Source organism: Cetorhinus maximus, chromosome 21, assembly GCF_964194155.1.
Source record: "Cetorhinus maximus chromosome 21, sCetMax3.hap1.1, whole genome shotgun sequence".
Lineage (NCBI taxonomy): Eukaryota > Metazoa > Chordata > Chondrichthyes > Lamniformes > Cetorhinidae > Cetorhinus > Cetorhinus maximus.
Window position 1 is genome coordinate 19943400 of NC_135899.1, and position 72089 is coordinate 20015488.

At 44.0% G+C, this 72089-nt stretch overlaps 1 protein-coding gene and 1 non-coding gene across 2 annotated transcripts; one reads left to right on the forward strand and one right to left on the reverse strand.

The window, feature by feature from the left end:
• The first annotated feature begins 23609 nt into the window (after positions 1-23609).
• On the forward strand, positions 23610-23771 carry LOC144696212 (U1 spliceosomal RNA). Its single transcript, XR_013580124.1, has one exon. It is a non-coding gene; the product is annotated as a U1 spliceosomal RNA (small nuclear RNA).
• A 9632-nt stretch (positions 23772-33403) lies between these two features.
• On the reverse strand, positions 33404-55336 carry LOC144695352 (zinc-binding protein A33-like). The gene is made up of 6 exons (XM_078566250.1): positions 54906-55336; positions 54720-54815; positions 54393-54626; positions 53292-53314; positions 49279-49397; positions 33404-34313 (listed from the first exon to the last, which is right to left on the reverse strand). The coding sequence occupies exons 1-6, from the start codon at positions 55314-55316 to the stop codon at positions 33763-33765; spliced, it is 1434 nt and encodes a 477-aa protein (XP_078422376.1). The 5' UTR covers positions 55317-55336; the 3' UTR covers positions 33404-33762.
• Positions 55337-72089: the final 16753 nt, after the last annotated feature.

The following is a 72089-nucleotide window of genomic DNA, read 5'->3' on the forward strand; positions in this document are numbered from 1 at the left end:
CGGCACCATAACTTTTCTATGGTTCCAAGTCCTCTCCATTCTGCCCAACAATCTATCAGGGCTCCTTTAGTCAGAAGGGTGTGCAACACTGCAGCAATATTCCATTTCCTGCATTGGGAGCCTGTTTACTCTGAAGAAAACTGCGAGATTTTTTATTCTGGTGCTGGGTGTGCGCAACAGGACATTTTACACTACCAATCTGTGATTTCCCATCCTACTCATTTCCCTTGTCATGGAAAGATACAAATTCTTATATTAACCACTTTAGCAAGGTGGAGTTCAATGCACATCAGTGGAATATTGATTTCAACTATTAAATGGAATTGACTGACTGGCTTGACTCACCATTCACAGAGAGAGAGTGTGAACTCTTGCTAACAGGGTTCTCCACTCTGCAAGTGTAGTTTCCACAGGCTGATTTGTTGGCTTCAGAAATAATCAATGTGCTGTTGTTTTGCACCAACTGATAATGTTGGCCATTCACTATCATTTCACCATCCTTCCACCACTGAATGGAACTCACTTTCCCTGAAGGAACTTGACAAGTCAGTTCAATGGTGGTATTCACATGGAAATCATTGATCGGAGGTTCAGATAGTGGTTCTGCCGGAGACAATGAATGAACAGCTAAATAGGACTGAGCATAAGGACATAACTACATTAACTTAATGTGAAGCGGTGAACTAAAAAGAGCTCTGCCCTTCACACGTGCCTCCCTACATCAATCCGGAACTGAACTTCCAATGCCATAACCCTATCACAAAAACTGTCAGCATCGTCTAGGTGCTGCGCAATGGCACTGCTGCCGATTCCCACTATCACTCCACTTCTTTAAAACACAAAATCCTGCACATGCTGGATACAAAATGCTCAAAACCCTCAATTAATCAGGCAGCATTTAAGGAGAGAGAAACAGTTAACATTTTCCACATTCCAAAAAGTCATCAGCCCGAAATGTTTTCTCTGCTTCTTTCTTCACAGATGCAGTTCAACTTGCTGAGCTTGTCCAGCATTTTCTGCTTTGGTCGACAGGTGGACTGTACATGGCCACATTAGGATTATCTTTTTTTTCTGTGTAAATGACAGTCATCACTACACTGGAGCAGCTTGGCTCTGGGAGCAACAAGCTCCAAGTGGGTCTTCTGCACTTCCCCCGGTATGTTTGCTGTGCCTCATATACCGAGCCACTTCCCCATTGCATGTAGAGTGAACCATTCAATTATTTCTTTAAAAAGGAGAGAAGGATAAACCCAGCAACTACAGGTCAGGCAGCCTAATGGCAGTGGTGGGAAAGCTTTTAGAAACAATAATCCAGGACAAAAATTGGTTGGCGCTTGAAAAATAATTGAAAGTAAGCACAGATTGGTTAAAGGTAAACTGAGTTGAATAACTCAGTTCATTGATGTAGTAACAGAGGTGGATACGTGCAGTATGGCTGCGTTCCTTTATTCATTCGTTCTTGAGATCTGATCGAGTTAGGTACTGCAATGGAAGCAATTAGATGCAGACCTGAGAATTGGTTGGGTGTATAATTAAAATGGTCATTTAAGCTTTCATATCTTTGCTCCATCTCTCGTTCTGTTCTACAGGAATCCATGTGAGCTTTTAGGCTGGGGTCATAGGGCTTTGATGCCTCAGTTTTTTAAATGTATCTCTGCTCATATTATTGCAGAAATCACCCTGAGCCTCACCAGTGATTATGTTAGAAGTTTCAAAATGTAAGGAGTTTCAAAATGTTTGGTAGCACCTGAAGTGTTGACCATAAAAGAGGTCAGTGGGATCTGATGAGAACGGGGAAGTTACAACAGGCAGAATACCGATGAGAGCTGTGTGGACAAAAGTTCTCAAAAGTCCACGATTTGATGTTAAAGCTCTGGGGAAAGATTCAAGAATTGAGTTTACTCAGTTGTCAGAGGCTGCGGACTTCCAAAAAAAAAAGGTTTAAGTACCAGTTGCACCTCATCCTCCTCAGTTGCCTCCACGGTTTCCAGCTGCCTGTCAGCACTGAGCAACCAAGAGAAAAAAAGTTAATGCTCAAGACAAGGCATTGCAAGCAGCACAAAAAAATGATCATGTCAAATACGAATGCTTTGGGGGCAATTTGGCAGTTGTGGATTGAACTGAAGATTTTACTCTATACCAAGCTCCTGTTCCTGCCAGGCTCTCTCTGCACCATCCTCACACCAACCTTATCACCTCCATGATACTCTCCCCTTCATCTTCCATCCTCTCTACCCTTCCCACCTTACCCTCAATCCTTTCTTCATCTATTCCCCCTACTCCACAGGATAAGAGACATATCGCAGCAATGGACAGGGTCTGAAGGGCTACAATCAATTTTTTCACATTTCATTTTTGTCTTCCTTTAAAGATAAGGAATCTAGTTTTGTCTTCAACAACAACAAGCACAAATCCTATGTTATGTTTCTTAAGCTTGGTAGTCAATAATTCACAAGCTGCATCACTTTCAAAGTAATGGACTTACTTGCCAATGAGTTTCAAAACTCCACTTCCTCTCAGTTTTCCATCTACAGTGATTTTATAAACTCCTTGGTCTCTAGATGTTGCATTAATTATTCTCAGAGAGCCAGTGGACACATTAAAACGTAAATGTAATTTGAACTGTTCATTTGGCTCCAGTTTAGAGTAATTAGCAACATAATCCAAGATAGTAAGAGGCCTTTTTTTACTACCAGTGAACTCCCATACAACATCACTTCTGCTCAGATCAGCTCCAATTTTAGGATCCAGTAAAGGTGATGAACCATCGACACCAAATACTTCTTCCTGTCCAACTGATAGACAAAAAATTATAAGTTAAACTGTGGCAATGAAACAGTGAAATGCCAAGATAAACTACAGTAAATGACAGCACATGTTATATCAGTAAATATTCAGTTATTGATTGGGAGTTCAGGACCTGGATTTCTGGGGGTAGAGTTTCCACTCATTTCCGTTAGCAATACCGGTGTAATCTGGGAAAAATCAACCAAATCAGATCAAAGTATCAGGAAAATTTGAACAGGGGCGTTAAACGTAAAGTGAACCTTCAGAAGAGGAACTTCATGAGGACATACAGGATAGTAAAATGGGCAGACATGTGACTGATGAAATTTAATGCATAAGTGTGAACTAATACATTCTGCTGCTGACAGAAATGGCCTGTGAATGGATGATCAGCTCCTTTTGAATCTTTCACTTCACTTATGGTATTTTGAAAACTGGCTCCATGAGCCAGATAGAGATGCATGGCAGGCCTGATAGTGAGCTAGGAGTTGGAGTAGCCTGCTATATAGCAACCAATGAAGCGATAAAGGAAAAGACACGATCAACCCAGCAAAACAGAAAACAGAACAAAGTGGGGGCTGAAGTTATGATCAAAAGTTGTTGATGTCAGTGTTGAGTTCACAAGGCTGGAGAGCACCAAGTTGAATGATGGGGTGCTATTTCTCAATAAAAACAAAAATACCTGGAAAAACTCAGGTCTGACAGCACCTGCGGAGAGGAATACGGTTAACGTTTAGAGTCCGTTTTGACCCAGTGACAGTGAAGGAACGGCAATATATTTCCAAGTCAGGATAGTGGGTGGCTTGGAGGGGAACTTGCAGGTGGTGATGTTCCCATGTGTTTGCTGCCCTTGTCTAACTGTATTCCTCTCCACAGATGCTGTCAGACATGCTGAGTTTTTCCAGGTATTTTTGTTTTTGGTTTTGTTTTGGATTTCCAGCATCTGCAGTTTTTGGCTTTATCTTACTGTTATTCCTGAAGTTGCCTCATAAAACCATACAGGAAAATCCTAGCATTTCTGAGGAGAAATCTAACTAAGTACAGCACAAATGTCAAGAATTCTGCTTATAAGGCTTTGGTCCCATCTCAAATTGGAGATGCAGCAACAGTCTGGGGCACCTACCAAATCTACCTTGGAAACAAACTGGAAATAGGTTGACAGAACTGCTCATCTTCAATGACTGTGCTGGGATATGCAGTGTTATGTCTATGATTAAATCTCTGGAGAGGCCTACATGACAATGAAGACAGCCAAGTAGGCTTATACTGTTCTACAAAGCAGTTCATCATGAAGTTACTGTTGATAGCCCATCATGTGTTAAAACAAGTAACCCACTGCAAGAGTAAAAACACCAACACCAGCCTCTCCAATGTTACACACAATCACATCCAAACCACTATATACCAAATAGCACAAAAGACTGGAATTATTCCTCAGAAAAAACTATATCCCTGTGAAGTGACTTGGTGAAAGAAACATGGAAAAGGCAAACAAAAAGATAGCCTGCATAATGGTTGCCGTACCATGTACGGACAATGATGCTGTACAGCAACATGCAGATATTATTCTGAGATTGAGAGCCAGTTGTGAACACAATGTGGAAAGAAGCAGATTTTAAAAATTGAATAAGATGGAAATGAATTCAGATAGTGAGATGCAAGTCATATGTTAGGATGTATCCAGCATAAAACGTTTCCCCTCTTACATTGACAACACGAATGGCTATTTAGTCCAAGATGTCATTGCTGCTCCTTTTGCATTCTTGGATGGTCTTTGAATAGTGATTCTCTGGCTGATTCAATAGTTATTTTAACAATGGAGAGCAGGACTCAATACAGCCTTGTGTGGTCTGGCCAGACCTGGCAATGGCTCACTGAATCAGCCCTTCCTCACTATAGGAAATGTTATCTCTGTATCCATTAAAACTTCTCAATTTTAAAAAGCTCTAATGGGTCACCCTTCAGGTGAAGATCATGGCTGATCTGATTGAAACCTCAAGCGCGTCCATTAAAACCTGTAAGATAAAAGCAAAATACTGCGGATGCTGGAAATCTAGAAGAAAAACAACAATAGCTGTAAAAACTCAGCAGGCCCGACAGCATCTGCGGAGAGAGAGACACAGTTAACACTTGGACTCCGAACGACTCCTCATCATTTCTGACTCGAAGCGTTAACTGTGTCTCTCTCCATTAAAACCTCTGATTGGGCAAGGGGCGGGGCCCGGAATTCGGGGGCGGGGCCCGAAAATCGGGGGCGGGGCCCGGAATTCGGGGGCGGGGCCCGGAATTGTCGCCAAGGCTCAACTTGCGGTCTCAAAACAACATTTCCACGTTTCCAACTCCCGTTTGGCGGGGCCTCCCACCCGGATCCTCGGCTTCCCATCGACATTTTACATCCTAACCTCCTGCGTCCATTAACCGAATGGAGAGGCTGAGGTCTCCCATCCGGGAGTATCTCCCGGTCTCTGCACCGCCACCAAGCCCCTGCTCCTCTCCCGGTCTCTGCACCGCCACCAAGCCCCGGCTCCTCTCCCGGTCTCTGCACGGCCACCAAGCCCCGGCTCCTCTCCCGGTCTCTGCACGGCCACCAAGCCGCTGCTCCTCTCACAGCTTCAGTGGCGCCGCCAGTCTTTATAGGGAGCACTGCACAGTAGAGCGCATGCGCGCTCATTAATGCTCACAGGTTAAACAACGCCCCCATGAAAACAACTCACCCAACCTTGAATCATAATTTCTTTGACAAATCTAAAATGCTCCTTACAATTGCACCTTTGCTTTAATAGCGAACACTAATCTCCACAAACTTTGCTAAAAATCAGAGCCTGACAGACCACAAAAGGTTGAAGTCAAAACCAAGTAGGTTTAGACGTAAAGCCCTGGACCTCACAAACCCAAGAAATGTGTTGCCATATTGGGGATACACGGAAATTAAGCTATCACTATTTATGAGGGTGGATTTCTGCACGTAGACGAGTATAGATGCAGTGAAGCGCGATTGGAATCCACCTTGCGTTGGCAGGAGTTATACAGTGTATATACAAACCCAGGCAAATTATTTTATTCATTCTTGGGATGTGGGTGTCACTGGCTGGGCCAGCATTTATTGCCAATCCTGAATTGCCCTCGAGAATGTAGTTGTGAGCTTCCATCTTGAACCACTGCAGTCCCTGTGGTGCAAGTACATCCACAGTGCTGTTAGGGAGGGGATTCCAGGATTTTGACCCAGTGACAGTGAAGGAAGGGCCATATATTTCCAAGTCAGGATGGTGGGTGGCTTGGAGGGGAACTTGTAGGTGGCGATGTTCCCATGTGTTTGCTGCCCTTGTCATTCTAGATGGTAGTGGTTGTTGGTTAGGAAGGTGCTGTCTGAGCAGTCTTAGTGAGTTGGGGGAGTCAGGAGTTGAGTTACTCGCTGCATAACTCCTAGCCTCTGACCTGCTCTTATAGTCACGGTATTTATATGGCTAGCCCAGTTCAGTTTCTGGTCAATGGTAACCGCCAGGATGTTGATAGTATGGGCATTCACTGATGGTAATGCCATTGAATGTCAAGGGGCGATGGTTAGATTCTCTCTTGTTGGAGGTGGTCATGGCCTAGCACTTGTGCGGTGCAATTTATTATGTGCCACTTGTCAACCCAAGCCTGCATATTGTCCAGGTCTTGCTGCATCTGGACATGGACTGCTTCAGTATCTAACTCACTCATCAATGACTGAAACATTCTCCTATCCTTTGTACTGTCCTTTTTTAAAAAATAGAAAGTCAAACATTGTTTTTTCTTACACAATCTGTAGTTTTGGTAACAATAACTCAGAACATAATGACTAACGTTAGATTTGATTCTGCGATTGGACAGCATTTGTTGAACAATGAGATGAAGGAGCATAAGTAGACATACAAAGTGTCCATTGAACGTAACCTCAAACTGTGAACCTGCAAACACATGGAACATCAAGGATCTGTAACGCATGTCACACTGCTCTTAAGACACGATAGATACCTACACAACTACACATAGGTAAATGAATCATCACTGGACGTGGTGCCTCCCGAGTTAGAAAATCTCAGACCCCCTCAAATCAGATTGATTAGCCAATGCATCCCCTTTTATGATACTCTTTACAAAAAGGTCAGAAGGCAAGTTACTGTAGTACTGTCAATGTACCATCAACAGTGAATGAAATCCGTTTACTGAAACTGCCACAAAATGCTAATGTTGTACCACTCAAATTGAAATGAAAGCTTGTTTTTAAAAAAGACAGTGTATGCACCAGTACAGGAGACCAAAGTCATGGAGGCTCTCAGATGGCTCAAACAAAACAACACATTGTACAAGGATACAATAACCTGTATGGATTGGGAGAGCCATTGGGAAAATGCTGACCTATAGAAAGCAATAACTCATTGTCCATCCGAAATTATAGCTACAATTCAACCAGATGATGTACAACGCACAGATGGACCACCAAATACCATTGCAGTTATTTACAATCGTCATGAACTGTGTCAAACGATTATCACGGTTTGTGGCCTTTAGCAAGGAGCCACAACTATAACAAAATTGATATTCCCGATGATAGGGATTGTTTTTTTTTCATGCAGTTTCTGTCTTGCTAGCTGCAGCACTTAAAATAAATGGATTTGGACAAACATTTGTACACAGATAAGCCATGCCGAAGAAACATTGATCAGTTTTTGATTGAGATCAATATAGGCAGTTTACAATCCATGAATTTTTGAAGAATCCTTTGATTCTGTCTTATCTCACAATAGTCTTTGCTTTGAAGTCCATAAAGATCCAGATCGTTGCCATCAAAAATACACAAAATTTGAAATGTCTCTGGAATATTGAAGAACACCTGATTTCAAAATTCTATTGAATAAAATGTTATAATGAATAATTGAATAAATGTAATAATCTAGTTTAACACTGAGTGCATACCTCCACCATACTTAATGTCCTTTTCATTTGTCCTTGTAAATATTTTTCACACCTTCCTTAGGCTCTTGATAATCATTTGAATATTGTGGAGATCAGAAATGCTCAAGCATGGACTAACCAAGATTCTACAAGTTTACCAGAATTTCTGTTGTTCAATTCTATCCTTCTAGAAATAAATCCTAGTGTGGGGTTTGTTTTTTCTTATGCTCTCATTACCCCTATGATCATTACTTGCAGGACTTGTAGTCAGTGACTCTAAAGGGGATGCAGGAGCACAGGTACCTGGGTGTACATGTACACACGTCATTAAAAGTGGCAGGACAAGCTGAGAGAGCAGTTAATAAAGCAAACAGTATCCTGTGCTTTCTTGATAGGGGCACAGACTACAAGAGCAAGGAGGTTATCTTGTATAAGACACTAGTTAGACCTCAACTGGAGTACAGCATACAGCTCTGGGCACCGCATTTTACAAAGGATGTGAAGGCATTGGAGGGAGTGCAGAAGAGGTTTACGAGAATTATTTCAAGGATGAGAGACTTTAGTTATGAAGGTAGATTGGAGTTGTTGGGACTCTTTTCTCTTTTGGAGAATAGGTGGCTGAGGGGAGATCTCATTTAAGTATTCTAAATCAAGAGGGGCCTGGACAGAGCAGATAGGGAGAAACTATTCCCAGTGGTGGAAAGATTGAGAATGAGGGGACACAGATTTAAAGTAACTGGGAAAAGAAGAAATGCTATATGAGAAAAAAAAATCACACAATGAGTGGTTAGGGTCTGGAATGCACTGCCTGAGAGTGTGGTGGAGGCAGGTTCAATCAAGGCATTCAAGAGGGATTATTGATTATTTGAAAAAAAAACAAATGTGCATGATTACAGGGAGAAGGTCGGAGAATGGCACTAGGTGAAATGCTCATTCACAGAGCTGGTGCAGACACAATAAGCCAAATGGCCTCCTTTTGTGCTGTAACAATTCTGTGATTTATCTCTTCTCCCAGATCTCCTGTTATGGAACCTCACTTAGACACTGACCTTCCAACGAGCATGTGGCCTTCTTATTCTTCACACTAAAATGTACGCTTCACACTCATCTATTATCTGGCACTTACATGCGCATCTTGAAAGTTCATTAATGTCTTCCTGTGTTTTGTTGAGGTGCTGCACTGTATTAACTGCATCCCTTGCATCCCTTACAATTTCAAAATTTGCGGAATGCATTACTTTTAATTACCAACCCAAAATGTAATGGTAACAACACCAATCCCATCTTTTGCCAGAGTAACTATCTTTAACTCCTGCAATGTTTCCTGTTAGCCAGCTTGCTAATAATTATATCACTCTCAAACACGTCAAGGAATACTTATTAATGGAAAGATATGAGATTAAGGCAGCATTTAACCTTCATATCTCGTGTCTTTCACCCCCATGAACTTCCTTTGGTTCCCTCTTACTACACCCAATCATGGGGTGAAGCTAAAGGAGGCTGAGGGACAACATGTCAACAGGTTCAGAAAAACTGAAATTAATCTATTCAGAAATGAAATGTGCACATGGTTTCAGCTTCTTCAAATCCGAGGATTTGTAAGTGGAAATCTAATGATAAGTATCCAACTGTTTTCAATTGAACCATGCTAAGCCCAGTGTTCTGACAAGTTGTATAATTAAGGCAGTAGAGAGGCCTCTACACTGTATAGTGGGCGGGGGGAGGGGACATGTGAGAGGACATGTGGTAAATTAAAGGGAAACGACAGGGTAATAGAGCAGGGTCGCAATTTGAGTAATGGTAACCAGTGTGGCAGGAAGGGACAAGGGTGTACCAGCAGATAAGGCCAGAGATTACAAAAATGGTAGAAAAGACAAATTAAAAGCTCTGCATCTGAATGTGCGCAAGATTCAGAACAAAATTGAGGAATTGTGAGCACAAACAGAAGTAAATCTGTATGACCTGATGGCCAGTAGTTGATTGCAGGGTGCCCAAGGCCTGGACCTGATTATGAAAGGGGATTTGACCCTTCAGAAAGACAGGAAGCTGGGGACAGGTGGTGAGGTAGCTCTGTTAAATATGGATGATATTCCTACAATAGAGAGAGACACGACCTTAGCTCAATAGATATGATGCAAAATCAATTTGTGTAGAGATAAGAAATAGGAGAACTAAGAGGTCACTTGTGGGAGTAGTTTAAAAGCCCACTAACAGTTGTTACACTATAGGACAGAGTACATGGTAAAAAAAATAAATGGCGTGTGTAAGAAAAGGACTGCAATAATCATGTAATCTACATGTAGGAAGGATAACTTGCTGCAACTGTAGAGAGCCTTGGCAAGACTGCATCTGGAATACTGTGCACAGTTTTAGTCTCCTTATCGAAGGAAGGATATACTTGCCATAGCTGGAGGCAACAGAGGTTCACCAGACTAATATAAAAACAAAAAACTTCACATGCTAGAAATCTGAAATCAAAACAGAAAATGCTGAAAATACACAGCAGGTCTGACAACAACGAGAGGGAAACAGAGTTAACGTTTGAATCCATGAGACTTCTACAGAGCTGGAGAGGTAAAAATGTGATGGGTTTTATGCTGTTGGAAAGATTTGGTGGAAGATGGTGTGCAGCAGGTGGAGCAAAGTAGGAGATGAGGAGAGATTAAATGACAAAGAGAGTAGTAATGATAGTATTAGAGACCAAAGCCGATGTTGGTAGCAGCAGAATGATCAGCCCTGTCTGAAGCAAGATGATGCATTAATAGCAGAACAACGGTCAGCACTTCCTGAAAGCAAAACTTAACAAAAAGATACAGACTGGCATTTGGGGTTGGGTGGGTGGCGTCGGCAAAAAAAATCCAAATGGAGGACAGAGTTCGTGGTCTGAAGTTGTTGAACTCAATGATCAGTCCAGAAGGCTGTGAAGTGCCAAAATCGGAAGATGAGGTGCTTTTCCTCCAGTTTGCTTGACCTTCACTGGAACATTGTGCAGGCCGAGGACAGAGGATGACAGCAAGATGGTGAATTGATACGGCAAGCGACAGAAAGGTTGGGGTTTCTGCTTGTGGACTGAGAAAAGGTGTTCCGCACACCAGTCATCCATTCTGTTTTTGGTCTCCCCAATGTAAGCAGCGAATGCAATAGACTAAAGTGAATCAAGTGCAAGAGAAATGCTGCTTCACCTGGAAGAGGTGATTGCGGAGAGTGGTGGTGAAGGGGCAGATGTTACACCTCCTGCAATTTCATGTGAAGGTGCTGTGGGAAGGGGATGAGGTGTTGGGAGTGACAGAGTGGCCCAGGCTGTCAAATTGCACATTGATCTCCTGGCCTTTGGATTCCTCTCTACCCCACCCTTGATTTCCCCACTTGGTGGAAGCTCCTCCACAAACAGATGTTGACACTCAGCTAGAGACACAAAAAAAAACTACTGAACAATGAGAGAGGGGGGAGGGGGGGGCAGAGATTTTAAAAATGCTGACCAATGAGGGAGGGGGAAAAACCAATCCCAAGGTAAATACAGTAACATTTTCAAATGGCACACGATCAGACCTAAAAGCTGCAGGAATCCCCTCCATTTGGAACACGATTTGCTCTGTTGCTCCTTTGGGGATATAATAAACTCTGGGCCACCGTCCAGACTCTGGAGCAAAAAGGCAGCAAACAGAACAAGAGTAGAAACGAAAGTCGGAGCTTCAGCCCAGACAAAGCGCAATTTTATTTCAACAATATCTCCAACTCCTGCACACAAAAAAAATGTTTTGGTGAACATTTCAATCATGAAGCGGCAGAGCCGCGGTTACATTGCGGAAGGGCTGGAAAATCGGATTTGCAAAAAACATTGTCGAATGGGGCAAAAAATGACGTTTCTCAAGTTAAGCAAAGGATTGATCGTATGATAATGGCGCAGTGTGTAAGGACAGGGAAACGTCAACAGAAACCGTAACACACACACACACACACACAACAAAATAGGTCGAGTTAACGTTTCAGATCGAGGTGGGATTTCATCAGAAATGTTGAAAGATAGAAATGGAGGAGCTATTAAGTCAGTGGAAAGGGCAGGAAGAACAAAAGGAAAGGTCTATGCAAGACAGGGGAGATTAAATACTACAAGATTTCATGATGCAACAGCCAAAGAGAGTGGTAAATGGGTATAGTTAGGAGGAGCAAAACTGTCCAGACGAGGCTATGTAACAACCACCTGAATGCAAAGAAGGTATAAAGAGACAAGACTAATCCAGCAAAGCAAAAACTAGAACAAGATGGAGGCAGAGGTTATGATCTAAGATTGTTGAAACCAATAATATCAAAGCCAAATATTGCAGATGCTGAATCTAAGGTTATTGAACTCAATGTTGATCCCAGAAGGCTGTAACGTACAAGTTGAACGATGAGGTGCAGTTACTCGAGTTAATTGAGCAGGCTTACAACGTTCCACAAAACAGTTCACCATGAAGTTATTATCGATATTCCACCATGTGTTAAATAAGTGACCATTGCAAGAAGGAAAACACCAATACCAGCCTTTCCAATGTCTAACACAATCATATTTGTACAACATTTCAAATACCATAAAAGACTGTAATAAAACTAACCAACCCATTTCACAGGTATGTAAAAACAAAGCTGTACATGGAAAAAGGGAAACAAGAATAGATGGTATGGTGCAAGCAAGCAGCATGGAAGTCACACCACCTCTGGACAACATGCTGCACAGTGTCATGAAATGCATTGATCTTTTGTCTCCCTGGGGGCTAAATTTGCAGTCTGTGTAGATTGTAATATTTAAAAGGTGCAGGGTGTTCCAATGCCTGTTACAATGATTCCTGCTGAGTAACAAGGGTGGGACCCTATTGGGAGTGTTTTGATAGGTCCCCAGCTAAGTTCAAGGCTCAGTACACAGCTCGTCTTGAAGCAGTCAGTTTCAAGAAGTCAGCTTGCAAGTGTCACAGACACAGGGACAGGAACAGGTCTCAGTCAATTTAAAGAAAGCTGTGGGGAGCAGACCTTAAGTGGGCTGTAGGCAGTGGTACTCTGCTTGGCATGGCCATAGATCTGAAAGTATGCTTGTGAGCTAGTGTTGGACTGTACTGGGGAATCCAGGGAGAATGAATCTCAGAAGGCGAGATTGAAACCCTGTAAGGTGGGCTATTGTTGAAGTGCCCAAGTGGGAGTGACTTTTGGAGAGAATTCCAAGGAGAGTTCTTCAAAGGTGGAGCTGGGAATCCCTCATGGGGCAGAGTTTTAATGAGATTGTTTGACTGGTGTTTACTGATGTCTGGGTGGGTTCTTGAGAAATCCATGGGCTGTGTCTTGGTTGCCTCTGCCATTTACTCTGTAGTGTGGTGTGTTCGACCACAGTTCATTTGTTAATTCACATGTACCGCATACTTACCCTGAATGTTAGAGTGTAAGACAGATTTGAAAATGTTTTATCTTTCTGAACTTGTGTAGTAATATTTGTTTTTGTTTGTTCAAAATCCAAGGAATCTCGTGGCTTTATTCCAAAAGAAAGTGTCTTGAATCTCAACCTTTATCTACAAAACGTTATTAGTCCCTAACCAGATCTCCCCCACATCCCAGGGTCTGGCCAAGGATTGTCACAACAGCAATGCCCAAATCTTATTCTGAGAAATGGCTGTGAACAGAGTGTGGAAAGAGTCAGAATTATAAATGAAAAGAAGGGACATTAATGAAGATAGAGCAATGTTTGGTTTAGAAACCAGGCCCACTCTTTTCTGTTGCAATGTATCCAACACAAACACACACACAGCCCTCCCTTCTAGCTGTTTTCTGGCTCGGACTCACTCTTTAATCTTCTCTCTGCTCTAAATCACAATAAGGTAATAGCAATTATAGTCTCCACTTACACATTCAAATATATTTTATTTCCTCGTCTTCCTCAAGTTACATTGACCTGAACCATTCAGTTTTGCTTCCCTTTCCACAGATGCTGACTAAGTGTTTCCAAGAGCTTTCAGTTTTTTTTCAGATTCCCAGCATTTTGCTACATTGTTTGAGTGTATATGTGCGCGCACTTGCACATGGTGATCATGTCATACTGGAGTAATGCAATTCCTTCTGGAGTCTGCAGTCAAATGAGAAGGATGAGGGTTTGCAATTGATTTTATCTTGTCCATGATCAGTTGCAGGCCATCTGGAGCATGCAGGTTGACTCAGAGTGGCCAGGGCAGGAGTTTTCCAGGATGTTGTGTCTGCAGCTTCCCTTTTTTTCCCAGTCAGTTGCTGGATTCCTGACATTCAACATAGGAGTGTCTGGTCATATAGTACATTTCCAATTGCACTACAGCCACCTCCAATGGATGTGCTGCATGGCTATCATCTTACATGTTTAGAAGGATGCCCAGCCATGACGAATGCTTTAGAGAAGGTGCAAAAAAGATTCACGACCATGATTCCAGGGCTGAGGAACTTGAGGTGGATAGATTAGAGAAGCTGGGACTGTTATTCTAAGTGATGTGAGTCCCACACTTCTGTGCAATCGAACCATTCCTTAGCTGAAGCATTGATTCTTCATTTGGCTACCCAACATTACAAATATCACTAAACCTCATGTCTCAAACCTGCTGCAGTCTTTGACAGAACCTCTAGCTCGTAGATCTGGGATTAACATACGGTGTATGGTAAGTCACTCACACAACAGCTGAAATAGATCCAGGAACCAACCAACTTCTTCCCAAAAAATATACTTTATTGATAAAAATTTGCAAAAGAAAACAGTTCAAGTTTGACATCATATTTGAGATTGTTATCGTAAATTGGTCATCAGTGTAGTCATTAGCACATTCAAGGTTGTTCAGTAAGTGCTGCCCAATCACGGGATCACATCGGACAGTTTTGCAAGTGTGGGCTGGTTGTGTACTCTGCCTATTATGAGCAACCAAAGGAACAGGCTGTTTGATTCCATCAGCTAATCGCTGAGACATATATGGTAGTAAAACTGCTTTTTAAGTGAAACATTTTGCTGCCGGCGGGCAGTAGGCATTTTATTTTCAACTGTGTGGTATTTTGAATCATTCATCTCTAGCATAGCTAGAATTTCATTCTGCAATATTCTACAGGTTGAGTATCTGTTATCCGAAATCCTCGGGGCCAATCGCATTTTGGATTTCAGATAATTTTGATTTTCAGGATACCACATATGGAACTGGGCCTACTTACATTACAATAGTCCAAGCCTAAATTGAATAAAATGGCCAGGAAAGTAAGATGTATCACTGAATAATAAATGCAGGGTACCTGTCATACTACCCATCCATGGCAATTCTGCTTGTAGGAGAGGGTTCAGAGTGTCGATGTTCTCTCCTGGGAGGCATTCTTGAATACTTTCCCCAGCTTCATTTGCATCATCAACATTGGCTTTTCTTTCATAAGTTTGTCTTTTGATTGACATTATTTCTTGCTCACTTATAATTGCACATTCTTCGAGTGCATCTATCAACCTGTCACACATCTTAAGAATATCATCCATGGACACTTTCTCTACTGGGTTCACTCATCAACACTGTATTTATCAAGTTGATCTTGATGTAACACCATTCCTGCAATCTCCCTGTCAGTCGAAGAATGCACATTGAGAGCATTGTTAACGGTGTTAAACACTTCTTCAATATCCTCAGCCTCCAGTGTATTCACACATTCCATTCATATGCATCTAGAATACTCAAGGAGCTAGTTTACCAGAATTTTTTCCCTTGTTCACATGAAAATCTTCAAAGTTCTTTGTCAATATTATCGTTTCGATGAACACTGTTGCAGGCCAAAGGTTGTCCCACCGTGGTTCGGTGTCTTTATCAACAAGGCACCACACATTAGCAGATACATAGATGGTGTCAGGGGGAGCTGGTGGTATAGTGGTATTGTCACTGGACTAATACTCTAGTGACCCAAGGCCATGCTCTGGGGACCCAGGTTGAAATCCCACCAAGACAGATGGTGAAATTTAAATTCAATCAAAATGGGGAATTTAAAGTCTGATAATAGCCATGGAACCATTGCTTATTGTTGTAAAGACCCATCTGGTTCATTAATGTCCTTTAGGGGAGCAAATCTGCTGTCCTTACCTGGCCTACATGTGACTCTGAACAAGGACAATAAAGGCTGGTCTAATCAGTGATGCCTACGTCACATGAGTGAATATTTTAAAAACTGTAAACTCCTTTTGGAAGCCTTCCACCCCCCAGGCCTCTGTCATAGCGCCAAATATACTATTCAAGAAGGAGTCTTTATATTTACATTTCATGATCCGAAAATTACCTTGGTCCATTGACTGAGTTAATGACATTACTTTGGGGGAAAAGTAAACAGCGAAAACATTGTTCTTCACCAAGAGTTCAGCAGGAGAATGTGCTTAACCATTGTCCAGGAGCAACATGATTTCACAGCTACCCAACATGCCTCTGGTACAAAATGGTTGTGAAATCAATCAGAAAACATGTCCCTGGTTACCCTCATTGGCAGAATAGTGAACAGGTAATGTCCGAATCCTTTTGAAGCATCTGGGACATTTGCTCTTCCCAATTACAGACAATTTACATTTGCATGTGCTGGCTGCATTGGCACAACCAAGGACAGTCAGCCAGTCCTTAGCACCCTTAACAACTGCTGGTTGTCTCCTCAGCTGCTGTTAGCATTTTCCTCGGGGTGTATCACCAGAGCAGAGGTGTGTGTTGATCACTGAAACAATTGGGGAGGGTGCGGTTACATGAGGCCAGAGAAAGCAGTCACAGATGAGGCTGTGATGGAAGGAGCAGTGGATGGATGCAGAGCCCGGGAGGGGGCAACATTCAGACACAGGCATTCAGCGTTTCGAGAGGCACTGGCGGAAATTTCCCCACAGTCAGTCCGCCTCTGAGGGACAGTCAGTAGCCCTGAACAAAACTACTCCGCGGGAACACGGGCCTAGCATTTGACATCCTTTCCTTTTGCCCAGGATGCTTCATTTTTGTCACATCATTGTCCCACTGTACATTCTGAAACTGAGATGCATTTCTTCCAAGTAGCACACTCCGATTTTAAAGAAAGCCTGACTGTATAGATAATTCCACCTCCTCCACCACCATCACCCCACCCCCACCCAAGTAATTCAAACCCAAAACATTGAACACTGATCTTGTTGAATTAATGGGTAAAAACGATCAAGTCATGACTTGTAATATTTGACATTTGTTGAGCAAGGTGACTTGTGATCCTCAGCAAGAAAACATTGCAGAATCATCGGTGGCATTTTAAATTGCAGAAAAAATGTAAGGTGCATTTGGTGAGCACCCTGGCCAGGAGCCTCTTAGACCTGAGTACCTTTTCCACCCAGTCTCCTCTCTCTGAGGACCCATGTGAAGCTGGTTTGCCAGTCAAAACCCAGCTCCCAGCTTCACATCGCAATGCTGGTTATAATTCAGCATCATTTTGGCAATTGTCCCGGGTTACTAGCTCAAAATAACCTGACGTGGTCCCTCTTAATGTGGATCTGTGCAGAGATTTAGGTGAGAAAGGGATTCAACGTCAGTGTGAAAGGCTGATGAGTCAGATGGGGTTCAGCGTCTGTGTGAACTGGGTCCAGAGGAGATAGGACACTTGGAGTAACTGGTGAGCTAATTTTGGATAAGCGGTATTTGTTGATAGTAGAAATGTCACGTTGTCTCTCCCATTTCTAACAAAACCTTAAATCCGATAATTCTGAAGTATAAAAGGAATTAAAATTGCTAATTCTTTTCTGCAGGACAGGCTCCGAGGAAATGCATAACCAATCTTCCACATTTGAGTTTCCTGTTCATGCTTTTGTTTATTTATATTTTCTTAGAACCTACATACGAATTAGGAGCTGGAGTAGGCCACTCAGCCCCTCGAGCCTGTTCTGGCATTCAATAAGATCATGGTTGATCTGAATGTAACCTCAACCCCATATTCCTGCCTGACCCCCGATAACCTTTCACCTCCTTGTTAATCAAGAATCAATCCATCTCTGCCTTAAAACTATTCAAAGACTCTGCTTCCACCGTCTTTTGAGGCAGTGAGTTCCAAAGACTCACCACCCTCTGAGAGAAAAAAATTTCTCCTCACCTCTGTCTTAAATGAGAGACACCTTATTTTTAAACATTGACTCCTAGCTCTAGATTCTCCCACAAGAGGAAACATCCTCTCCACATCCACCCTGTCAAGACCCCTCAGGATCTTAAAGGTTTCAATTAATTCACCCCTTATTCTTCTAAATTCCAGTGGATGCAAGCCTAACGTGTCCAGCCTTTCCTCATAAGACAGCCTTCCCTTTCCTGACATTAGTCTAGTAAATCTTCTCTGAAATGCTTCTAACTCTTTTACGACACTCTTTAAATAAGGAGACCAGTACTGTGCACAATACTCCAGATATGGTCTCACCAGTGCTCTGTACAACTGAAGCATAACCTCCCTACTTTTGTAATCAATTCTCCTCACAATAAATGATAGCATTCTATTAGCTTTCCTAATTACCTGCTGTAACTGCATATTAACATTTTGTGATTCATGCACAAGGACACCTCTGAATCTTAGCTCTGCAATCTCTCACCATTGAGATAATAAGCTTCTTTTTTATTCTTCCTGCCAAAATGAATAATTTCACAATTTCCCACATCATACTCCATTTGCCAGATCTTTGCCCACTTAACCTATCTGTTTCACTTTGTAGCCTCATTACATCCTCTTCACAATTTAATTTCCTACCTATCTTTGTGTCATCAGCAAATTTACCAACCATTCCTTTGGTCCCTTCATCCAAGTCATTTATATAAATTGTAAACAGTTGAGGCCCCAGCACTGATCCCTGTGGCACACTACCCGTCACATCCTGCCAACCATAAAAAGACCCATTTATGCCTACTCTCTGCTTCCTGTTAGCCAGCCAATCTTCTACCCTTGCCAATATGTCACCACCTGCACCATGAGCTTTTATTTTCTGCAACAACCTTTGATGTGGCACTTTAGCAAATGCTTTCTGGAAATCTAAGTACAGTATATCCACCGGTTCCCCTTTATCCTCAGCACATGTGATTCCTTCAAAAACTCTAATAGATTGGTTAAACATGATTTCCCTTCTGCAAAACCATGTTGACTCTGTATGATTCCCTTGAATTTTTCTAAGTGCCCTCCTATAACATCTTTAGTAATAGCTTCTAATATTTTCCCCATGACAGATACTAGGCTAACTGGCCTATAGTTTTCTGCTTTCTGTCGCCCTCCCTTTTTGAATAAAGGAGTAAAATTCACTATTTTCCAATCTACTGGAACCTTCCCCAAATTTAGGGAATTTTGGAAAATTAAAACCAATGCATCAACTATCTCACTAGCCACTTCTTTCAAGGCCTTAGGTTGAAGTCCATCTGGAACTGGGGATTTGTCAGCCCCCAGCCCCAACAATCTGCTCAATACCACTTGCCTGGTGATTGTAATTTTCCCAAGTTCCTCCCTTCCTTCCATTTCCGGATTTACAGCTATTTCCAGGATGTTACTTGTGTTCGCTATAGTGAAGACCTAAGCAAAATTGTTTAATTCATCCACCATCTCTCTACTTTCCATTATCAAATCCCCACACTCATTCTCTAGAGGACCAACACTCACATTGTTAACTAATTTATTTAAATATTTATAGAAATTCTAACTACCTGTCTTTGTATTACTAGCTAGCTTTCCCTCATACTCTAATTATCTCTCCTTATTAATCTTTTTGTCATTCTTTGCTGTTCTTTATATTCTTTCCAATATTCTGACCTGCCACACGTCTTTGCGTAAGTATATGCTTCCAAGTGAAAATTATTGTTTGCGCCATAAGTTACAAAACCTGTTTTCACAAAAGTGAAATGTTCTTGAGGATACAGCACTTTTGGATTCTCTACAAGTTTTGACACTGATTCAATGGAAGATAATGAACGAAGAGATAAGACAACATTATTAATTTGCACTATGTTAGGCTAGTTAATCAGTGCGCTGTCTTTCACACATATCGATTATGCTCCAACCCGGAAATGAACTGCTGACCCTGTGATCACAAAAACTCCATTCCTGTAACATTGTCCAGCTTTGCCCAGACTTCAGCCCGACTGACACACTCAGCCATCACTCTGACTCCAGTCCTGACTATTACAATGTTCTCATCGCCAGTAACCCGCCCACCGCCCAACATAAACTTCAGTTCATCTGTAACTCTACCGCTTATATCCCATCTCTTGCCAAGTCCCTGTTACACATCATCCCCGTCCTCACTAGTCTACAGGGGAACGAAGCGAGTGGCCTGTCAGATCCTCAGTCAAACGGAATCTCTGTCTCTGCTTCCCGCCACACTTACAGACACTAGTCCTTGTATATGGGAGCTAATGGCAGCGGCCTTCCTTTGCCTATCTTATCTAAACCTGTCATAATCTTGTCCACCTCTATTAGACCCACCACCTTCGCTCCGGGGAGAACAAGCCTAGCTTCTCCAACCTAACCTCAAAACCAGAGGGGGTTAACCCCAGGGCCACCCAGCAATTCAAAGAGAAATTTGGGCGGCACAGAGGGGTGGGACCAGAAAGGAAGGGAGAAAATGACTTCTCTTTTAAAAAAAATATTGAAGGAGACAAACTGAGTGAAGCGTTGAGAATGCCTTGGGAACAGGCCGGGACTGTTTTGCAGTGAGGATGGCTGAGTTTTGGAGAAAGCAAAATGAGGAGACAGCCTGAGAGGTGAGGGAGTGGCGCCACCAAATGGGGAATATCCATACTGCAGGCAGCATTCCTCAGCGAAGTCTGCTGAGCGAGTCTGCCTCACACCCCATCACCCCCACGACCACACCGTGACCTCCAATAAACCCCCTGCCGTGTCCCCACTAACATTATACTGAACCCCAATAATACCCCGGTGTCCCCAGGAACATTATCCTGAATCCCAATAATACCCCGGTGCCCCCAATACCATTATCCTGAACCCTAATAACCCCCCATCCCAACAACATTACCCTGAACCCCAATAATTCCCCGCCCCCACTAACATTATCTTAAACACCAATAACCCCCGTCCACACTAACATTACCCTGAACCCCAATAACCTACCAGTGCCCCCAAAACATTTTCCTGAACCCCAATAACCCCTGCCCCCAATAACATTACCCTGAACCCCAATAATCCCCCAGTCCCCTCTAACATTACCCGGAACCCCAATAACCACCCCTGTTTCCCAACTAACATTACCCTGAAAGCCAATAACCCCCACATAAACCCCAATAACGGACCTTTTAATTTTCTCCTCGGATACTCCCCAGGGCTCTAATCGCCTCTCCTGGAGACAAAAAACAAAAAACATCAGAAACAACAGAAAATGCTGGAAAATCTCAGCAAGCCTGGCAGCATCTGTGGAGAGACAGACAGAGTTAATGTTTCGAGTCTCTATGACCCTTCTTCAGAGCTGCATTTAGCTTTTACAATAAACAACATCTTTGCGACTCCAAAAACTTCCTCAGCAACCTTACCCCAACCACCAAGTTCTCACTGTTGCACCAAGCGGGAGAGCCTGGACAAACTGCTATCGCCTGACGAACTGACTAAGGTCCTTGAGTCCTTCGAGAAGTGTAAGACTCCTGGAAGCAATGGCTTACCGGCTGAGTTGCATTCGCCTCTGTGGGACTGGATCAGCCCAGACCTGCTAGAAGTGTACGAGAGTATGCTCCTGGCTGGTAGCATGTCAGAATCCATGAGGAAAGGCATCATCACCCTCATCTACAAGCACAAGGGGGAAAGAGAGGAAATTACAAATTGGCAACTCATCTCACTGTTGAATGTGGACTATAAGATTATGTCCAAGGTCATCGCCAATTGGGTCAAGTCTGCTCTGCAGTTGGTGATCCACCCTGACCAGACCTGCACTGTGCCCGGCAGGAAGATCTCGGACAGCCTTGCACTGCTCAGGGATACGATTACCTATGTACAGGACAGGGGTGTGGATACCTGCCTCATCAGCCTGGATCAGGAGAAGGCCTTTGACAGAATATTGCACACCTACATGGTGGATGTGCTCTGCAAAGTGGGGTTTGGGGAGGGAATCCGCAACTGGATCCAACTGCTCTACACTAACATCAGTAGCGCAGTCTCAAATCAATGGGTGGGAATCAGAAAGTTTTCCAATTAAATCTGGAGTCAGGCAGGGCTTCCCTCTCTTCCCTGTTCTGTTTGTGTGTTGCATAGAACCCTTTGCTGAGTCCATCAGGGCATAAGAGGAGTGACGATCCCAGGCAGTGGAGGCACTCAGGTCAAAGATTCCCTGTACATGGACGATGTCACTGTCTTCTGCTCGGATCTGCTGTCGGTGCGCAGACTGATAAACATCTGCGACCAGTTTGAACTGGCCTGGGGAGCCAAGGTAAATCATGGGAATAGTGAGGCCATGTTCTTTGGGAACTGGGCTGACTGATCCTTTGTCCCCTTCACCGTCAGGTCAGATGGCCTGAAGGTGCTGGGGATATGGTTCGGAGGGACCGGGGCATGCGTTAGAAACTGGAAGGAGCGAGTGTCTATGGTGGAAAGAAAACTGGGCATGTGGCAGCGACTCTCCCTCTCCATTGCGGGTAAGAATCTGGTCAACAGGTGTGAGACACTCTCGCTGTTGCTGTACGTGGCGCAGGCCTGGCCCATTCCAGACTCCTGAGCGATGGCGATCACCTGAGCCATCTTTCGCTTTATCTGGAGTTCGAAAATGGATCATGTCCACAGGGATGCCTCTAGATAATGGGGAGAAAACGTGCCCAACATTGCCCTTATCATGATGGCCACCTTTGTGTGCGGCTGCATCAAGCTGTGTGTAGATCCTGGGTACGCAAACACCAAGTGTCACTACGTGCTGAGGTTCTACCTGTCCCCGGTGTTGCGAAGGATGGGTCGGGCTACGCTGCCGCGGAATGCTCCAAGTAGTTGGACCGTGCCGTACCACCTGTCCCTTGTGGAAAAATTTATGCAGAGAAACTCCTTTGACCACAAGTCCATCAGGCAGTGGTCGGCACGTAATGTTTTAGAGGCCCTGCAGGAAAAGGAGATGTTGGATCCTGTCCAATGGTTCTCCGAGCAGACTGTCAAAGTCATGTGGCAGAATAGTTCATCGCCAGAACTTTCCAAAAGGCACCAAGGTGCCTCCCAATCAGATCCTTCCTACACGCCAGGAGTCTCACCCTCCCTGCACCTTGCCCTCGAGGTGGCTGTGTGTGGTACGGGGGTGGCAAGAGACTTTTGTTCACCTCCTTGTGGATAGTGCCTTTACAAAGAAGGTCTGGAGAGAGATGCAGTGGTTTCTGTCGAGGTTCATCCCGAGCAGAGCTGTGTCACAGGACTCTGTGCTCTAAGGGCTGTTCCCAGGGACACACACCGAGACAAACACCAACTGCAGCTGGAGGATCATCAACTCAGTGAACAACGCTCTTTGGTCTGCAAGAAACTTGTTGGTCTTCCAGTGCAAAGAGTTGTCCCTGACCGAGTGTTGCTGACTGGCACATTCCAAGGTCCAGGACTATGTGCTGAGAGACACACTAAAGCTTGGAGCAGCCGCCGCAAAGGCGCAATAGGGAAAGGTCGCTGTCTAAGACCTTTCTGTCATAGTGCACCGAGAGACTGGGAATTGTATCGACCCCTCGGGCTGTCCGGCTCACATTGAATGTATGCAGTGAATACTAAATGTATCATAATTGTATTGAAGCACCCTCAGAGTGCAACAGGATGTATGTTGATAACTCCAATACCATTGCACTTTCCGACTGTCTGTAATGACCATATTGAAATAACTGTAATATTCATTGATTGTATTGAAGCAGCTCTTGATCCATGTCTAAAAGTTGAATTTGATTGCACTTTTTGTGATGGCGATTTAGAAATGTTTTGTAATGTTCTTCCAGATATTTAATGAATAAAGTATATTTGTCCAAAAAAATATTGTTCTCCCAGGACGAGGTCAGCCCATTGCACTTCGAGTGTGCTGACACCTGCGATGTCCCCAAATGCGGGATTCTCGACTGTAAAATTTGTGGGAGCGGGAGGACTGCATTTGCGCTCTCCTCTGATTAACTAATTCATGTCAGATTTTACTGTAACATATTTGTTCACCAACAGAGACCGTTGTTGCATGTACTACAAAGTACTCGAAAAATTAACACATAAAGGACACATGTATATGGAGAAGCAAATAGTGTTAACGTTTCGAGGTCCAAGATCGCCAACATCCGCAGTGTTTTGCTTTTATTTTAACGCTGGCATTTGAGGTCGCTCTGCACTCACTGCATTTATCATGATTTCCTCTCTGCTTGTGTACTAACGTTCATCGGCCAGCAAAGGGTGGCATAAGCAAGAGAAACGGTTTTGAGGAAGAGACGCTTTTGAAATTCATTCACCCAGAAACAAATGATTCCCCCATTGCAGCAGCGAGCTGCTTCTAAAATGTCTTTAGGCTTTTAACTCCCAATGCCAAATCGGCTCCTGAAATGATCTTTTTCATTTTTCTTTTATTATTTATTCAATTCCCTTTTGAACAGCATCTGGTTCACAGAATGTGAGGGGGCAAGATAATATCATTGTCGTCTACACAGGCTGAACACGTCAGGATCAACAGCAGAAGAGCTAAAGGATCCCCAAAAGATATTGGGCGACTGGTGCAGAATCAGGTTCAACTTCTGTCTTCATCAATTAGAGTTCATGTCATTTCGACAACACCCTCCATGCCCAAATATCCGTCCCTGGCCTGCTGCAATGTTCCAGTGAAGCTCAACGCAAACTGGAGGAACAGTACCTCATCTTCCGATTAGGCACTTATCAACCTTCCGGGCTTAACATTGAGTTCAACAACTTTAGCGCATGACCTCTCTCCCCCATCCTTAGCCCCTTTCCGATCCTCCTTTTTTCTAATAATTTGTCATTTTTAAAATATATATTTTTAAAATATATTTTCCTTTTCCCACCAATTTCTATTAATGTTAAATTTATTCCATCCATTGTTTTATCTCCAGTTTTTAGCCTATTTCGATCCCTTCCCCTCACCCCACACCCACTCGGGCCATTTGTCACTTCTTCGTCTTGCTTTCTACCCTTAATGCCACCATTAGCACATTCCTTAGATAATATCATTACCATAAAAATCCTTTGTCCCTTTGTCTATGACATGTTTGGCAATCTCTTCTTTGCCTCCACCTGTCACTGGCCCTCTATCCAGCTTCACCTGTCCCAGCCCCATCAACCAGCTTATATTTCACCTCATTTCTATTTTTCTTTAGTTCTGATGAAGAGTCATACGGACTCGACACTACAACCATATTCATCTTCGCAGATGCTGTCCGACCTGCTAAGTTTTTCCAGCTATTTTTGGTTTTTTTTACAGAATCCATAGACCATTTCATCATCAGGTGCAGAGAAAAGGGGACGTTCTGTGATTTTTCAAATGCAGAGCTAGCAGGCAGAATTGCTGAGTTGGTGATCACATCCACTCCCATGGAAGGATTCCAGGAAGATCTGTTAGACAAGCTGAAAAGGTGTAGCATTCAAGAGCGGCTGAAGAGGATGGTTGTAAGTACAAAGTGACCCTCACAGTTTGATTAAACTTACAGGTCCAAGGTACAACCCAGTTGTTGAAGCACTCACTAGGAAACCCAAACCTAGCAGGACATGTGGAGGGTGTGGCCTTTTGCATGCACCAAGGAAATTCCCAGCTTTTCATCGATTCTGTAAGGCATGTGGCAGAAAGGGCCTTTGGCAGAGGCTGTGCACTTGAGCAAAGGCTGATGCAGCTACAAAGAGCCGTGTGCTGATCCAAACAACCCGCTTGCAACAGGTAGTTTTCAGCAATGAGGATGGCCAGCTGGTATCCCGCCAGAAACATATACACGAAGCAATTGACAAACAAGAAAATGACGATGTGCACAATGAGATGGAGTGTGAAGAGCACCTATTTCACACCGTCAATATTATGGAAAGCATTGATGCCATCTCACCATCTGAAGTGTTTGCCAAGATTCGAATTAGCTGCCCTAAGAAAGTTGGTAAGGATTCATTATTGGTCAAGATTGACACAGGGGCAAGTGCCAACATGCTACCCCTACTAATTCTAAAAGACACATATCTGCAGACATGGCAAAACCCACTGCTGTGAAACACTCAGCATACAACAGCTCACAAATTCCATGTGCAGGATCATACTCCTGGACTGTAAGTACAGTCAATCCTCCTGGTGACACAGATGTTCTACATCATGGAGACTCCAGCCCAGAGTCTCTAGGTGTATCAGCATGCCATGACCTCACACGAGCAACAATCCATGGAATCAATCAGACCTCACAAGGCAGATCAAACTCATAAATGACGCCTGTCACCTCAGATCATGAACTAAAAGCGAAATATCCAGGATCTTTAGACATAATTGTCAATTAAAAGTGAGCTGCAACATTACGCTTGCAGGAGAATGCAAGTCTGTCAATTGATCCAGAACATTTTGTGCAAAACAAATGCTAGCAGCTACAAGAAGAAATGGTGAAAGGTGACACTACAGAAACTGTGGAAAACGGATGGCCTGATTCAATTCAGTATCTCCACAAGCACATAAGATCATTTTGGCCATATTGGGACAAGTCAGGCACCTCCCGGTAAGTCATTTCTAAAGGCAGGCAGCCGATCAAACTGGAATCTTTATGACCTGATATTAGCTTGATCTAATGGCCCAGATGAATGAATGACTTGCACAGTGAAATCCCTAATTCTCAAATGTAGACAGACCAAGCAAGATCTACCCATTGCAATGTTACATCCAAGAGTGATACCTTTAAGTGGAATTATTCTATAACTGGCACAGATCTTGTTAGGTCGACCAATGCATACCAATTTACGGATTCTTACCCATTCTACTGTCTCAAAGACTAGAGAGCAAGTTTTAAAACTGCACGAGAAGACGGCCAATGTCTTGATAAAAATGTGGGTACAGAGCTGCCAAGTTTACAGTTGGGACAAGTTCACATCCAGGGGCCCACAGAAGGGTACGTGGCAACCAGCCGAGGCATCAAAGATTGGTTCAGAACCAGGGTCCTATGAAGTAATGACACAAAAAGGCACAATGGTGAGACGTAAGTGAGGAGAAATCAGATCTATTCCAGCTCCTCAACCACTGGACATTCCTATTGACTTTAGGACAAGATCCCTAATGAAACCAGAAACATTATCCAAGTCTCAGAATCGGGCAGGTCACTGTGAGCAATTAAATACACCTCCAGATAAAGTTACCATCATAGGATCTGGGTGTACCAGCAGATTGCCTTTACCCTTCAGGGACTCATAGATTCATCTGTTCTATACGCTGATGTAATGGTAACTAAACATGAACATGTATTGTAATTAGTTACACTTCTTTGGAAGGGGTTAAAGTATCTTTAAAAAGGAGGAATGCTGTAATATGCCTTTAAGAGATAGCTGCCTATCATCACTAGAAGGGAAATGTGTCATGCTACCTAGCTTTAGTTTCACTTTTGATATTGAGCAGAGCACACAACAGTCAGTTCTGCTGCTGATGCCTTCAAGCTTTCTATCCATGTATATCTGTTCCCATGTTCCTCATCTCAATAAATGAACCCACAGCATGTTTACACAATCACTTATGTGCAATTGATGCCTTTATATCATTGTAAAATCACCGACATGGAGTGCAAGATAATGTACCTGTACAGGCGAGCAAGGCTCCCCGGTGTCCCTAGGTGGTTCACACAGTGAATGAGGGGGAGAGAGCACTGTGTAAGATAATGTACAGGTGAGTGAGCCTCAGTGCAGCAACTCAGTATCTGGTTTTCTTCAATATTTGTGCATTTTCCCCTCAATTATTTTCTGTTTTATCATTTAATTTTCTTTTCCCCAGACAACGTACCAGGGAATGTTTGATATGAAATGAGAATTGTAAATCTATTTGCAAACTGTTTGTGAGCATACTGAATTGCCTCAGAATGTCATAGCCAGGCATTAAACATCATAGAACTGTGTTGCACTTTATGTGATGTCAAATTGGAACTGTCGTGTAATTTACCTTAACTTTATGAATAAAGTTTATATTTTGAAAACAATAGTATTACAGTTTCTAGTACCTGTCGAACAGGAATTGACGTTTACCTCAGTCTGGGTCATGCCTGCAGACAGACCGAAGATGTTCTGCAAAGCGATCACCCAGTCTCAGTTTGGTATCTCCAATGTCGATGTGACATCATTGGGAGCAGCAAATGCAGTAGACCAAATTGAGGGAGTGCAAGTGAAGCACTTCTTCACTTGAAAGGAGTATTTGGGCCCTTGGACCGTGAGGAGTAGGGGGGACTAAAGGGACAGGCATTGCACCTTCTGTGATTGTATGCGAAGGTGCCATGGGAGGGGGCTGAGGTGTTGGGAATGATGGAGGACTGGACCAAGGTGTCCCAGAGGGAACAGTCCCTACGGAATGCCGACAGGGGTGGGAGATGGAGTGAGGATGCGTTTGGGGGATGGCATCATGCTGGAGTTTGTGGAAATGGCAGAATTTTTTAAATCCTCTCTGCAGCCTCCCCAGTTCCTCTATCCTTTTTAATAATAAATTGACCAGAGCCACGTGCAGTACTGTAAGTATGATCTAACCAATGTTTGAAATAAATTTAGCTTAACTTCCCTAATTTTCAATTTGATCCCTTCAAAAAGAAGCCCTCCTGCTTGGTTTGTTTCTCTTCAGCCTTTCCCTCCCCAGTATTGACTGACTGACTGTTTCTCTCTCTCTCACACACACACACGCACACACACACACACACACGCAAGCACACATGCACATATATAGACACATGTCATCCATTTATAAATTGTGTTTCTGATTCTGAAGTTCAAACCATTAATGCAAATTATCAACAACAGTGGGCCCAGTACTGATCCTTGTCAAATACTATTTCCCACTTTCTGCCACTCTGAATAACTACCCTCTGCTTTCTACCTGCTAGCAATCCATTCTTCCCTTCTCCGCTGACTCCATATTCTCTGACTTTATTCAGTAGCCTATTGTAAGAGGCATTGTCAAAGGCCTTTTGAAAATCCAGGTAACTCGCATCTACTACATTACCATTGTCTACTGTCGCTGTTACCTCTTCCAAAAAAATCATAACTTTGGTCAAGAGAGATTTTCCTTTTTGAAATCCATGCTAATGATTTGTTTCTTTTTGTTAGAAGTTCTTCCTCTCTCTAGTAGGGATTGCATTATTTCTTCTAGCACCAACATTAGTTGACTGATCTACTATTCCCTGGGTACATTCTGTTCTGCCTTTTTAAGAACATGAATTACATTTGCTCTCTGCCAGTCCTCTAGCACTACACCTTTTCCTCAAAAACATATTTCAAATCTGCAGTAATACCTCTGCTATCTATTCCCTAGATTTATTTTAAATGTGTGGGTGTGAAACTTCTGGGCCAGGGCTTTATCCTCTTTGAGTTTGATTCGATCCCTTTTCTCTTATTTTAATTGCACTTACCTGAAAAGTTAGATCATCATTCAATATCATATCTACCTGTTCTAGCTCCCTGTTAAACACTGTAATTAAGTAATCAATTAATTTATTTAGAAAAATATACTTTATTCATAAAATATCTAAAAGGACATTACAAAACATTTCTAAATTGCCATCACAAAAGGTGCAATCAGATTAAACTTTTAAACAGGGATCATGAGGTGCATCAATACAATTAATGAATATTACAATCATTTCAATCTGTACATGACAGTCAGACAGTGCAATGGTATTGGAGTTATCAACCTACATCATGTTGCACTCTAAGGTGCTTCAATACAATAATGATACATTTAGTATTAACTACATACATTCATTGTGAGCCGTACAGCCAGAGGGGTCGAGTAATCATTTAATATTTCTGCCCTATCTCTATCCTTATCTGTGGCATTATCCTATCTATCCCTTAATGGTCCTATTTCCATCCCAGCCTTCCTATTTTTATTTATGTGCCTGAAAAATATTTTATTTTTTACCTTCCTTTTCAGAGTTTGATGTTTCAGAGTCATATCAAACAGTTGAATTTACATATTAAAGGGAAAATTAAAGGAGAATGAAAAGCTATGTGAGGAGAGGGCCATGTAAGATCTAACAGGAGTGGAAAAACATAGAAAAATAGAAGCAGGAGTAGCTCATTCGCCCTTCGAGCCTCCTCCACCATTCAATATGATCATGCCTGATCCTCAATCTCAGCGCCATAGTCTCGATCTCTCCCCAGCCCCTTTGACGACTTTAGTGTCCAGATATCTACCTAATTCCTTCTTCAACATATTCAGTGAATTGGCCTTCACAGCCCTCGGTGGTAGAGAATTAACCACCCTCTGAGTGAAGAGGATTCTCCTCCTTTCAGTACTGGAGGCCTACTCTGTATCCTAAGATTGAGACCCCTTGTTCTAGACCCTGCAGCCAGAGGAAACATCATTCCTGTATCCAGTCTGTCCAGCCCAGTCAGAATTTTACATGTTTCAATGAGATCCCCTCTCATTCTTATAACTCGTGTGAATACAGGCCCACTCGACCCAATGTCTTTTCATACGACAATCCCAGGAATCAGTCTGGTAAACCTTCGCTGCACTGCCTGTATGGCAAGTTTTCTTTCTCCGCTCAGGAGATCAAAACTGCACACAATACTCCAGGTGTGGTCTCACCAAGGACCTGTATAGCTGCAGGAAGACATACTTACCCCTGTACTCAAGTCCTCTTGCAACTGCTTGCTGCACTTGCATGCTTGCTTTCAGTGATTGGTATGCAAGGACACCCAGATCCCTTTGTACATCAACAATTCCCAATCTGACACCATTTAAATAATATTCTGTTTTTCCTTGGGAAGTGAATAACTTCACACTTATCCACGTTATACTACATCTGACATGTATTCTCCCACTCACTCAACTCGTCTAAATTGCCTTGAGGCCTCTTAACATCCTACTCCCCGCTCACATTCCTGTCTTCAAGAATCCACCAGCCATTTGTCCATAAGTCTGCTATGTAAAGTAACTGATGTTGGGGAGGCCATTTGGAATTCCACTGTCAAGTGGGTACTGTGTTAACTTGCTGGTTTTTTTTAAATTCTAAAATCTATTTTGTTCTGTTGCCTTAATAGGGGATGTGTAGCTGGGAATCAGGTTAATATTAGGAATGTTAGGTGTTGGTATAGGAGTAAGTAATTTATAGTCTGAATTATGTGTTTGAAATCTTTTTTTTTGTTCATAAGTACTCTAACTTAATTTTTAAGATCTCTAAAGTCTTAGTGGACTCATTATTTCTGAATTTAGTGCACACATCTTCTCATAATAAATACAAATTGTAAAACCATTGTGATAGAGCGACCAAATTTCCCGCGGGGATGTGGTCCGCCCAGCACATATCATCTGCCATGTCATAACACCGACCTCTTGGGAACAACACTGTAAAACTACTCCAGTCTGAAAAATAACCATTCACCATACCTGTTTCTGCTGCTGAGGCAAATTCATATTCATACTGTCACTGCCCATTTCATCCCGTGGGCTTCAAATTTTCATGTTAGCCTATTATATGACTTTTTTCAAATGCCTTTTTGGAATTCTATAAATACCACATTAGCCATATTACCCTATCAATCCTACCTGTTACCACATTAGAAAACTCAATCAAGTTGGTTGGACACATTTCTTTTGAAAAATACGGGCTGGCTTTCCTTAAGTACTCCACACAATTGTCTACGTGTTTTTTAACTGTGCCCAAGGTTATCACTTCTAAAAGCTTTCCCAGAACAGAGGTTAAACTGTCTTACCTGGAGCTGCTGGATTTATTCTTAGACCGTTTCTGAACAAGGATGAAACATTTACAATTCTCCAGTCCTCTGGCTCCTCTCCTGTACCTAAGGGGATTGGAAGATTATGACCAGTGCTTCTGCAGGGAAGTTTAATGGAAAATTTAATAGAGAAGTACAAAATCATGAAAGGTTTTGAGAAAATAGGGAGAAACTGTTTCCAGTGGCAGAGGGTTCAGCAACCAAAGGATACAGGTGTAAGGTATTGTTTAAAAAAAATCCAGAGTGAGATGAATACGGATTTTCCCGCAGCCCATTATTATCTGGAATGTACTGCCTGCCAGTGTGGTGGAAACAATATTCAAAACTAACTTTCAAAAAGGGATTGGCTGTGGGGGTAAAGGAACTGGACTGGGACCAGTTGAATAGCTCTATCAAGGTGCCTCTCCAGACAGAGGGGGCTGATTGACCACAGTCGGTGCATTGTGATTTTACGATTTTGCATTGCTTCCTACCTGAAGCAGGCTGGCATTCCCACTGCCCATCTCAGGTCCCTATCCGCGGGAGTGATGGCTGAAGTACCAGAGTAAACTTCAGGACAATTTACAGGCATCTGTCACTCCATTTACTCCATCCAGAAGCTCTTAAAATCATCCAGGTAACCCAGACTCTGGAGCAATTTGTAAATAAAACAAATAGCATGTTTAGTTTCTGTTTCTTAGATTTAATGATGAACTGTGTCCTTTTTGAGAAAACTGCTTCTATTCCACTCGTTTTCAGATTCTTTTCGTTAAAGAACCAATTTACAAATGTAATCATGGACTCTCAATGTAAATTATAATGCTATATAAAAATGATAATATGAACAGGTTACATGTACAGAGTTACATATTTTTAATAAAATAGGTAACTACATACTAGTGATTTAAGGACTATTTCACTGACAGGAAAGTGATGAGACAGAGCAGACAAACCAGAGATAAATGATAACTGTGACTCCACATTTTTTTTGCAAAATATACTTTATTCCTAAAATATCTAAAAGAACATTTCAAAATGACCATCACAGAAATTGCAATGATATTCAAATGATCATGTTGCACTCGGAGGAGCTTCAGTACAAGAGAAAACCCATGACAAACATTCTAATGCAGCAACTGAACTACTTTTCACATGGTTAACACTGCCTGTTAATGGCATACATACCCGATCAGTTCACACATCACGTTCAATACAGACAGACTATCACATCAGTATTCACAACAGTGTCACATCATTTACATGCTCAAACAGTCTCGAAGCACGTTCACATTTTAACGTAAACGAAACCGGAAACACCCCTCCAATTTTATTACAGAGTACCCACTTGGATATGACAGTCTGGGAAATATTTACAGGCGTGTACCAACCCAGTCCAGTTACTCAGTATTATTGAAACATGGTGAGAGTTTGAAGAAAGTCAAGATGACAGTTTTATCGCGATTACAAGAAACAAACCAATTAGAGATTAATATAAACAGAAAATAATGGAAATACTCAGCAAGCCAGGCAGCATGATAACGGCACTTGCTCACTGTCTGAGCCCAAATTGAAGACAGACGAGTATCACAGCAGCAGCTGGTCTTCCACCTCCCCTCCTACCGAAAGGAAATATCAGACTCACCGCTGAAAACCATGACAGCCGAAATGTCCATCACCGTGAAGAAGGGAGAGAATTCGGGAGGTTTGGGGGTGGAAATCTTGAAAGCTGCTCATGCAGGAATAACACTAACTCCTGGGAATTTATACAAAGCGGGGAGCTTGTTATTTCCCCCACTTCACTTCCTCCCCCTCTTGTGCTTTTCTCTCTCTCTCTCCCACCCTCTGGAGAAATTATTTCCTGGACCCCCGGGAAAGACTCCCCGGACCCCAGTTTGAGAATCACTGAACTGATTCATCTCAAACAAGCTGATGTCCCACCACCTTCCGCCTGTGGAGCAACATTACAGGCAGGAAGGTCACCGGGTTCCTGCAGTTCACAGCTCATTCTACCCAGTAAGTTCCTCTCTACAATTGAGCTTCTATTTGTTTCTTCTCTCCCCCTCCTTCTTTCCCCCAGCCCTACAGAGGTCCTCGCTGATCTTTCAGTTCCCAGTTCCCACACAGGGTTTATACCCGGAATGTTAACCTGGCTTCTCTCTCCACCTGTGACTGAGACCCACACCCATCAGTTTACAGCTGGCAGGAGGCAGGGAGCCGGTGTGAAATTATGGGATGGATCTGTTAGTGACCTTGAATCCCGCAGATTCTCAGCGGGGCCGAGTTTTTCCCGTCGTCATTCAATCCCGGGCAGAAGATGGGAAAGATTCTCCCAGTGAAAGTGTGGGTGAAAGTGTGGAGATGGAACATGTTGTCCGCATTGTAAAATGACACCTGTCCACCCTCATAGTCCAGGAAAACCCCGATCTTCCGGGGATTCACACTCGGGGTGAGGGGGGTCGGTGAGGGGGAGGTGGCGGCTAAATAACCAAATCCGGGAAACAGCCCCACAACCCACAATCCGGACTCGAGGATCAGGGAGATTCTCCCTTTCCTCTTCACAGACTCTCGGGCCACTCCGAGCCACCACTGAGTCTTCTCCCCCACCCCCACCTCCCAGTAATGTCTCCCTGATGTGAATCCCTCTGATCCCAGGACACAGACCCAGGGATCAAACCTCTCCGGGGTGTCAGGGAGCGGCTGCCGTTTGTCTCCGTGTCTCACACTGGTCCGGTCCTCAGACAGGATGAGCCGGGGATTCGCTGTGTTCAGATCCAGAGTCAGAGAGGCTGGAGCTGGGGGAAAGTTAAAATAACACAGTCAGTGATTTAGAGAGAGGGGCTGGGGAGGGGGAGAGAGTGTGAGGAAGGGGGAGAGAGAGAGAGAGAGAGGGAGAGAGAGAGAGGGAGAGGGAGAGAGGGAGAGGGAGGGAGAGAGAGAGAGAGAGGGGGAGAGGGAGCTGGAAAGAGATGGAGGCGGGGGGGAGGTGAAGTTGAGGAGAGAAAATGGCAGCAGAGGAGGGAGCAGGAACGTGGAGAGGGAGAGTGTGGGTGGACTGATGGAGAGGAAGAGGTGGGAGAGAGTGAGAGCAGGAGGGTTTGAGAACATGGGAGCCGGAGAGAGAGAGAGAGAGAGACCAGCATGACAGAGATTGGGAGAGTGGGTAAGAAAGAGAGGGTGGAGTAAAGAGAGCAGGGGGGGTGGCAGGAAGTGTGTGGGGATGTGAGAGTGAGATGGAGGGGTAGAGAGTGCAGGGGGGCAGGGGGAGTGCGAGGGTGAAAGTGAGATGAAGAGGTAGAGAGTGCAGGGGGGCAGGGAGAGTGCGAGGGTGAAAGTGAGATGAAGGGGTAGAGAGTGCAGAGGGCAGTGAGAGTGTGATGGTGTGAGAGGGAGAACGAGATGGAGGGGTAGAGAGTGCAGGGGGTCAGGGAGAGTGCGAGGGTGAAAGTGAGATGAAGGGGTAGAGAGTGCAGGGGGGCAGGGAGAGTGTGATGGTGTGAGAGGGAGAACGAGATGGAGGGGTAGAGAGTGCAGGGGAGCAGGGAGAGCTTAAAGGCGTGAGAGAGAGAGCGAGCAAGAACTGGAGGGTGAACGCAAATCGGGCAGAGTGAAAAAGAGAGAAGGGGAGGAGATAATGGCTGATCTGATTGGATATATTCAATGACCCAACCTCCACTGCTCGCCGGGGAAGAGAATTCCAAACACTAACCACCCTCTGACAGAAAACAAATTCTCCTCATCTCAGTCTTAAATGGGAGACTCCTAATTTTAAAACTGTCCCCTATTTCCAGATGCCTCTCCAAGGTAAATGTCCTCTTGGCATCCACCTTGTCAAATCCCCTCAGCGTCTTACACGATTCAGTAAGATCACCTCTCATCCTTCTAAACTCCAATGAGTAAAGGCCAAACCTGTTCTACCTTTTATCATAAGATAATCCATTCATCCCAAGAATCAGTCGAGTGAATCTTCTCTGAACTGCGTCTTATGTAACTATCTCATTTCTTAAGTAAGGAGATCAAAATGGTACACAGACTTCAGATGCAGTCTCACTAAGACCCTGTACAGCTGTAGCAACAATTGCATAGTTTAGTACTCGATTCCTCTTGCAATAAACATGAACATTCCATTTACCTTCCTAATCACTTGCTGTACCTGCAAAGTAATTTAGTGATTCATGTACCAGATTGTCCAGATCCCTCTCTACTGTAGAGTTCTGCTGTCTCCCTTGGTACATTGCAAGGGCAGACCCCAAATTTGTTACAGCCCCAGGCAAGACCCTCAAATTTGGTTATGATCTGCTTAGTGACCATTAACTTTTTTATGTTAGTCGACCAAATTTGAAATCCCAGTTGCTTGCTAAGAGGATAAATCCATAAGATTCCATGTTTTGAAACAAACAGAAGAATTTTACTAACCAAGAGTCAACAATGCAAACAGATAATATTACCTCTTATATTCTAATATAAAGAATTAACATGAGGTAAACATTAATTAACAGGAAAACTGCGGTCGAACACACCACAAACCATATGGTTAATGACAGACACGAGTAAGGCAAATCACATGAACTTGCTCATAATCTTCCAAAATGTCAATTATCACCATTAAAAACCCCCCAGAATAATGGAGGATCAAAGGACAAATATCAACAAGGAACTGCAACACAATATTATTAGGTAAAAAAAGAGTACAAGAGAAATTAATGGGACCTAAAGGAGATAAATCCCCTGGACCTGATGATCTACATCCCAGAATGTTGAATGAGGTGGCTGTAGAGAAAGTCGGTGCATTGGTGGTCATCTTTCAAAATTTGAGTCACTTTGGAATTGTTCCTGCAGATTGGAAGGTGGCAAATGTAACCCCACTATTTAAGAAAGAAGGAAGAGAGAAAACAGGGAATTACAGACCTGTTAGCCTAACATCAGTCGTAGGGGCAATGCAAGAGCCTAAAATAAAGGATGTGATAACGGAACGCTTAGAAATAATGGGAAGCTTGGGCAGAATCAACATGGACTTGATGAAAGGGGAATCACGTTTAACAAACCCCTGTTGGAGTTTTTGGAGGATGTAACTAGGAGAATAGGGAAAGGGTAACTGGAGGATGTCGTTTATTCAGATTTTCAGAAAGCTTTTGATAAGGTCCCACAACAGAGGTGTGCAAACAAAATCAGAGCAAATGCAATTTGGTGGAATGTACTGGCATGGATTGAGAACTGGTTTATGGGCAGAAAACAAAGAGTAGGAATAATTGGGTCATTTTCAGGTGATCAGGCTGTGACTAGTGGGGTATCGCAAGGATAGGTGCTTGGGCCCCAGACATTCACAATCCATATCAATGATTTGAATGTTGGGATCAAATGTAATATTTCCAAGTTTGCAGATGGAAGTATCAGTTGTGAGCAGGATGCAGAGATGATTGAAGGAGATTTGGAGAGGCTCAGTGAGTGGGCAAAAATGTGGCACATGGAATTCAAGGTTGAGAAATGTGAGGATATCCACTTTTGTGGGAAAAACCGAAATGTAGGGTATTTCTTAAATGGAGAGAGGCTGGGAAATGTTAAGCATAAAAGGGACTTATGTGTCCATGTTCATGAGTCACTGAAAGCTGGTACAGCAAGGAATTTAGAAGGCAAATGCTATGTTGGCTTTTATTGCAAGATGATTTGGTTACAGGAGTAAAGGTGTCTTACTACAATTATATATCGCCTTGGTGAGACGGCATCTGGACTAATATGTGCAGCTTTGGTCTCCGAACATGAGGAAAGGTATATTTGCCATAGACTGAGTGTAATGAAGGTTCACAAATAAATTCCTGGAACGCAGGGATTGTCCTGAAGATGCAGAAAATTTGGATTTATTTTAAAGTGCCAGCTAGGACCAGCAACTCGGTTGCCAAAGCATACACAGACAATCACAGCCTTACATGAAAGATAAAAACTTGTACAAAGGGCTCAGCTGTAAATTTGCTATTAGGAAATGGGAGACACACATGGGCAGGGACTCAGGATGACTCGATCAAGAGATGGGGAAGGCCATTTAACACCATTTGATAGCCCCGAAACACACCCAGTCAGCCCCCGTAAACCTTTTGTCTAGAACAAACGCATATTCTTTGTTGTCTCCCAAAAGGATAATGCCCAGTCTCTGCAATTACTGTACAAGAACACAATGATCAGATTATTGTGTTGTGGCCTTTATCTAACTAGCACCATTAAGTTGTAACTGGTAGTAAAAAAATATATATTAACTGTGCTCATTTGAACCTCGGTGGAGAAGCGCCTGGATTGCCCAGCGTGAGCTGTCCACATGTGTAATAAAGGAACCACTTGAATATTGCATCTGGACTCCGAGTGTTGAAATTTTGTACCAGAGTATTCCTCGGACCTTTCAGTCCTGTGAGCAAAGATTAAATAGACGGGTCCTTTGCTCTCTGGAGTTTAGAAAAATGAAAGGTTATCTCATTCAAACATACAAAATTCTGACAGGACTTGACAGGATAAATGCAGGAAGGGTGTTTGCCTGGTTGCGGTGGTGGGGCAGTCGAGAACTAGGGGACACAGTTTCAGATTAAGGGGCAGGTCATTTAAGACCAAGATGAGGAGGAATTTCTTCACTCAGAGGGTGATGAATCTTTGTAAGTTTCTGTCCCAGACGGTTGTGGAGGCTCAGTTACTGAGTATGCGCAAGACTGAGATGGATAGTTTTCTACATATTAAAAACATCAATGGATACGGGGATAGTGCAGGAAAATGATGTTGAAGTAGTGAATCAGCCATGATTTCATTGAATGCCAGAGTGGGCTGGAAGGGCTGGACGATCTACTCCTGCCAAGAGCAGTTCTACTCCAGTATCTTGAAAGGGTTAAACAATTTTAGTTAGAATTGCCTGTTAGTAACAATAAAATATAAGCAGAAAAGCAGAACGGGAGAATAGCAGATGTGTTTCAGACAGAATAAGAAAGGAGATGATGGGCAAGGCAGTAGAACAAAGAACAAGGCCAGGGAGTGAGTGGCTGTTGTAGTCTGGAGGCACAGACTCCTGCACAGTCAGCAGGACATGGTGGTCTTGCGAGGATGAGAACAATGTCGCGTGTCTGTACACACGGGAAATAAGTGACAAAAGCCGAAGGCCTCTTTAAGCATATGATTGTGAATTGACAAGATTAGATTATGAGTCTGTGACTAATTGTGTATAAAAAGATTTCGCTGTAATCTGCACAGCTCGGTCAAGACTGCCCCACGCTGTCTCTCCCTACGTACGCTTGAATCACTAATGAAAGATCGTGGCCTGTACCTGAGTCTCCTGGTAGTTTGTAAGGCAAATTATAACCTGCTGACAGCAGTTCCACTCCAGCATCTCAACACAGGGACGGTCCCAGCACCTCAGCTGAGCTGCTGCACCAGCTGCTGCTCCCAACTCTTTTAATTCAATACAAATGAACACAAATGGTTGTTCACTGACCTTTGAATTCACCTGTTAACCTGTGATCTCCCAGCAGGGTTCAGCCCCCCTTGCCCTGAGACAGGATCTGAATGTATCAACCCTTGGTACATTCTGAACCTTAAATGTTACAATCTCCAGACAACACAAAGGTTATTCCCACAGGTGTGAACTTACAATCGCTCCACACCGAAAATACACAGTCAGAACTCCAACAATATAGTTTTAATCATCCTCTCTATTAAAATAATACGTTGCCTTGATATTCTTCCTGCCAAGTGGACAAGTTCATGAATTTGGACATTATAATCTACCCGATAAATTAACTAACAATTAATCTATCTAAATCCTTTTGTAGACTCTTCATGTGCTCTTAACAAGTTAAATTCCTAATATCTTTGTGTCATGAACAAATTTAACTACCAGACATTCGGTCCCTTCATCCAAGTCATTGATATAGATCGTAAATAGTTGAGTTCCCAGCGCTCATCCCTGTGTCACTCCACTAGTTACAGCTCAGCAACCCAAACACAGGAGCGGGATTGGGAGAGAGAGAGAGAAAAAACGTGTGAATAGAGAGAGGGGAGAGGGAGGGGGAGGGGAGGGAGAAAGGGTGATGAAGGAGTGAGAGATTGGGAGGGGTGGGGGTGTGGTCAATGAGTGGACAGAGTGGAGCCAGAGTTAGCTGAAGGGGACAGTGACAATGGTGGAAGGGGAGGGCTGAGATGGTGGAAGGGGGAGTGGAGAGAGGTTGGGAGGTGGAGCGGAGAGAGAGCAAGGGAGAGGGAGGGGAGAAAGAAAGCTGGAGGGTAAAGAGGGGGGGTTGCGAGGGACAGTGTGCGGGACAGGGAGGACAGGGAGAGTATGGGACCAAGATGAGGGAAGATGTGCGGAATGGGGAGGGAAGACTGACTGGAGGGAAGTGAGTGAGAGAGGGGATGGATGGGGAGTGGAGTATGTGTAGGAATGGACGGAGAGAAAGAACAAAGGCCACGGGACGGGAGGTGGAGGGGAGCAGGGGACCAGGAAAGTGAGATGAGAGAGAAAGCAGGTGAGGAAGGAGGGTTGTGAGGAAAATCTGCAGGGGGGGAGGCAGAGGGTGCATGGGAGCAAGAAATCGAGGAAGGGAGGACAGGTGGGGGGAGGTTAGAGGGAGTGGGTGGCGAGTATAGAGAGTGGGGGAGGGGAGAGAGCAGAGATGCGGGAGGAGCAAGTGCAGATTTGGGTGGGTGATATTGGGGAGACACTGGGTAGGTGAGCGTAGAGTGTGAAGGGGCCAGACAGCAGTGGGAGGGGGGTGGGCATTGTGTCATACAGTGTGGACAGGAGCATTGAGGAGCTGAGAATAACACTGCTGCCTCCCCCATCTCCATATTGTAAACAGGAAAATAAATGTGCTCAGCTTTTCACTGTCGCCCACATCCATGTCCAGGAAACCCAAGGCTCAGGGCTTGAGTCTCAGGACATCCCAATTTTTGGACAGAGTCCAAAACAGCACCAACATTAGCAGATGGATGGCGCCTAACGCCTGTTTTCGGGACTGCCCTAGTCCCTTAAAAACATCCCAGCCCAATTATGAGTTGGACTAGATAACGGAATCTTATGGTGCAGAAGGAGGCCATTCAGCCCATCGTACTTGTGCAGGCTGTCCAATTTAATCTTCTAGTCCAGCTTTTTGCCCGGATCCCTGCATATTAGTCCATTTGAGAACATCTTCAATTCATTTTTGAAAGTTCCTATGAAATCCACATTTTCAGATAATGAATTGCAGATCATGAACATAGTCTGTGAGATTTCATTTTTGCTCATTACCCCTCTAATTCTTTTGGTGATTATTTTAAATCTTAGCCTTTAGTTACAGACACACTTACCAGAGTAAACAGATTCTCCTGATCTGCTCAATAAAGCCCCCATAATTCATATTCCTGCATTAAATCTCCCTTTAAACTTCTCTGTTCTCGGGAGAGCATTACCAGCTTATCCAACTACCCTGTAAACTGAAGTCCCTCATCAGTGCTATTGTGCTGGTAAGTACCCCCTGTACCCTCTCCAATGTCTTGACATCCTTCCCAAAGTGTGGTGCCCAGAAATGCAGAAATTACTCCTCCAGAGTCCTATTTGACGTGCTCATTGGTGCAAACACTGTACCTGAAACTGCTCCTTTCTATACCCGTGCACTTGCACACGAGGGACATGTTCACCATCCAGATTTTCTCATCCAGAAGGCAATCAAGAGTCAACAGCAGATGCTCCAAGGTGACATGGAGACACAGAGGGAGGGGTTGAAATTTGTCATGGACGGTTGTGTGACTTGGACAACACTGAAGTAGCAGCTTGGAACACATTCCACTCAATATCTGTTTCCATTAACTCCGATGGAGATTGATATTGAGCACGATGTAAGCTGGGTTACTGATTTACTGTCTGATTTTCACATATTGCGTTACCATCCAAACAAGGTTTACTCTTTCTGAAACTCTTTTTCAACTGTTTAAAAATAAAGACAGTTTTAACTAAACACACAGACATTTCAGGACATGTCATTGAGGTGGTGGCTCACCAACAGGCACTCCATCTACAGCAACTTTCATAGACAATGGCCTCTCTGGATATGTGTGAATAGCTTTCTTACTGCCTTATCAAGATACAGATATTACATCCATAGCTGGCATAAACCTGGAGATATCCCCTGCTGAGAGCAGGAAATGACCACATGCAGGTGGAGGGATTGATAAGGCATGAAACACAATTGGATGACCCGAATCAAGGTATTAACTTATATATCAAGGGACCAGGGTCAGAAAGGGATATAAAGCCACAGCCACAAGGACAGCCAGGAAAGCGTGACGTGATCAGTCACAGGAAGTCGTGCAGGAGAAGTCATTCAGCAGACTGACCACGTGGGAATGGGCTCCGACAAACGGATCTCACTGAACAACTGGTGTTGGAAGTGTATATTATTGCATGGTTGGTTAATAAAGGTTTTGAGGGGTTGTTTAGGTTGGGCCTGTACACATCAGATCTCAGGGTCGGGAGGGCATGTGGAGGTGGATCAGAATAATGCCCAGTGGAACGAAGGGAGGTTCAAGCATGACAGAGGGGAGTGGAAAGCTGATATTGGGTGGGTTAATGTGATGGGGGGAAGTTGGTGGGTGGCAGGGGGAAGGGTAGAAGTTGGCGGATGAAGTTTGGAAGGTGACACACACCATTCTTCAAATCTGGCGTTGACCACGCAGTTAGTCAGTAAGTAAGATGCCTCGAAGTGGGAGCAAGGTCTTTTTGGTGGGTGGTGCTCAAGGTCAGCGCAAATGGCCGACTAAAGGGACACCCTAATAATTATGAGGTAACTGGATGTCATCCATGCTCAGTCGTGTTCTCCCCTCTATGGTGAAGCCCACACGTCAGCAGGTTTATGCCCATCTCATCACATCGAGATCCCAGCAAGGTATGGAGCTTCCATTCATTCTGTCCATTCGCCATCAGCTGCAGTCAGAGGCGGGGATGAATGGAGAGAAAGAGGTGGAAGCCTCCAAGGAGCACGGGTGGTGGCCAACTCATGACTCCAAAACTCCATACCCCCAACTGAATGGTCATGCCTGACAAGGGCTCATGTGTTTAGTCTTTCTATGTTACCAAGGCAATGGTCTCTCTGTAGGGTCTCGAGGGTAGTGGAGGGTATTAAAGGAACTATCTCGGTGATTGCCGGGCAGGATCCTCAGGAACAAGGAATACCCCAAGCAAAAATGGCTGATGATGCCAGTTCACCACCCGCAGAGTACTGCTGAGGAGATACAATGATGGCTATACCCCCACCAGGTCCCTGACTGAGCAGATGATTGAGCTCCTAAAGATGAGGTTCAGATGTTTGGATGGCTCAGGCAGTGCTTTCCCATACTGAGAATGTCTCAGATCATCATTGTCTGCTGCACCCTGCACAGCCTCGTGATACAAAATGGGGATGTGTTGCCTGAGCGAGACATGGGGAAGCAAGATGTCTGCTCCGATGAGAAGGACAATGAAGGGGATGGGAGGGCCAGGATGTGGCCAAATCACATGCAGAGGCTATAGCTGGAATATGATGTGGTAGACAGGCCCATACCAATCTGATAGTTACCAGATTCCGGGCAGAGTAAGCTTCCGGGACATTTGTTGAACTTTTTGGTTTTCTATCCTTTGGAGGCTGGAAGGCCCCAGCACCTTCTTGTTTACTGACCATAGGTTTCGCAAATGTACCTTTATTTATGAGAGCAGAATTAAATTGCAGTAGTGACATCTTCCCTGCTGTTGGTTTGAGCCTTGCATGTGCTCAACTATAATAAAATGCTGAACCCTGGCGCCAAATGCGCTTATTAGGATCTGCACCATCTCCTGCAACCTCAGGCACCTGTAAGTAGAATTGTGATTTCAGCAATGCACTGACAAAGTCCTGAACACGACAGATTGGAAGGAATGTCAAATCTAAACTTTCCAGAGATGCACTATCCTGATTGGGCATTCTGAATACACTTGTGTGTCACTGACTGAAAGCTGACGCATTGATCCCAAGTGAAGCCCTAGATGGGTCCATTATTAAAGAAGTTCAAGGCGGGCGTGACCTTCAATGCCACCAGCATTGGATTCCCTCCAAGCCCTTATGGCCGCAGCTCATTGTGGAGAAGCTGGCAGATAGATCCCGGGATCTACGAAGCCACCTCCAGCATTGCCTTTCACCCATTTGTAGATAAGAGCACCGCCTGTGATACACCTGTGGCCAGGCCAATGGCCGCCATCTTGACTTCCCTGAGGCCGGCTCTTGCTAACCCTGACACCTGCTCTCAAAGGGGAGCCGACCTAGCAGAGAGCTCTTTCAACCATAACCAGACAGGGAGGAGCAACATGAGAACGTTTGACCCCTATAAATCGCTGCTCCATGCATATTGATGAGAAATTATCATATTCCTGCGCCCCCCCACCCCCGCCAGTCACCACTCACACATCATAATCGCATATCCTTTGACATGTTTATCATGCCAACAAGTTTAGGGGTTACTTTGTAGTCCTCTCACTGAGTGCCTCACCTGCACTATGCTTTGCTGAGGTGCAAGGCCCCTGACCATCCAGTCACAGAGACCCCTACAAGTCTGAGTCTCAGATGGACTTTAGCTTAAGTAGAAGACTGTGATCTGTCATTGTGACACCCACAGTCAAGGAAAACTTCTTTCCTGCATGGACCCTGCACAGGACAGTTAAAGCTGCTGATCATTCACATGGATCTCCTCACAGTCCTCAGCACAGGTCCAATCGACACTCCCTCTCCTCGTGCTCTAAACAAGCAATGATCCTTCAATGATATCCAATGCACTTTGGTTAGACACATGGCAGCATGATATCATCGCCATAACAGAAACCTGGCATACGGAGGGGCGAAAATTGCAGATTACCATCCCTGGATATAGAGTTTTCAGGCAGGGTAGAGAGGGGGATAAAAAAGGTGGGGGTGTAGCATTATCGATTCAAGAATCAATGACAGCTGAAAGGAGGGATGACATCCAAAATGAAGCATCAAATAAGGCCCTATGGGTGGAGCTCAGAAATAAAAAAGGGGCAGGCACACTACTAGGAGTGTACTCAGGCCCCCAAATGGTGGAATGGGGCAAATATGTAGGCAAATTTCTAAGTGCAAAAACAATAGGACGGCAATATTTGGATGCTTTAGCTACCCTAATATGAATTGGGATGCAAACAGTGTGAAGGGCACAGAGGGCACAAAATTCTTGAACTGCATTCAAGAGAACTTTCTTAGCCAGCACATAACAAGCCCAACGAGAGGGGGCGCAATTCTAGATTTAGTCTTAGCAAATGAACCTGGGCAAGTGGATGAAGTAGCAGTGGGTGACCATTTTGGAGATACTGACCATAAGACAGTTAGATTTAACACCATTATGGAAAAGGGTAAATAGAAAGCAGGGATAAAAGTTCTAAATTGGGGGGAGACAAATTTTACAAAGCTGAGAGGTTAATTGGCGAAAGTGGACTGGGTAGAGTCATTAGACGGGAAAATGTTGTCAAAAGCAAGATTCTATGGGCACAGTGGAGACATGTCCCCATAAAAAGAATGGTGATACTGACAAATCTAGAGCCCCCAGGTTACACAGAAGCAGACAGGTCAAGATGAAGCAAAAAAAGAAGGCTCATGGCAGTCACAAAAAGCAAGTCTAGAGGAGTATAGAAAGTACATGGGTGAAGTAAATATGTAAATTAGGAAAGCAAAGCGAGGATTTGCAAAAATGTTGGCAGGTAAAATCATATAAAACCCTAAGGAGATTTGCCAGTACATTAAGAGCAAAAGAATAACTAAAGGAAGGGTAGGGCCTATCAGAGATGTACATGGTAACCTGTGCGTTGATGCTGAGGATGTGGGCAGGGTTCTCAATGCGTACTTTGTCTCAGTCTTCACTAAAGAGAGGGATGATGCAAACATTCTAGTTCAAGAGGAGTAGTGTGAAATATTAAATAAAATAAGTATAGTGAGAGAGGAAGTAATGGAGGAACTGACATCCTTGAACGTGGATATATAACCAGGACCACATGGATTGTATCTTGGGTTGTTAAAAGAAGCCAGGGAGGAAATAATGGATGCCCTGAGGATTATGTTCCAATCCTCACTAGAGACAGGTGAGGTACCAGATGGTTGGAGGTCTTTGAACATTGTACCATTATTTAAAAAGGTTGTGAGGGATTGGCAAGAAAATGATAGGCTGGTCAGCCTGACTTCAGTTGTGGACAAATTATTGGAATCAATTCTGAGAGGCAGGATAAAGTGTCACTTAGAAGGGCATTGATTGATCAGGAATAGCCAGCATGGTTGTGTAGGGGAAGATCATGTCTTACTAACTTAATCGAAATTTTTGAGGAACCAACAAGCAGGATTGATGAGGGTAGTGGAGCAGACATTGTCCACATGGATTTTAGTGAGGCATTTGACAAGGTCCCACATGGCAGACTGGTCAGGAAAGTGAGATCACATGGGTCACAGGGAAGGTGGTGAGTTGGATCCAAAATTGGCTCAGCAACAGGAAACAAAAGGTAATGGTCGATAGATATTTTTGCAAATGGAAAATGGTTTCCAGTGGTGATTGACAGGACTCAGTGTTGGAGTCCTTGCTGCTTGTTGCATATATTCATGGTTTGGGCGTAAATGTGGGAGGTATGATTGGGACATTTGCTGATGACACAAACATTTTCCCTGTAGTTGGAAGTGTAGAGGGTAGCTGTTATCTCCAGAATTATATCAATGGTTTTGTTGAGTGGAAAAATTGAATTCAATCCGGATAAGTGTGTGTAATGCATTTGAGGTGGGGCTGAGGAACGTTGGCGTGCATGCCGCATATCCTGGAAGGTGGCAGTACAAGTGGGTACAGTGGTCTAGAAACCATATGGAATGCTTTTCTTTATTGGATGAGGTATTTAAGTCCAAGGCAAAGACGTTGTGATGGAACTGTATCAGATGCTGGTTACCACAGGGCACAGATTTACAGTGATTGGTAAAAGGATTAGAGGGGAAATGAGGAAAATATTTTGCGCCCAGAGGGTGATGGGCGTCTGGAAGTCTTGGCCTGGTTGGTGATTTAGGCTGAAATACTCAACTCATTTGAAAGGTACCTGGATCTGCACCTGAAGTGTTGTATCCTGCAAAGATATGTACCAGGAGCTGGAAATTGGGATTAAAATGAGCGGCTAGTTTCTTTTTTCTTTGGCTGGCGCAGGCCTCTTACTGCGCCGTAACTTTTCTATCATTCTATGGTTGCAAACCTTTTATGTGAGGCCTACTGCCACCTTTGATAATGGAGATAAAGTAGACGAGCACGCCACCAAAATCTCCATGTGCGGTCGACAAAGGATTTAGGCAAATGCACAAACATCTCTTTAATATTACACCCAAATCCCTCTTGCAGTCAAGAATAATGTGCAGCCTCTGATTTTCTACTGTTAAGAAGACAGCGTAGAGCTTCAGTCTCTTAGCCTTAAAACTGCATCCGTGCCACTCACATAGCAGATTTAACACTGATTGAGTACTCGTGGCAACCACCACATCTCAAATCAGGGCAACAGCTGCAGGAGAAACAATGACCTCGATGATCCATCTTGGTCTCCTTCCAACGTTACCAATGTCATAGATGCCAGTCTTCAGCTGAGGCAACTGACTGCACATGATCACAAGTAAGGGATGAACTCACTGGAAACAGCAAAGGCAATGGACACTAACAACATCCCAGCTGTAGTACTGAAGATTTTAACTCTGAAATTAGTGACACCCATAGCCAAATTGTTCCAGTCGACTTACAACACAGCCATCTGCTCGACAATGTGGGAAATTGCCCAAGTATATCCTGCCGACAAAAAGCAGGACAAATGCAATGTGGACAATCAATGGTCCAACAGTCTACTCTCAATCTTCAGGCAAGTTGTAGAATGTGATGTTGACAATGCCATCAAGTGGCACTTACACAGCAATAAAATGCTTATAATCCTCTGTTTGCGTTCCACCAGAGCCACTTGAAATCGAATCAGTTAGATAAAAATGAAATAAAGATGGGCAGGTGATGTGTTGCAGTTGCAGCAGGTGGGGACCAGAGGCTACCCGTCTGATTTACGGCAACCACATCTGCAGTAAGTGTCTGCAGCTTGAGGAACCTCAGCTCTGAGCTGATCCACTGGAATCCGTGATTTGGACAGTGCAATGCACTGGAGAGGGGTAAAGTTACCAGAACATTTTGTTCCAGGAGGCAGTGACACCCTTAGGTATTCCGATTTGTTCAGTGGTCAGGGAAAGGGAAGAAAGTCAGGTTAGAAAGTCCAGCCTTTGCAATTGCCCAACAGATTCAAAGCCCTTGCACCTCATGTGGACGAGAGCATGAATGCAGGGAGGATGAGCAAACTGACTATGGCACAGTGGTGCAGGAAGCTATCCAAATGCAAAAAGGAATGTCATTGTAGTAGGGGACAGGTTAGTTAGGGGGATAGAAACTCTTCACTTCAGGCAAGTGCATGCATTCCAAAGGCTGTGTTGCCTGCCCTGTGCCAGAGTCAAAGTAATCCTCTCAGGGCTGGCGAGGAACTTGGAGTGGAAGGAAAAGCATCCAGTTCTTATAGTCCCCGTGGATACTCATATTGATAGGACTAAGAAAGAGGTTCTACTGAGAGAGTATGTGCAGTTAGGCACTAAATTCAAAGGTAATAATCTCAGCCTGAGGCATCAGCTGATTGGCATGGAGTGAATACGATCAGAGAATTGGATGTGTGGCTCAAAGATTGGTGTTGGAAAAATGTGTTTCAATTCATGGGGCACTGGCACTAACGCTGGGGAAAAAGTGAGTGAAACTATTAGAATGGCCTTCACTTGAACCACGCTGGAACCAGTGTCCTGGCAAATTGTACAACTAGGTCTGTGGAGAGGACTTTAACCTAAAGAGTGGGGGAGGGGGAGGAATTGTTCATGTGTGGGGAGGTTTTGAACATCCATGAAGGCCCTGCCTTTTCAACCTCACCCCACACCTGAGGTGTGGTGACCCTCAGGTTAAACTCACCACCAGTCGTCTCTCTCTAATGAGAGCGCAGCCGATGGTCCTCTGGGACAATGTTGACTTTCACTTCACAGTTTTCATTTCCTTACTTAAGGGAGTTATATTTATGTCTTCGAAGCAGTTCAGGGAAGGTTCGCTAGGCTGATTCCTGGATGAAGGAGTTGTCTGATGAAGAAAGGTTGAGACATTTAACCCTATACTCTTGAAGTTTAGAAAAATTAGAGGTGATCTTAGTGAAACATATGTGATTCTGAGGGAGCTTGATAGTGTTGATAGTGGGAGGATGATTCCTCTTGTGAGGGTATCTAGAAGCAGTGGACATAGTTTATAAATCAGGGGTCTGTCTCCCTTTTGAGATAGAGATGAGAAGGAATTTCTTCTCTTTGAGGGATGTTAGCCTTTGGAATTCTGTTCCACAGACAGCAATGGAGACCAGGCTGTTGTATAGACTCAGGGCTGAATTAGACAGATTTTTGAATGACAGTGGAGTTAAGGGCTATAGGGAACAGGGAAAAAGGGCAGTTAAAGCCACAGTTAAATGAGCCATGATCTTATCAAATGGCGGGACAGGTTTAATGGGCCAAAAGGCCTCCTGCTGCTCCTATTTCTTATAATCTTATGATGATCATACGACCACAACCCCTCACTGGAGGAACGTTGGATTTCCTGTTTCCCCCACACCCCTGGAACTTTGAAGCTCATTTATTTCCTTCACAACTGGAATTATAGTTAGGAAAATTAATATAAAAGTTTTACCAGGGTCAATGGAATTGATCATTTCCCTCCAAGCTCTGTACTGTAAAGGTCCTATGTACTTTCCGATAGACAGGGCTGCAACATCTGCTACTGAGAGTTTCGGAGTGTCATCACTAATCCTGTAAATATTAAAGAATTAATGCTATAAATTCATCCCATTTGAGCATTTTAGACATGATTTAAATGGTGAAGCTACCCCATAATGCATATCTTTCAGCATTTTTCATATTAGAACAAATGTGATAGAAAGTGAAATTTCTCTCTATAACTGAGCAAAAGATAACTTGGAAATGCAAGGGCAGAGGATGGAAACACTCATGTCCTGCTAAGGCCCACAGCCTGATAACAAATTAGTTGCTTGTATATCACAGATCACAGGAGAAGATAAACATTTAGCCTGTCCACTTGCTCTATTACAAACAAAGCTTGTAGAATAAAAGCAAAGGCTGAAAACATCAACCCAACTCTCCGAGACACCTGCGCTCCTCTACTTCTGGCCAATTGAATATCCCTGATTTTAATCGCTTCACCATTGGCAGCTGGACCTTCATCTGCCGAGGCCCTGAGCTCTGAAATTCCTTCTCTAAACCTTTCTGCCTCTCTATTTCTCTTTCTTCCTTTAAGGCATTTTAAAATGTACCTCATCTTTGGTATTAATATCTCCTTGTGGTTTGGTGGAAATATTCCTTTATATCTTAAAACACGTTTCTGCTGTTGCGTTGATCTTTTTCATTCATTCACATGGTGTGGGCTTCGCTGGATAGCCCAGCATTTATTGCCAATCACTAACTGTCCCTTTAGAAGGTGGTTGTGAGCTGCCTTCTTGAACCCCTGCAGTCCAAGTGGTCTAGGTACACCCACAGTGCTGTAAGAGAGGGCGTTCCAGGAATTTGATCCAGTGGCAGTGAAGGAATAATGATATAGTTCTAAGTCAGGATGGTGAGTGGCTTGGAGGGGAGCTTCCAATTAGTGGTGCTCCCACTCATCTTCTGCACGTGTCTTTCTAGATGGTAGCAGTCATGGATTTGGAAGGTGTTGTCTAAGGAGGCATGGTGAGTTCCTGCAGTGCATCTATTAGATGGTACACACTGCTGCCACTGTTCGTTGGTGGTGGAGAGAGTTAATGATTGTGGATGGGGTGTCAGTCAAGTGGGCTGCATTGTCCTGGATGATGTCAAACTTTTTGAATGTTATCGGAGCCGCACTCATCCAGGCATGTGGAAAGTTCATCATGCTCCTGAAATGTGGCTTGTAGGTGATGGGCAGGCTGAGTTACTCATCGCAGGATTCCTAGCCTCTGACCTGTGCTTATAGCCATTGTATTTATATGGTTAGTCCAGTTCAGTTTGTGCTCAATGGTATCCCTCAGGATGTTGATAGTGGGGGATTCTGTAATGGTAATAGCAAGCGACGGAATATCAAGTGGCAATGGTTAGATTCTCTCATGTTGGCGATAGCCATTGCCTGGCACTTGTGTGGGGAAAATGTTACTTGCCAGTTGTCAGCCCAAGCCTGGATATTGTTTAGGTCTTGCTGCATTTGGACATGCAGTGCTTCAGTATCTGAGGAGTAACAAATGGTGCTGAACATAATGCAATCATCAGCGAACGTCCCCACTTCTGACCACATATGATGGACGGAAGGTCAATGATGAAGCAGTTGAAGATGGTTGGGCATAAGACAGTGCCCTGAAGAACTCCTACAGTGATTTCCTGGAAATGAGATAATTGACCTCCAACAACCACAACCATCTTCTTTTGAGATAGTTATGACTCGAACCAGTGGAGAGTTTTCCTCCGATTACTATTGACTCCAGTTTTGCTAGGGTTCCTTGATGCCACACTCGGTCAAATGATGTAATGTTCAGTCACTCTCACCTCACCTCTGGAGTTCAGCTCTGCTGTCCATGCTTGAACCAAGATTAAAATGAGGTCAGGAGCTGAGCAACCCTGGCAGAACCCAAACTGAGCGTCAGTGAGAAGGTTATTGCTTAGTAAGTGCCACTTGATAGCAATGTTGAAGACCCCTTCCGTCACTTCACTGATGATCGAGAGTAGACCTACGAGGCAGTACTTGGCCAGGTTAGATTTGTCCTGCTTTTTGTGTACATGATATACCTGAGCAATTTTCCACATTGCCGGGTACATGCCAGTTGTACTGGAACAGCTTCGCTAGGGGTGCGATAAGTCCTGGAGCACAAGCCTTTAGTACTATGGCCAGAATATTGTCAAGCCCCATGGCCTTTGCAGTATCCAGTGCCTTCAGCCATTTCTTAATATTACGTGGAGTGAATCAAATTGGCTGAAGACAGGCATCGGTGATGCTGCGGACTTCTGGAGAAGGGCGAGATGGGTCATCCACTGGGCACATCTTGCTGAAGATGGTTGCAAATACTTCAGCCTTAATTGTTTGCACTGATGCGCTGGGCTCCCCATCATTGAGGGTGGGGTATTTGTGAACTCTTCTCCTTACGTTAGTCGATTAATTGTCCACCGCCATGCAACGCTGGATGTAGCAGGACTGCAAAGCTTTGATATGATCCATTGGTTGTGAGATCACTTATCTCTGTCTATCCATTGCTGCTTCCGCTGTTTGACATGCAAGGAGCCCTGGGTTGTAGCTTCACCATGTTGACACCTCATTTTTAGGCATGCATAGTCCTGCTTCCGGCATGCCCTCTTGCACTCTTATTCAACCAGGGTTAATTCCTTGCAAGGCTCCTGACCAAACCCAGTGGAGATAATAGTCGAGTGCAGGATATGCTGAGCCATGAGGTCGCAGAGTGTGGTTTAGTACAAATCTGCTGCTGCTGATGGCCAACAGCGCCTCATGGATGCCCAGTTTTGAATGAGGGTATCCTCAATGTGAAGGCAGGAGTTCATCTCCACAAGGACTGTGCGGTGGTCACTCCTACTGCTGCAGTCATAAACAGATGCATGTGCGGTAGGCAGATTGGTGAGGATGAGATCAAGTACGTTTTTATCCTCGTGTTGGTTACCTCATCACCTGCCACATACCCAGTCTAGCAGCTATGTCCTTTGGGACATAGCCAGCTCGGCCAGTAGTGGCGCTTTATGAAAAAAATCATTCATGAGATGTGGGCATCGCTGGCTAGGCCAGCATTTACTGCCCATCACTAATTGCCCTTGAAAAGTTGGTGGTGAGCTGCCTTCTTGAACTGCTGCATGCCATGTGGTGTAGGTACAGCCACAGTGCTGTTAGGGAGGGAGTTCCATTAACGAGTCACTCTTGGTGATGGCCGTTGAAGTGCCCGATCCAGTGTATATCCTGCACCCTTGCCACTCTCGGTGCTTCTTCCAAGTGGCGTTCAACATGGAAGAGTACTGATTCATCAGCCAAAGAGTATGTGAGGGAGGGGTGGGGGGAGGGTGTTGGCAAACGGGTTGCTACGTGGTCATCATCAGTATGTTTCCTTGCCCATATTTCACCCGATGCCATGAAACTTCATCGGGTTCCGAGTCGATGTTAAGTACTCCCAGGGCAACTCCCTCCAAACTTTATACCACAGTGCCGCCAAATCTGCTGGGTCTGTCTTGTCGGTGTTAAGGATACAGGTCAAGGTTCATTACTGGAATAAAAACAAAACCTGTTCCCACTTAACATGTGACTGTCTGGGTTTGGTCAGGAGCCTTGCAGGTACATGGATGGTCGACACCATGGAAACATGGACGGTGTGGCTCTCTCAGGGTCAGTCGGAAGGCCACAGCCGCACCAACAGCAGTCTGCAGCCTGCAAGTGAGCACTTCAGGACGGCATGGCATCTTGCAATTTAATACAATCATGTGGACCAGTTATATGAAATCTAATTTAATATCTGCAATAAAACATGTCATAACAATAAAAGACTGGTGCTTAAACCATAAGCAGAGTTATTGTCGCCCGATGAACGCCACTTTAATGTTGCGATTGTAAGTAGAAAAGAAATTCATAACAAAACCTTTCTGAGTTATTTTACCAAATTGTGCAGAGTTTCAGCAGAAAACATGTCCTACCTTCTCTTCCGACAAGCTTCCTCCTGAAATAAATGAATCACGAACAGTGAGGAGCACAGTAACAGATTTAGAATCATAGAAAGTTTACGGCACAGAAAGAGGCCAGTCGGCCCATCCTGTCTGCGCCAGATGAAAAACAAGCCACCCAGCCTCATCGCACTTTGCATCATTTGATCCCCAGCCCTGCAGTTTACAGCACTTCATGTCAATATCCAGACAGCTTTTAAATGAGCTGAGGGTTTCTGCCTCTACTACTCTTACAGGCAGTGAGTTCCAGATCCCATAACCGTCTGGGTGTAAAGGTTTTTCATCATCTTCCCTCTCATCTTTCTATGCACTTTAAATCTGTGCCCCCTGGTCACTGACCTCTCTGCTAAGTAAATAGGCCCTTCCCCACCCACTCTATCAGGCCCCTCACAATTCGGTATATCTCAAATCTCCCCTCAGTCTCCTCTGTTCCAGGGAGAACAACCCCAGCCTTTCCAATCTTTCCTCATAGCTGCAATTTTCTAGTCCTAGTAACATCCTTGTAAATCTCCTCTGTACCCTCTCTAATTCAATTACTTTTCTGTCATGAGGTAACCAGAATTGCACACATTTCAGGAGGACATAAACAGGGCGGCTGGTGAAATGAGCAGACTCAGAGCATGTTAGATTCAACACGGAAGTGTAAAGTGATGTATTTTGGCAGGAAGGTTGTGGAGAGTCAAATAAACTGGAACTCAACATCAGTCCCGCTCACAGACACAGTGACTCTCACACACCGTAACAGACACACCCACACACTCACAACATGAACTGGAACTGGATTACAATGGGCGGTCCAGGTGAAAAATAAACTTGGCAACACGGAAATAATCACAAAGCAAGTGTGAAGATCAAGAAAACTCATTCTCTGGAGGTTACAGGTATTCTCGGGAATCTACAGACAATGTGGAAGCCGATTATTTCGGGGAGACCGCAAAACTGCCACGAAACAGACAGAAATGTGCTTAACTCCGTTTTTATTTATTCAGTAAATTCTATATTTATTCCACAGTTATCAGTTACTTTGTGACTGTGTGAAGTTTCATTGAACTGACCCGCAATATATTCCCTCACCTTTAAAAATATCAACTCGTCCTTTTGCTCCATCTGTTTCTGCAACTTTGAGAGCTTCTCCTCAATAGAATTTAAATTCTCTTCAATCTCTCGAAGGTTTTTCTCCATTCTTTCTAGAATCCTCTCCTCTTCTTCCCTGAGATCTCTGAGTAGTCGCTGCTCTTTCTCAGTGAGAATCTGGTGCATTTTAGTGAACTCGGATGTGATGTGGGTCTGCAGACTGCTCGACTGTTCCTATCAAATGAAATGTGAAACATAATTAATGTCCCGCGATAAAGGGAGCAAAACTGACCGAGATCCCAGAAAACCAGCACAGGGAGACCTTACCCTGACTTCGGAAATCTTCCGCTTCTGTTTCTGTTCCGTTTCTAGAACCGCCGATTTCTTCTGTGTGAGAGAATCTAAGGAAGATTTCAGCTGACCCTGGGATTGGGAGAGAAAATCACAGAATTGAAGTGTTAGACCATGAAAATGTGATAAAACTATCAACTTAGAAAATATATCCCCTTTTACCTTGTAGATTTCAACAGCTTCTTTAATCGGCAGGAAGCGGTGCTCTCTGTGTTCCCGCGAATCTCTACAAATCACACAGATCAATTTCTTGTCAGTTTCACAAAACAGCTTCAGTTCTTCCTGATGTTCCTCACAGTGAAGTTTGCTTTCCTTCTCTTTCGGATCCAGCATTAATTTTCGAACTTTCTCGGCCAGATTCGCTAAGGCCCGATTTACCCTGAGGTTTCTTTCCGGAAACTCCTCTCTACATTCCGGGCAGGAGTTTTTCTCCTTCTTTTCCCAACACTGGGTGATACAGGAGCGGCAGAAGTTGTGTCCACACTCCAGTGAAACCGGATCAGTGAAGAAATCAAGGCAAATGGAACAAATTGTCTCCTCGGTCAAACTCTGGACCTGTTCTCTGAAAGCCATGTTCACACTCAGCACTTCCTGACTCAAACCACTTTCAGTTTCGATGTTGCTGCCGCACACCCTCAGTTCAGCTTTTTTCTTATAACGTTCACTTCGATCCTCAGGCAATTATTATTCCATCGTCGTCTATGTCCTCGCGACTTTCACACAGGACAGTAAAAATAACACGCCCAGTCTAAAGGGAGAAAAGCAAAGTTAAAGCACGGAGGGGAATAATTGAAACCTGTCGAGGGCGGGTTGGGCTCCAGGGAATGTTGACAGTGGAGAGAAAGAGAGAGAGAGGGAGGGAGAGAGGAGGGGGAGATCGGTGGGATCGAGATTCTATTGCACTTTTCTCCAGTCTGAACTCGCTGCCGATTACAAACCCTCTGGTGAAACAAGGTGTGAGATCCAGATCCTTAAAATGCGTTCCTGATTGCAGTCGCTCACACTAAGGCAAAAAGTACCATAACTTCAAGAAAGTATTTCGAGAGATAGATACAGAGAATTTAGAGGGTTCACAGACCTCTGTGCTTCATGGATCCTTCCCAGGGACACCTCAACTGATGCAGGAAAGCTTTGGGGTGACATATTTCCCCCAATATTAGGGAGAATTTCTCCATCTGGCGATTGGTCACAATGTGGAACTCGCTGCCACATGATGTGGCTGAGGTCGAGAGCATTAATGCATTGAAAAGGAGGCTTGACATATGTTTTTATGCAGAATGTATTTGGAGTTTCTTTGTAAATGCTTGAGAAAATAAGATTTAGTTTCGGAAATAGAAAAAAAAATTCAGAGAAAATCAAACTCCGCCTCGGGGATTTTGAGCTCTGTGCATTCATGTCTCAGGCAGTGCTGCCCTCCCAGTCCTTGATAAAGAGGAAGGACATCACAGGGTGTGGGGGCAGGGCTGTGGGACATGCCAATGGAAAATGGGAGGGGATCAAACGGCATCCTATTGGCGTTAAACTTGAAGAGCTTCCCCCAACACTCGTGCTCCGGCAGAAAGGAAAACCACAGGCTATTGAAGTTTTGAGATACATCAGGATTATAAACAGACAATTCAGTAAAGTTGGAAAAATATAGGGCAGAATTTAGCCCTCGATGGGCGAGCGGGACCCGCCCCCAACTCGCCGACGGAAAAATTCTGGCCAAAGAATTAAGGCGGCAGAGGGGAAGTGGAGAGATCAATGTCGATTGGAAAAAAAAAATGTCTTGTTTTATTGCAGAGATATTGTCTGATATTCTAGCGCAAAATGTTTCATACATTTGACAGTATTGAACATTGGATTTTAATGTCACTGTCTGGGTGTTAAACAGCTCCTGTGTGGGTCACAGAAAGGACAATCTGGCCTGGGGGACATGAACAAACCTTTCACAGACCGGCGGAAATTACTGACATTCATTTCAACGGAGGGAAAACCTGGGAAGTTCCTGTCATTGGAGACATTCCTCCCCACCGGTCGGAATTCGACTCGATTTTGGAAAATACTGTCACCCATCATCAACATGAGGAGAGTTCTGTCATCATCATTAAAATTTGACCGAGGCCATTGAGGAGTGAAATCTCGAAGCAACTTTTCACCTCCAAGTGTCGGAGAAATGTGGAATTGTCTCTCCTTTAAGGGGGAATACTAGGAATAATGTAATTTTCCAGGGTATCAAAACATACGGAGCTGAGGCGGATAAATGGAGTTGAGGGACATGTCAGTCATATCTAATCGAAAGGTGGAAGGCATTCAGGCGGCTGAACGTTCCAATCCTTTTCCTGTCCCCCTCCGACAGTCTGAGACCTTCCAATGAGATATTCAACCAAGGCCTCAAGTGGGAATTTCAGATCCCACGGTAAAGTGGAGCAGGGGAATTCTCCCGGTGTCCTGGACAACATTCCTCCCTCAACCAACACCACCAAGGACAGATTAACCCGTAATTCATCTAATTTCCTTTCTGTAGGGTCGTGCTGGGTGTAATATGACTCATTCATTTCCCTGAAAAACGGCGGTTACTGCACTTGCGAGAAATGAATTTCGGGTGCAGTCAGTTTCTGGGATGGGTTCAGACTCTATGTGAACGTCTCTTTTATTCATACAAAGTGCAGCACTGCCACCTGCTAACAGAATATCAGTTCCGAAGAAGAGCCTAAGAAGCATAGAAACATTGAAACTAGGAGCAGGAGTAGTCCACTCGATCCTTCGAGCCTGCTCCGCCATTCATTATGATCATGGCTGAACATCCAACTCAATAGCCTCCTCCCACTTTCTCCCCATATCCTTGGATCCCTTTCGGGTATTGAGCTACATCTTATTCCTTCTAGAAAACATACAATGTTTTGGCCTCAACTGTTTTCTGTGGTAGCGAATTCCACAGGCTGACCACTCCCTGAGTGAAGAAATTCATCCTCATCTCAGTCCTAAATGGTCTACCCGGTATCCTCAGACTGTGACCCCTGGTCCGGGACTCCCCCACCATCGGGAACATCCTTCCTGCATCTAGTCTGTCTTGTCCTCCATTATTTTTAAATGTATTTCCATCCATTATTTTACTTCTACCTTTTAGCCTATTTCGATCCCTTACCCCCTCCCCACCCCCACTCGGGTTTTCTGTCACTTGATCGCCCTGCTTTCTACCCTTAATTTAACCATTCGCATATTTCTTAGCTAATATCACCACCGTCAACACCCCTTTGTTCTTTTGTCTATGACATCTTTTGGTTATCTCCACCTGTCACTGGCCCTCTATCCAGCTCTACCTGTCCCACCGCCCCCCCCCCCCCCACCCCCAAACCAGCTTATATTTCACCTCTTTTCTATTTTTCCTTAGTTCTGATGAAGAGCCATGCGGACTTGAAGCGTTAACTGTGTTCCTCTCCACAGATGCTGTCAGACCTGCTGAGTTTTTGCAGGTATTTTTGTTTTTGTTTAGGAATAAAAAAATTCTTGCAGTTCACCCATGCGCTCTTTGAATGTTTGCCATTACCTATCCACCATCATCCCTTTAAGTAAGTTTTCCCAATCCATCAGAGCCAACTCACGTCTCATACCATCGTAGTTTCCTTTATTGAGGTTCAGGACCCTAGTCTCAGACTCAACTACATCACTCTCCACCTTGATGAGGAATTCTATCATATTATGGTCACGCATCCCCAAGGGACATCGCACAACTAGATTGCCAATAATTCCTTTCTCATTACAGAATACCCTGCCTTGGATGGTCTGTTCTCTAGTTGGTTCCTCAACGTATTGATCTAGAAAACCATCCCATATACACGCCAGGAATTCCTCCTCTACGGAATTGTTACTAATTTGGTTTGCCCAATCTAAATGCAGATTAAAGTGATCCATAATTACAGACGTTCCTTTATTGCATGCCTCTCTAATTTCCTGTTTAATGCTATTCCCAACATCACCGCTACAATTTGGGGATCTATATAAAAACCCAACCAACGTTCTTTGCCCTTTAGTGTTTCTCAGCTCTACCCATACAGGTTCCACATCGTTGGAGCTAATATCTTCCCTCACTATTGTGTTAATTTCCTCTTTAACCAGCAATGCAACTCCACCATCTTTTTCTTTTTGTCTGTCTTTCCTAAACACTGAATACCCCTGGATGTTCAGCTCCCGTCCCTGTCCACCCTGCAGCCATGTCTCCGAAATCACGACTATATCATACCTGTTTACATCTATTAATTAATTGATCCACTTTATTGCGAATGTTTCTTGTGTTAAGGCACAAAACCTTAAGGCTTATCTTTTTAACATTACTTGTCCCGTTCCCATTATTTTTCACTGAGGCCCTGCTTGATTCTTGCCATTGATTTCTCTGCCTATCTCTTTTCTTATTCCCCTTTCTGTCTTTTGTTCTTGTCCATAATTCCCCCTCCTCTGACTCCTTGCATAGGTTCCCGTCCCCTTGATATTTTAGTTTAAACACTACCCAACCACTCTTGCTAATATTTCCCCCAGAACATCAGTCCCAGTCCTGCCCAGGTGCTATCTGTTCAGTTTGTACAGGTCCCACCTGCCCCAGAACCGGACCCAATGTCACAAGAATGTGAAACACTCCTCCTCACACCATCACCTCAGCCACGTATTCATTCGAAATATCCTGCTATTTCTAGTCTGACTAGCACGTGGCACTGGTACTTATCCTAAGATCACAACCTTTGAGGTCCGACTTTTCAACTTACTTCCGAACTCTCCTATATTCTACTTTTAGGACCTCAACCTTTTTTTTTTACCTATGTCGTTTGTACCAATATGTATCATGACCACTGGCTGTTCACCCTTCCCCTTCAGAATGTCCTGTAGCCATTCTGAGACATCCTTCACCCTAGCACCAGGGAGGCAACAAACCGTCCTGGAGTCTCGTTTGTCCACCTGTCCATTCCCCTTACTATTGAATCGTCTAAAATTATTGCACTCCCACACTTTTTCCTCCTCCCCTGTGCAGCAGAGCCGAGTGTGGTGCAACGAATTTGGCTATTGCTGCTTTCCCGTGAGAGGCCATTCTCCCAACAGTATCCAAAGTTGTATATATGTTTTGCAGAGGAATAGCCACAGGACATTCCTGCACTGCCTGCCTAATCCTCTTGCTCCGCCTGGTGGTCAACCAGTCCCTTCCTGCCTGTGGACTCTTAGCCTGCGGTGTGACCACCTCTCTATATATGCTATCCACAATACTCTCCACCTTGCAGATGCTCCAAAGTGTCTCCAGCCGCCGCTCGAGCTCCGAAACCCGGGCTTCCAGGAAGTGCAGCTGGAGACACTTCCCGCACACATGCTGGTCCCGGGCACAGGAAATGTTCCCAGCTTCCCACATGGAGCAGGAGGAGCAACCACGGCTTTGAGCTCTCCTGCCATGACTTACCACTTTAAATTAAATTGTACCTTATACTTAATACCAGATATATCAATTACTCTCGGTTACTTATTCTCTGCTCCTCATTGTTACAGAATATAGCTCTTACAAACGATGAACCACAAAATAAGACCTTGAAAACTATAAGTATTAAAAGTAGTAAATACTTACCTGAATGTACACACAGTCCTCAAAGGATCACCTCATTCCCTTGCTCACCGCTCTCCCTCAGTCACTAAACTCCAACTTAAGCACTCTACTGCAGCCCAAAGCAGCACTAAAGTGCAATTTCGAAATGTTAACTCTCCTTCTCTCTCCACAAATGCTGCCAGACCTGCTGAGTTTTTCTAGGAACTTTCTGTTTTTATTTTCTGACAGAATTTCAGTGCTGAATGAAAGAATTGAGCATTCAAAGCGGCCCAAGAATTGCTGAGTATGGTTTTTGAAGGTTCATAGGTTCGAAAGGCTGAGTGGTCTCCTTCTGTGTTGTATGAGGCTGCAACTTTCAAGCATTCTTAGACTTGGATCCGATCAAATTCAGATTCACAAAATCGATTCAATCAATCTCGTTGTTTCGTGATTTGTTCCCAGGGGTGTTAGTAGGAAAGATTAGTTGGAGAATCTCACATTAATATCCACAATTATCCGGGAAATATTTACAAATTAAGATTCTGCATTAATGTGATATATGCTGCAGTATTTAGCTGGTTTTGAAATCCGCTATATAAACCAACATGATTGTCATCCTGGCATTGCTGTGCTAACAGAGGGATTTAAAAACAGTAATGGTGGGAAACAAGTGATTGGAGATCTCCGGAACTGAACAGCATCGGAGTCAGTCTTGATATCAATACTCTGGTTTGTGCAGATCAACCCCAATCTACTGAACTCCTGGTTTGTCGGTTCATCTGGTGAATATCACAATGGGATCCATTCTGCGGGATGAAATGTTGGACATTAAACTCTCTCTACGGAACTTGTTAGACTCCACAGAGGACCATAGGGTCGCTTAACCCAGTAAAATCGTCTATGAACCTCATATTTTCCATCTAAAGTGTGTTCTTATGTAATTATTACTCCTCTTTTACTGACTCCACTGTTAACTGTTGTCTTTGTTTCTGAATGACACCTACACGTCTCCCATTCAAACAGCCGCAGGGAATGTAGTGTTAGTTGTTCCTGACAGGAATTAGGAATGTTGCCATCCTGCCCTTTACAGCCTTTCAGCCTCAGCATTGAATTCAGGAACTTCAGATTCTAACCACAGTTCACATTCTGCTGTAACCATTAACACCTGCTCTGGAACCAGTTTATGAGCCTAAGAACACAGGAACAGGAGGAGGCCATTCGGCTTGTCGAGCCTGCTCTGCCATTCAATTAGATCATGGTTGATCATCTATTTCAATGCCATACCCCCGCAATAACTCCATATTCTTTGATGACATTGGTCTCAAGAAATCTGTCGATCTCTGTCTTGCACATGCTTGATGATTGAGTTTCCACAGCCCTCTGGGGTAGAGAATTCCAAAGATTTACCACCCTCTGAATGAAGAAATTCCTCCTCATCTCAGCCTTAAATGGTCTACCTCTTATCTTGAGATTATCTCCCCTGGATCTAGACTCACCAGTCAGGGGGAGCATTTTATCTACATCCACCCTATCACATTGTAAGAATTTTGTAAGTTTCAATGAGGTCACCCCTTATTCTTTGAATCTCTAGAGAATACAGACCGTCTGCTCAATCTCTCCTCATAAAACAATCCCTCCAGGATTAATCTAGTGAAGCTCCGCTGCACTACTTCTGTAGCGAGTATATTCCTCTTTAGATGAGAAGACCAAAACTGTGCACATTACTACAGGTGAAGTCTCAACAAGGCTCTGCATGACTGCAGCAAGACATCCTTACTCCTGTATTCCTCGCGATGAAGGCCAGCATGCATTTACCTTCCCAATTTCTTGCTGCATCTGCATGCTAGTTTTTTGTCAAGAGTGTGAAGGAATATTCTCCACTTGCCTGGTAAAGCAAACAACACTCACGAAACTCGGCATCATCCAGAACAACGCAGCCCGCCTTATCGGCTGCCCATCCGCTATCTTAAACATTCACCCCCCCTTCACCACCAGTGTTCGGTGGCAGGAGTATTTGCCATATGCACTTTGCACCTTGCTACGAGCCATTTAAGAGCTTGTTGTGAATTTATGGTGTCAGATTTTTTTATTTGCAGGATTACTGAAGATTATCATTGAGTATTCGTTATCAGAGGGCATTTTGTGGGATTTTACTGTGACGGGTGAATGTGCGCTTGTGAGTAATTCACTGTGGACCGCATTAGTTTGTGGGATGGGTTGAGACTCTGAATGTACGCAAGTTTTTCATTGATACAAAGTGCACCGCTGCCACCTGCTGACTGAAGCTCGGTGCTGCATGAAAGAAAAAGGACCCGAGAAGTGGGGGCTAACTTTGAAGGTTCACAGGCACCACGGATCATAGAAACATAGAAAATGGGAGCAGGAGTAGGCCATTCGGCCCTTCGAGCCTTCTCCGTCATTCATTATGATCATGGCTGATCATCCAACTATAAAGAACAGGAGTGCATCGTAATTTTGCTTTCTTCTTTTGTAGAAAGTCTGATAATGTGACTTTGCAAAGGAAGGCTACAAGTGAAGAAAAGTAAGCAAAAGCTTCAATAAAATAAAATATCCAAATTACAAGGTTAAAATACAGAAGTTAGGTCTCAGAAGGTGTAGCAGCTTTATTACTTCTAGCTTCTAGACTGTTGCTGGTATGTAATTGCAGTACAGCAGGGTTAATCCAGCCACAGTATTTTAAATTATAACAGCTCCAATTAATACAAATTGAAACTCTCTCCCAGCCAAATCGCACATATTTTTTCAGTATTATACATCAAAGTATCAGTAGAAAACTGTACAAAAATTCCCTGGACAAGAAAGATGCTTTATAGGCATTTAGAATTATTTAAGGATGGACCTTAGTCAGAAGGCCTCAAGCTTACAAGTTTACAAAGTTGGCAAATGGAAGTGCTCAAAATTTTAATGGCAAAATAGCAATATCATAAAATTATATCAGTACCAATTTATTGGTTTGTGTGTGCGTGGAAATTATGTGCCATATCGATCGATTGGGCTCCTTCTGTGCTGGATCATGCAATGATTATTATGTATTCTGCTACTCAAATCTAATCGATACCACCTTCTCAAATTGAATTCATCCAATCCCCTTGTTTGGTTGTATGTTCCGTGACCATCATTGGGAAAGTTTAACTGGGCAGCCCCACACTAAAATCCACAATTATGTGGGATAGATATAATCAGCATGATTTTCCATTAATGTCTAACCTTTGATATAAACTGTAGTATTTAACTGGCTTTAACTTCAGCCTCAAGAACATGGTTGACGTCAAGACGGTGTAGTTCTAACAGAACGATTTGAGTTCAGTAATGGTGGGACCAACTGATTGAAGAACTCAGGAAATAGACACAATCACTGTCGGTATGGTGTCAAACCTCTTGTTTAGGTGTCAGTTTCTTTAATTCAATCATGCGATGTGCGGTTCTCTGGCTAGGCCAGCATTTATTGCCCACCCCTAATTACCCTTGAGAAGATGGTGGTGATGAATTCCTATTCTTCTACACTTCTGGTTTGTCTGGTACTCAAGTGAATATCGCAATGGGGTTCACTCTACGGAGCAAATTATGTGACGGTCAACTCTCTGTACAGACATCCTTAGACTCTACAGACAAGCACAGAGATACGTGTGCCAATAAAAGTCATTATGAGCCTCGTGTTTTCCACCTAAAGCTTTTCCTTATATTTTTTAATCCCCGAATCAGGTCACTGTTAACTCCTGCCTTTCGCTCTATTCCAAAGGGATCAGAGTATAAGAGTAAAGCAGTCTTACAGTAATTATACAGGGGCTTGGCGAGTCGTCAACTGGCAATGTGTACAGTCTTGGTCTCCTTAACTATCGTAGGATATGCTTATTATAGAGGGAGTGGAAAGAAGTTTCATGAAACTAATTCATGGGGGATTTCTATGTGGAGAGTTTGTGTAAATCTAGCATGTAATCCGTAGAGATGAGGAGAATGAAAGGTTGTCTCATTGCAGCATTTAAAATTGTTAAGAGCTTTGTCATGGTAGATGCTGGAAGGATGTTTCATCTGATTTAAGAGTTTAGAACTGGGCACCATGGTGATTCAGCTGAAAACATCTGGAAAATTCAATCTGGACGCGACAAGGAAATTAAACATGAGGATCATCGGGAAGGAGTGAAGTTGTTTTGTGAAACTGACAAGACATGTCCTGCTGGGAGAGACCAACAGAATCACGAGTCGCACCATCTCCTGCTGATCAATGAAGCTGTTGAGATCTACAAGGTACAATCAACAAGAGATTCACTCACATGTTTTCAGAAACACTTTCATTCTGTGATTGTCTTTCTCAATCCGAGGATCGGTTGAAGTCTTCATTAGAATCTCACACAAAAAAATACATTGGCCGTTCTGTAAACTGCAACAAAACAGAAAGTGAAGATTTCCGAAGTTAAGATGAGGTCTCCTTGTAATAAAAACAGAAAGTGCTGGAAAAACCCAGCAGCTCTCGCAGCAGTGAAAGTGAGTAGGAGGTATTTAAAGTGTGAGTGTAGGGTGGGAGTGGGGTTGGTTGGGGAGATGGTGAATGCAGTGTGTCGGGGTTGTGGAAAGGTGAGGAGCAGCCAGCAGCAGGCAGGATAATTCATGCAGCCTCCCGGGCACAAATTGTCAATAAAGAGAACAAAAAGAAATAACTTTACATTTCTATAGCGCCATTCACGACCACATGACATCCCAGAGCACTTTACAGCCAGTGAGTTGTTTACAAAGTCTGTTAACTGTTGCAATATAGGAAACACATCAGGCAATCTATAATCTACAGATGTGATAATGACCAGATAATCTGTTCCTGTGATGTTGTTTGAGAGATAAATATTGATTGAACAGGACACTCAGCGTCATTCACTTCAACCTAGACTGTCACCCACTTTCACTGATCTGGTTTCAGTTATATACAGTTCTTAGTTCACCAATTAAATACACTTCTATCTCTGTTCTGATATTTTAAACCAATATCCCTATTGGAAAAAAGCGGCATAATTCGGATCAATCTTTTGATATTTTTATTTTATTCTCACTCCACTATTCTCTTTGCAAAGCATATTGTCACAAGTTGATATCCAATCAGAATCCGGGCTGCAGAATGGAGCCCCAGTCTCCTTTCCTGCACTGTTTAAGATTCCTGCCCCTAATTGGTGGTACAGTTTAGCTCAGGCTACAAAGCCTAAACTACAAGGTAAATCTAGGTACAGAACACCTTGTCCATCCTCTCCTCTGTCTGTTCTGCGTTTGAACCTCTGCTCTTTTCAATGGCTGGAACGCTGCTCCCATTAGACTTTCTGAACTCAGGAATCCCTGAGCCATTAGTACTGTGCCACTCTGCTGAGAAATGCTCCAGCCAGATAAATGGACTTAGGTCGGTTGTCAATACAGACCGTACCCAATTGGTTAGCTGTTCTGCTCTCCACCCCATATTCACTTTCATTGACTTGAATAAAACATAATATCCATCCTGTCAGTGGGAAGGAGGAGGGGAGGGGAGTGGAGAAGGCAGATAGGAAGGGAGTGAAAGGTGGCATCGTGGTACTGTAACTGGACTAGTATTCCAGAGACCCAGGGTTATGCTCTGGGGAGTCAGTTTCGAATCCCAGCACGTCAGCTGGTGAAATTTAAATTCAATAAAAATCTGGAATTAAAAGTCTGATGATGACTATTACATTGCCCCATTGCCGATTGTTTTAAAAACTCTTCTGATTCACTAATGTCCCTTTAGAGAAGGAAATCTGCTGTCCTTACCTGGTCTGGCCTACATGTGACTCCAGATCCACATCCCATGAACAATTGAAAAAATGTGATTCTACTGTTTTGCGTCCTCACCAATTTCCAATATCACCCCCAGTGTTCACTGGCTACCGTGATTCTGCTCTTCCACTCAATCGCTTCAAGTTTAATGTCATTTGTTATAAATTCCTGGTCAGAACAATACTTCGCTGCATAGCTGGTCTCTGAGCTTCACTCTGCTACTTTGCTGGGTTCTGGTCAGGAATTGGCTTTCGTCTGAGCTGAATTCCAGTTGTACTGTGATCTCTGTATTTGCTGCAGCTTTTTACTGAGATTGTATCCTCTTCTGGACCCTCCTCCGAGCTCCATTAAGCACATTCCCACTGAACTGCTGCTATCCAACTTCCCGTCCTGTTCCCATGTTAGCTCACATTGTAAATGGGGGCATCTCTTCACTTCCTGTCCAGCTAATTTTCAAATTCCCCCACTTTCATAAGGCCCATTTCAAACATACCGACCATCAATCGCTGTTCTTGCACTTGATCTCCAACCTTACCTTAACAAAGTCCTTGAATGTGTGCTCACTTCTGAAATCCATGTCCATTTTCCAGCAGTTACATGTTTAAACCAACAACAGGATTTTCATCCATCAGAGAGTCAGTGGGTCTAATAATTGTCACAAATAACATGTACTATGACAGCGAGTATAGCGCATTAACCCTCATCATCCTCTTGGACCATCCTGTAACCATTGACATGGTCATCAGCACCATTCTCCTCCAATGTCTCTCCTCAATTGTCAGTGTGACTGTATTGATTTGGTTCCGCATTTGCCAATTTGATCAACAGAAGAGTTTCTGCAGCAATAGTTTATCTTCCCCCCTCAGCACTGTATCCGGAATCTCCCCAGGATTTATTCTTTTCTTCTCTCTATTACTGATCCACATGTTGCACAGGTCAACCTCATCCACAGAAACAGGGTCATTTTTGAGATGTACACCAATGACAACCAACTCTACCTCTCCACGACCTCTCTTGGACCTTCCACCACCAGTTTGTTTTCAAGCAGCTTATTTGGAATCCAGTTATGTAGGAACCGGAATTTCTTTCAAATGAGTATTGAGAAGATTTAAGTTATTACCTTACAAAGTTATTACCGATTCTCCATCCCCTCCTTGTCCACGGTGCCTGACTCCGACTCTGTCTCTGACTGAACCAGACCCTTGCTGTCCTATTCAATCTGGAATCGCGCTGCTGGTTGTGATCAAACTAAGAGTGTCTGGGACATTCTCTGGAGTAAATGGTGTATCCCGTCTTTCCAATCTCCTCTGCTGAGTTTTTTTTTTCAATTTAGTTTCCTCGGTTGATTGTTGGATCTCTTCATTTCTACATTCGTTCACCACCTCCCTTTTTCCTTTTTTTCTTCCCTTCGCTCTGATGTTGTGAATTTCTACCTCTCCTCACCTCAAAATCATTAATGAGTGACACGCTAGTCAAGCCTCCAGAGATTGCAGTTAAATTCGCCGAAGTGGTAAAGCAACATGTGCGGTCGCAAATCAGTAGCTCATTTCAGATTGCACACTCCCGGGCTCATACTTTCTTTCACCCTTCTCTATCTCAGCTGTTCCCTCTCCTCTCCACCGTTGCACTCTCCCACTCCCAGTGCACTGCCAAACATCGACCCCCGCACTCAACCATTCTCAACTCTGCTCCCCCTGCAAACTCTCCACCACCACTTTGCACCAACTCCAAATGTGCAATCTCTCCCACCTCCCGCGCCCTGGGCACTCTACACCCCCACCTTACATATTCTACCCTGCCCCCAATGGACTTTTCCCTGCACCATCCTCCTTACCCCTGCTCACTCTCCCCTTGCCGCAATGTACTTTCCCCTCACCCAATCATCATGCAGTTTGCCATCCCCACTGAGCACTCTCGCTCTCCAACCACACTCTCCCACACTCCGCAGCCCGCCCGTCCACCCAATGTTTCCAGTGAATTTCGGGTCTTTATCTCCAGACACCCAGGGTGTAAACTCTCAGGTAACAGCAAATTCCAAGAATTTAAACTACAACCTGAGTGAGATCTTTAAAAGGAAAGCATTCAAATAAAACACAGCAGGAAATTAAATCACCGACTGTGTTATTTTAACTTTCCCCCAGATCCAGCCTCTCTGACTCTGGATCTGAACACAGCGAATCCCCGGCTTATCCTGTCTGAGAACCGGACCAGTGTGAGGCTCGGAGACAAACGGCAGCCCGGAGAGGTTTGACATCTGGGGCTGCGCCCTGCGATTAGGGCAATTTACATAAGGGAGACATTGCTGGAAGGTGAAGGTGGGAAACAAGACTTGTTGGGTCTGACAATGGTCCAAGGGTCTGCCAGCAGTAAAAAGATGATCAACCAGAGACCTGAAACTGGATACTGGATAGTGTGGCTCGAACCAGGAACAGGTTATTCGGGCAGAACCACCCCCTCATCGACCCCCCGAGTGTGAATCTCCGGAAGGTCGGGTTTTTCCTGGGCTATGAGGGTGGACAGGTGTCGTTTTACAATGTGGACAACATGTACCATCTCCACACTTCCACCCACACTTTCAATGAGAGAATCTTTCCCTTCTACAATCCGGGATGGAATAACAACAGGAAAATTCTGCACCGCTGGCATTCCGTGGTATTTAAGGTCACTAACAGACCCATCCCATAATTTCACACCGTTTCCCTGCCTCCTGCCAGCTGTAAACTGATGGGTGTGGGTCTCAGTCACAGGTGGAGAGAGAAGCCAGGTTAACATTCCGGGTATAAACCCTGTATGGGAACTGGGAACTGAAAGATCAGCGAGGACCTCTGTAGGGCTGGGGGAAAGAAGGAGGGGGAGAGAAGAAACAAATAGAAGCTCAATTGTAGAGAGGAACTTACTGGGTAGAATGAGGTGTGAACTGCAGGAACCCGGTGACCTTCCTGCCTGTAATGTTGCTCCACAGGCGGAAGGTGGTGGGACATCAGCTTGTCTGAGATGAATCAGTGCAAAACCTTTGCTGCCAAGCACTGTTATTAAAATATGCAGTAGAAGCAGCACTTGATCTAAAAAGAGGACTTGATGTTTAATTACATTCCAGAAGCCTCTCCAAGGCTGCAGAAAGGACAGGCGTTGGGAAACTCCACCATTGAGCACTTGACCGTAATCCCTCCTTTTGTGAAAATGTATCAGTCAACCTCTTACATCACATTGATGGGAAAATTATAGTTTAACATCTCTGATCTCTCTCTCCTATAGGTTTTAAAAACGCATCCCACACATAAACCATTACTTTCTGATTTTCCTCATTTTGTTGTCAAATGTTTTCAACTTTCCTCACATTCCACACCCTTCATATCCATTTCTTACTCTTTAATAATATAAGTGCAAATATTTCATGTTATAAGTTTTTTTCTCTATTATCACTCAAATGTTATTTGACAAATCAGTTGTGAACATCCGTCTCTTTTAATTTTCCAGTCTTAAGCCATTTAAGAACCCACTGTGACAAGCTTACTGATTGAGATCAGTGTTTCTTATTAATGAATTGATTTGATTAGACCAGAAGAACACAAGAACCATGAGCAGGGGTAGACGATCGGGCCCAGACACTGCTCCATCATTCAATATGATCATCGCTGATATTCTGCATCATCTCCACTTTCCTGCCCACTCCCCATATGCCGTGATCCCTGGAGAGATCAAAAATCTGTTGACGTTTCGAAAGTAGCGTCACCATGGATGTCCAATCCCTCTACACCTCCATCCCCCACCAGGATGGTCTGAGGGCCCTTAGCTTCTTCCTTGAACAGAGGCCCCAACAATCCCCATCCACCACTACTCTCCTCCGTCTGGCGGAACTTGTTCTCACACTGAACAATTTCTCCTTAAACTCCTCTCACTTCCTCCAAATAAAAGGTGTGGCTATGGGTACCTGCATGGGCCCTAGCTATGCCTGTCTCTTTATGGGGTATGTGGAACATTCCTTGTTCCAGTCCTACTCCGGCCCCCTCCCACAACACTTTCTCCGCTACATCGATGATTACTTCGGTGCTGCTTCATGCTCTCGTCGGGACCTGGAAAAATTTATTAATTTTGCTTCCAATCTCCACCCCTCCATCATTTTCACATGGTCCATCTCTGACACTTCTCTTCCCTTGCTTCACCTCTCTGTCTCAATTTCTGATGATAGACTGTCCACCAATATCCATTACAAGCCTACTGACTCCCACAGCTACCTCGACAACAGCTCCTCACACCCCGCTTCCTGTAAGGACTCCATCCCATTCTCTCAGTTCCTTCGCCTCCGTCGCATCTGTTCTGATGATGCTACCTTCAAAAACAGCTCCTCTGACATGTCCTCCTTATTCCTTAACCGAGGTTTTCCACCCACAGTCGTTGACAGGGCCCTGAACCGTGTCCGGCGCATATCCTGCGCATCTGCCCTCATGCCTTCTCCTCCCTCCCAGAAACATGATAGGGTCCCCCTTGTCCTCACTTATCACCCCACCAGCTTCCGCATTCAAAGGATCATCCTCCACCATTTCCGCCAACTCCAGCATGATGCCACCACCAAACACATCTTCCCTTCACCCCCCCCCCGGCGGCATTCCGTAGGTATCGTTCCCTCCGGGACACCCTGGTCCACTCCTCCATCACCCCCTACTCCTCAACCCCCACCTATGGCACCTCCCCATGCCCACGCAGAAGATGCAACACCTGCCCCTTCACTTCCTCTCTCCTCACCGTCCAAGGGCCCAAACACTCCTTTCAAGTGAAGCAGCATTTTACTTGCATTTCCCCTTACTTAGCCTACCGCATTCGTTGCTCCCAATGCGGTCTCCTCTACATTGGAGAGACCAAACGCAAACTGGGCGACCGCTTTGCAGAACACCTGCGGTCTGTCCGCAAGAAAGACCCAAACCTCCCTGTCGCTTGCCATTTTAACACTCCACCCTGTTCTCTTGCCCACATGTCTATCCTTGGCTTGCTGCATTGTTCCAGTGAAGCCCAACACAAACTGGAGGAACAGCACCTCATCTTCCGACTAGGCACTTTACAGCCTTCCGGGCTGAATATTGAATTCAACAACATTAGATTTTAAACTCCCCCTCCCCCCATCCCCACCCCGTTTCTTCCCCCTCCCCTTTTATTTCAATAATTTATATAGATTCTTCTTTTCCCACCTATTTCCATTATTTTTAAATCTAAAATTAAAACTTTGTTAGTCTTTCCCCCCCATCCCCACTAGAGCTGTACCTTGAGTATCCTGCCATCCATTCTTAATTAGCACTTTTCTTAGATAATATCACCTCCTTCAACACCTCTTTGATCCTTTTGTCTGTGACATCTTTTGATTATCTGCTCCTATCACTGCTTGCTTATCCCAACAACCACCCCACCCTCAACTTCTTTCTCCCCCCACACCCCCACCTTAGACCAGCTTATATTTCACCTCTCTCCTAACTATACTTCAGTTCTGCCGAAGGGTCATGTGGACTCGAAACGTCAACTGTTTTCTTCTCACCGATGCTGCCAGACCTGCTGAGTTTTTCCAGGTAATTCTGTTTTTGTTTTGGATTTCCAGCATCCGCAGTAGCTTTTAGCTTTTTGTTTTTATCTCAAAAATCTGTCCTTAGTATTAAATACATTCACTGATTCCACAACCTTCTGGTGTAGAGAATTGCAAATCATCACAATCCTATGAGCGAAGAAATTTCTCATGGTGTCGGGCGTAACATATTAGCAAGGGTAGAAGATTAGATAGCTAACAGGAAGCAGAGAGCAGGCATAGTGGGTCATTTTTGAGTTGGCAAGATGTGGCGAGTGGAGTGTCATAGGGATCAGTGCTGGGGCATCCACTGTTTACAATTTATATCAATGACTTGGATGAAAGGACTGAAAGAGTGATTGCTAAATTTGCTGATAACACAAAGATGGGAAAGTGAGTTGTGAAGATGGCATAAGAAGCCAGCAAAGACACATAGAAGGGGTAAGTGTGTGAGCTGTTTTCTTGAACCGCTGCT

Bases quoted from the DNA above. Each gene is read 5' to 3' on its own strand.
- LOC144695352 (XM_078566250.1), bottom strand. From the start codon at position 55,316: ATGGCTTTCAGAGAACAGGTCCAGAGTTTGACCGAGGAGACAATTTGT. The intron at 54,816-54,905 runs GTAAAAGGGGAT...TCCCAATCCCAG, and splicing joins AAGCTGTTGAAATCTACAAG to GGTCAGCTGAAATCTTCCTT. The intron at 53,315-54,392 runs GTGAGGGAATAT...CATTTATTTCAG, and splicing joins ACGAGTTGATATTTTTAAAG to GAGGAAGCTTGTCGGAAGAG.